This window comes from Olea europaea, chromosome 11 (assembly GCF_002742605.1).
Source record: "Olea europaea var. sylvestris chromosome 11, O_europaea_v1, whole genome shotgun sequence".
Lineage (NCBI taxonomy): Eukaryota > Viridiplantae > Streptophyta > Magnoliopsida > Lamiales > Oleaceae > Olea > Olea europaea.
The window spans coordinates 34,964,059-35,025,556 of NC_036247.1; the positions used below are offsets into that span (position 1 = coordinate 34,964,059).

The following is a 61,498-nucleotide window of genomic DNA, read 5'->3' on the forward strand; positions in this document are numbered from 1 at the left end:
AAGAACTTCATGCAGATTTTCCAAGGTTCAACTAACATAAACAATCAAGAGTTCAGGCCTACACCACATTTTTTGTTACTTAACTAATAAAAAACTAGAAAGGGTTTAATTAGAAAGGGTTGAGTATTTAATTTAGGAAATAGATCAGATCTCAATCAATTGAATAACAATTCTGCACTAACAAATTTTTAGCACGTGAGGAATAAATGCAGATGCGATGAATGGTTAAAGTTAACTAACGTTCCATATTGGGACTGGTCCACAACATGAAAAATTAATCACTGCTTAACATTTGTCTAAGTGTGGAAAATAAAGAAATAACAGCAGACACAAGTGTGAAATATCAACGATTAGAGGGTTCACCATTGAACATCAATTCAGTAACAAGGAGCTCATCTCCTGTATCTATCAAACACGCTGCTCGTCCTTTTAACTGAACAACACCATCAGCATCAATGTGCCCCAGCTTTTTTAGAACCCGTGAGCGGTTCCTAAGTTCATCGCGAAATTTTTGAAGCTGAACATCGGGTAGCAATTGAATGAGGACACAACACAGAAGCTAATTCGCAGATATGCACATATAGGTATGTATGCGTATATGCATTCAGAGGAGTGTCCAACAAGTACCTGTGAATCACGCATTTTTGACTTCAGCTGTTGAATTTCATGATTCACTTCTGCTTTTCTGTGGAAACTTCTAATCTGATGTTCATCTTGAGACTGCATAGCATAAATGGTAATGTAATAGAACTAATAGAAACCTCTTGAGCTTCATGACAATATTAGACACCTCACCTTTAAAAATCACACTATCCTTCCCTATTTTAGTTATGAGTATCAAGAGCATGTTAGGAAAGAGTTTATAAACAATCTAATTTATCAATAGATATAAAATGAGTAGTGGATAAGTGGGTAGTAATTATGGGTTTCTCGTAATGTGTAGATAAAAAGTGGCTTGAATGTTTATAAATCATTTATAAAATGAGCAAACATAAGCTTATAATCACCCGCGCATCACTTTTTGAGCATGTCTCACTGAAAATGAAATTGATATGCCTAATATGCCCTTGTGAATCTAATGATCAAATTTTCTACAATTAGTTGCAATTCAATTTGTTCCCTTTAATAATAAGTATTAGCTAATACTTAAAGTCTGTGTGCATAAACAATTCAGAAGATGCATCCTAGTGAACCTTTTAATAATAAGTATTAGCTAATACTTAAAAGACTGTGCATACACAATTCTGAATATGCATCCTAGTGGAAATTTCAACTTAATTTGTTGAAGAATTTGGAAATATATGTGTAAATATACATATTTAGAAAAGCAAATCTCTAATAAATAAAATAAGTAAATTTATATTATTAAAATATTAATATGTCAAACGAGCTCTATATATAACGTGTCAATTTATATTCCCATAATTGACTTGGAGCAAATGAACTATAATAATTTCATCTTTAGTTCACATGGACATTTTAGTTATATTGACCTAATTTTAGACAAGATATGGCTCAAAAGAAAGTCAAGGGGTGAATATTATACTCAAACACTAGAAATAAGGGAGATTAGTGTGATTTTTTAAAAGTGAAGGGATGTATATGATGCTGTCATAAAAGGGTGTCTCATTATGTCTTGCAAAATTAAGTCAACGCCCTATAGAGAAACAATTTACAGATGTTTCTATGAAGCTCACTTCCTTAATGCTTACATCGGGGGGCTTCTAGCAACTAGCCGAAAGACATGTTTTAGTGGGGAAAAGGGAAAAGTTAATCCTTTCTCAGACCTTATGCAATGGGTGAGAAAATAATTTCTGTTCAAGTTCCTCAATCTGGTTAACCAGCTCAACAACTTCCGGATCTTCAATCCCCATGTCCTGACAAAAAGGTACAAACATTAGAAATATATATTGCCATGCCTTGGTAAAGATGTTGAGACATGTAAAGAAGTTTTTCATTGATATTGGAAATCTATGAAAACATTATGCCTTCTGGCTCTGAAGATCATGAAGACAAGGTAACTAAATGGGCTAAAGTAAAAGCAAGTCACATAGATAAAATTGCAATGCTAGTTGGTCCCTGCCAGGAGGAAAGATTCAAGAAATTCAAATCATATAGACCATGAAATGGACTGAGAGCAGCAGTTATAATAGTCGGGCTGACACTGCCTCTGGCAGATAAAAAACAAATATAATCATGTGAACAGTGGATCTTGCTGATAACATACTTTTTCCTGCCTCTACTACTTTTTGATTCTTGTGTGTGGTTTGGTATACTTCCAAATTTGATCACACTTAATTTTTAGTCTCAACTATGAATATGTGTTAGGTTAATAATGAATAAAAAATTCAAGCCTAAAATAGTTGCATGAATTTTGATGATAATTTGGGTTCTGTGACTAACAGTTTAACAGAAAATAATAATAATAATTGAAGAGAGTTATATTGCTGGATAACATATATCAATGGGCTTAATAATTTCGCTACAATACCCAGATTCGAGGCTCAAATCAACTGTTGGACTATTATAGTAACCTGGTTCATAACTTCATAAAATAAAAAAGGAAGCTACTATTACAACATCAGGCTAAGCTTAATAAAACAATGAGAATCGATTTTTACAAAATCCATTTAAGAAAATAGCGTCAGTTAGCACAGGCTCAATATCAATTAACAATTACATACCTTCGTAGGATTAAGCTTTGGAAAGCCCTGTGGAAAACGTTTTTCAAGCTCCTGTACGGCAAGCAGAACACTCTGTCTAGCATCTATTGGACGTAGATCAGAAGGAACAGCAATCCTGAGCTTGCTGAGTGCAGAAATAAGAGGCAACTGAACAGGAACCTGAGAAAGAAATCAGTGTGTATTAACTTCCTATCTTGTTTTACATGCCTGCTCCAGTCAGACTAAATTGCAATGCATAATAAGCTTTATGTCAAAGAATTTTTTGCTCAAGATGTTATCAACTTACCACATGCATCTCCCCCTTTTCTCCGGGACGAGGAGGACACGGTTTGGGTCGAGAACCATTTTCACTTAAGCCAAAAGAGCATTGAAGCAAAGTGTCCACAATATAACTACTACCACGGGAAGAAGCAAGCGCAGCAGGCAAAGAACCCAATGCAGCCGAGGGCTTTTTCACCACATGGACTACAACTCCCCAACCCCAGTCCGTGCCACCTTCCCTTACTTTAACCTGCAGTTCAACAGAAGTAGCTCAGACTTAGAGAGTGCAAAGTGAAACCAGAAACAACACGTAAAAGTGAAGCCAAAAACTACCAAGGAGCAGGAGCAAAAGGATTAAAGTATCATTTCATCCAAAATCAGTAAATAAAACAGATTTATCCCTGTCCGCGGCCTCTTTTCTTATAGAATACGAGCAGCGAAGGAGGAAAGAGTCACAATGAACTAAGAAAAACACTTTTAGTTCTCCTTTGAGCACTAAACATGCCTTATATTATCAGGGCAAAACGTCAAATATGTAAAGCGAAATGAACTATGGCATATAACAGAAAACTATACACAGAGAAGAAATATAAGAGAAATAGCAGGGAGTCACAAAAAAAGAAAGAATGACAATTAAGCTGAAATGAACAGAAGTTATAATAGTAAATAGACAGGATTCAGATTATTCTAGATTGCAGCATAACACATACAAACACCTATCTTCTCACTTACCAGCCTACCAGATTGAAGGAAATAGAGAACTCTTTCAGGCCGCATCATTTCTGCCATCATTTTCTTTTCAACTTGGGCTATCTCCAGCTGTAGCTTATGATATTCGGTAACCTCAGCCTTTACATTTAACAATGAAATTTTAGCATTTAAATCATATCTAAACAATGCATTGCAAGCATAACTAATCAGAATAACAAGACCTCTCCAGAAGCATCAAGCACTGCAGCCTCCTCTTCCAGCTTGGACACCTTTTTCCCAATGTCAGGTAATGCCTAAAGAAGAAGTTGCACATCATCAACCAAGATCCAAAAATATATGAAAATGTATAAGTAATAGTATTCAGGGAAAACCTTCTCATACTGAAATTGGTGAAAGGAATTTCTGATGACATGCTCAGCAGTAAATTGTCCCTCAGCACGACTCATTAAATTCAGGATTGAGTAGTAGCTTAGCCTGAAAGTACTGACCAATGGAGCTGGTTTACCTAGGACCATGTCCTTAAGGGTATTCATGTCCATCTGATTCCCCAAAAAAATAAAAAAAATAAAAATAATAATAATAAATAATAAATAAATAAAAAGGAAAAAGGGAAAGTTCAGTGACTAATGTAAAGTTTGCTTAAAACACTTCTTCGAAGACACTTGAATGGCAAATTTCATGTCATGGAGATCACACATGATTAGATGTAGGTTTGCAGCATTTGACACATTTGCATAATTTTTGAACTTGCAAAATCTCACATGATGCATGCTACTTAGATTCACTTATTCCAGTTCCGAGGGTCTGCAGTAGCTGAGTTTTGATATTTGTTGACATTCCTACATGTCTTGCCTTTTCCAGTCCATATTTTAATCACAGAATTTAAGGAATAGCAGTTATTTAGCAATTAAGTCTTGATAGGAATGATTATACAGGTCCGCTTAGGCATTAGATTTTGCTCCATAACTTCATCAATAATGAGACAATTTCCTCAATCAGATACATCTAAGGAGAATTTACTCTAGAATTTATTTTTCCCAGTAGTGTGATGAGATAGATGAAGCCAGCAACAAAATTACCTTTTCATCAACCATTATGATACAAATACCCCGCTCATCTTTACCACGACGTCCAGCTCTACCACTCATCTATTGGAAGGAAGAAAAATGTCAAAAAATCATATGCACAGAGAGTAGGTGTATCGTTTAGCTGTATTTTTTGTAATAATGTTGCAACAACTACTCACCTGGATATACTCACCAGATCCAATATATCGATGACTATCACCATCCCATTTTTTCACACTCGTAAAAACCACAGTTTTTGCAGGCATGTTCAGCCCCATGGCAAACTGTTAGAAATTAAAATCAACAGTTAATGAATGTAGTAAATTTTTTTACTGAAGGTGCAATTATACACATTACAAATTCTTATTAAATATCTATTAAAATACCAGTTTGAGAGTGCTGTAAGACCTTTAGTAAGTGTCACATTATTCATAAGGATGATCTAGAACTGGAGTATGTTCAAAATTTAATATATGAAGGGCATTTATGTAAACAGAAGTACCGTTTCTGTGGCAAATAGAGCCTTAACCAGCCCTTCTTGAAACAGAAGTTCCACAAGTTCTTTGATAAGAGGAAGCAAGCCAGAGTGGTGAACAGCAATGCCTCTCTGAAGCAATGGCAACATTAGTTTAATAGCAGGTAAGTCCCTATCCTCCTCATTTAAGCAAAGAATTGCATTTTTGAACACTTGATCCACGACTTCCTTCTCCTCTTGGGAATTAAAATCGAGCTTGGACATTGACATGGCATGTTCTTCACACTCTCTTCTACTAAAACTAAATATTATCACTGGTTGGAATTTCCTCTCCATAATCATCTGAAATTCAGCAAATTTTCAATTTGAGTGCAATGAAACAATGCAATTTTTCATATCGCACCTTGTATAGAAGCAAAGAGTGTGAAAGAGAGAACAGTAAATGAAAAGTAAATTAGTCACTGATGAAGATGGCTGCAACTTGGCACAACTTGGCGCAGTCAAAGGTGAAATAACATTTTAGTATATGATTTTCTATACATGCAGATATAGGTAGACTACCAGTAGAAATAAAAACGAAAGTGACAGGTTGTTATCCACCTTAACAATTTTGTATATGTCAGAACCACCAGAAGTGGTCCCACCTTTCGCGATTCTAGCTCTGCCATTTCCACTCTTGTTCCCATCAGCCAGATTTTGCTTCACGAAAGTGTCCTGCAGTTTCGAAAAATTGTCCTCCCTGAACTGCTCATTCTCATCAACAACAAGATACAGACCAGAGCCCCCCATGGGAAAAACATAATGTTGCAGGGGTGTCGGCCGAAAATCTGTATAAACCACGTGACATGGCTGTTTGTGTATATTACATATCCATTCAGCAAACTCAGTAGCATTCGACATTGTTGCTGAAAGGAAAACCATTTTAATAGCTGGGGGCAAGAAAATGATACTTTCTTCCCAAACAACGCCTCTTTCACGATCTTTCATGTAATGTATCTCATCAAATATGACCCAAGCAACTTCCTTCAACACCTCGGAACCCCTATAAAGCATTCCCCTAAGGATTTCTGTTGTCATTACCAAACAACTTGCATTGGGCGAAAGTGTCACATCGCCTGTCATCAACCCGACGTCAGAAAACTCCTGGCTCAACTCTCTGTACTTCTGATTGCTCAAAGCTTTTAATGGAGAAGTATATAAAACCCTTTGCTTGTCCCTGAAGGCCATGGCAATTGCATATTCAGCAACTGCAGTTTTGCCAGCTGAAGTGTGTGCTGAAACCAAAACCGACTCATTTCGTTCTAAACATGCCACAGATACTTCCTGAAATGGATCGAGCTTGAATGGGTACGTTTTTGCCCTTTCCCCATTGAAAATAGGATCTGAGAGAGTCCCATGAACTAATTTATCCTTACTTGAAGAATATCCACTCGGAACTGCCACCTCATGAACACATGTCCGTGCTAAGTTACGTTTCTTTGACAATGATTCTTGAGCAGTAATTTCTTCCTTGTCCTCCAAATTTTCTTCTGGTTGTTTCCTTTTCATGTGTAAGGGAGACTCGTCCATTTCTCACTTCCTATTGGCTGAACTTCCACCTTCAATTCTCTAATTTTAGTTCTATCAGTTTATACAGACACTCTCCCCAATCTGCCACAAAATAACCTGAAAAGGTAAGATTGAATTTTTTTTTTTTGTTGAGAAACAAACATCACATTTGCCTCATTTTAATATTTTTCCATTTCAGCTCATGTATGCCCCGAAATATATACGCAAAGCATCTATACAACTTAATGACACTCACATACAAGAAGAGACTTTCTAATCATCAATATTTGGTTTTATTTATTCATAGAATAGCATGAGCCCACTGGATTTTGGTCCAGTGTATTTCATCAATTACGCTTCTAAAGGGCAAGGAGAATGCAATTAATAATCACATAAAAAAATAAAGATTTTAAAGCATGTTTTTATACAAATAAATCTGATAATTACCTCCCAAATTTGTGATGAAGAAAACGAATTATCAACTCCGAGACCAAAATAAAATTGGTGTAGAGTGTTTTTCCCTCTCAATTTGTTCAGTGCAAGACCTAGAAAATCCCCATAGCCGCCCTGCTTGTATTCTACCTCCTTTTGCTCCTTGAACGGGCCTTTATTATAATTGGATATGCTTGGTTTAATTTATTAGGCCCAACAACGTCCGTTTAATGAAAAAGCCGCTGTTTACAAAAACATTTTCAAGAATACGGCCATTCTCTCCTTCAAATTTACCGCCCTTTTCAATTCCAAAATGATTACTTATAAATAGAAATCGATCCCTTCGACTTAAAATGATGTAAACCTGCTATAATTTAATTACCTAATTTGTATAACAATTAAAGGTCCGTTTGATAGTAAAGATGAAAAAGTCAAATCAATTTCATATAAGTTGGGAAAAAAAACCACAAAAATCTTAAGAATTCAATTTCCATAAAATTGGCCAAAAACATGATTTAAGTATTTGTACCTTGAAATTCCAACCTCATTTCCACTTTCATATCAAACAGTCAAGATATAAAACGAATTCCTCGAATATAAAATTTTCCATTAGAATACGACACAATCAAACGGACTCTAATTGAATTAGACATTTTCCTCTTTCGAAATCAATAGTAAGATTTTATTTTTATAATTTTTTACTTTTTGTTCGTATTTCGCAATTCTATTAGCGAAAGAAATAAATGTGGAGTTTAGATGCAAATTTGAACATTGATGTTGGAAATGGATTTTCATGTTCTTTTGCTTCAAATGGAATATAATTATGTATATTTCAATTAATCGAACTTTAATGTGAATTTAATAATTTGGAGCGGAGTCGGGGGAACATCTTTCGATTCATACTGAAATTATTTATTTATTTTTGCCTTCAAAATTTAATAGGCTTGGGGGTAGGCCTATGCCCTGGTACTGATGGAAGATTAACCTTTTATTGAACACGAGTAATGTGTGTTCCAAGTGAATTTGATATTGGTAATATTTCCCTCTTGAGCTAGAATAGGATATTTTTTATATATGTTTAATTTCAAAATAAATTTCTATTGAAGCATTGATGGATATCTTTAGTATTTTATTTGAGAATTTTGATGTTCAGTAATTTGCAAGTCTTTTTTTTAGTGTGTTGAACCTGTTTAAACTTGTTGGATGGTTGAAATTAATGGTTTGAATGGTGTTTTATTTGTCTTTCCTTGTTTATTTGCATGTTAAGAGGGAGGGCTAAGTATCCGATAAATAATTTGGAGTGTGCAAAACGTACCAAATTTTTTAAGCGAGCCGATAGAGCAAATGTGTGGAATCTGATCAATTTCTATGTCTTCATCTTCATCTTCATCTCCACCCCATCTCGTCTCATTTATTTTCCTTAACACGATTAAAATTATGATCTATCTTCTGTTGACAAAATAAAAGGGTTGTAGATGTGGAGCTTATAAAATGGAATAAATATGTAGATAAAAATAAATCCGAGAGGAGATGATAGAGAAGAAATGGAGATGTATTGTGGTCATCTTTCTATCACGTTGTCACTCCCACTTCATTCGAAACTTCGAACGAAATGATAGTTTACATTACAGTTATAAATTTTATACTTTTTAAATTTTGAGAGGTTTGGTGAAGTTATATGCTTGCTGTGACCAACATTTTCATATTATTATTTGAGCTTGCGAGATTGTTTTCGAAACACAACCTTTTTTACTTGTGTCTCTCCTCCTAGCCCTTGTATTACTTTAAAGCAACTCAAGAATCTTAAACTGTCCAAGGAGCAAACTACAACGAGAAAGGCCATGAGGGTGGCTTAAGTGCAAAAGGGAGACGTGGACATAACATAACATGGCAGGGCAGGGGACATGATTAGGGATGGATCCAATTACTCGAGTGAGTTGGGACGCAGCGACGAGCAGTCATCAAACGACCATCCAATATAGCGAGATTGTTTTCTAATATTTAATTAATTTATATTAGAAGAATCTCCAATCAATATATAAATGTACTAAAACGTAAAAGGCGTATACATATGAAAATATAATTCGATACAATTTAAAATAGTGAGGAATAAAATTATATTTTTTGAGTCATAGAGTATAATCAAGTTTCAAATTTTTATAAACTTACGGGAAACAAGATGAAGTTTATACATAAAGTATTGATTAAATGATAAAGACAAAATTTTTAAAACATTTAATTTTAGAGCTATTTTTTACCCCAAAACAAAAAGTATTTTTCGAACTCTTAAAAGAATCGGTAGTTAGATTATCTAAATTTGAATCTTACAAAATAAATTGATAAAATCTAATAACAAAAGTATATGTTATGAAATAATAGTTTGAGTCAACAAATGTCGAAATTTTTTTAGAAACAAAAACTAATAATATAAAATTGTTTTGTTATTATTTAAAAATTAAAAAATATAAAATTATTTAATTATTCTTTATCGTGTTAAAAAAATTTAAAAGATGAAGTGCGGGTGGGGGGAATCAAACCAAGTCCCTCTTACATGCAAAAGGAACTAACTACTGATTTGTGAACTAGTATTCGTTTTCAATATGAGACGATGTCTTCGGGACGAGAATGGTCTAAAGAAAATCCAACTAGTAGAGGATTATAAATGGATCGATTTTTTTGATTTCCATTGGAGATTAGGGGCTCCTCTTCCTTCGCTGCTTTCGTACACCAGGGGGCCTCAACACTTTCCCCCTCATTCCCCCTCGGGGGATGATGGAGCGATACTGGCCCTTACTCAATTCCTAAGGAATTGCGGGCCAGGAGGATCGGAACGAGCTTTTTCCATTTTTTATTTCCTTAGGAAAAAAAGATTCCGATTAAAATGGTCTCCCCGCTCTTTTCTTTTTTCAGGGGTAGAGTCAAGTTCGTTATGATTAGCAAATCACGAATATTGATTCTAGGGCCAACTGATAAGTGAGGAAACAACTTTTCAAACTTAAGGGTCAGAAGGAGATTTCCTAAAATTTGCTTTTAACTTTAGTAATTCTGCACTTGGGGTGGAAAGAATGAATCTTTTTCTCGAAGGATCAGAAAAAAATGGGTCCGGATCTCCTGCAGTAGTTGTAATGCCCCCATTTCCACATGTTTGCAAGGTCCCCCGTACGAAAACGATCCAGTTCCCTGGACATAGATCAGCTGACTGGGCGTCCATTGATGGAACCAACACGGACGATGGAGGAAACAAAGCCATCAATGCTCTTGGAAGCCATATGCGCGATAGTCAGCTTCAATCAAAAGTTTGTGTTTAACTTATTTAACTATAAAACTCGATTAGTATGTAAATTTCTTTCCCAGCGGAGCTAGCAAGGGTAGCCACACTGGCTCGTCAAGTGCTAACTCCGCCTTTGGACATGATGATATCAAGCTCTCGTAAAACAAGCAAGATAATTTTATTGCGAATGTATAATGTTTGCTAAGCAAAAATGGGAAGGATAGGGTTGGACTCTCAACCTTTCACACGGTATTATTATGTGTCATCCATGTATATCATATTCACGACTGAACTATATTCGTCGTATAGATTCTTAAAGCTCACTTTTTTTTCGAACTCATTTTTAATCATACATTCTTCCAATGGAATAATTTTGTACGTGGAATTTTTTTCCTACTTTTTAATCATATATTCTCATGATAATAATGGACTCAAACGGTGAAAAAGCTATTGTTTTCCGAATATAAATGAAGGTAAACAACCTCGATTCCATTTATGTTTTTACTATCTCATGTAGTGAAACAAATTTAGCCCTTGTTTGAACCACATTTTAGAGAAAGAATGTATTTTTGAATAGTAGATTGATGGCAAATGTGTGGTTAAAAATTAAGAAAGGTTTTAAATTTGCGTGTAATCTTCTCAATTAGGTTCGATACAACCTCCATTATCACATAGAACATCTCTCTTGACTGGTGCTCATCAACGGATGGGAGTAAAGTAATACCAACACTTCCTAAGAGCACTCCAAGAAGCTCTTTATAAGTGAAATGGTCTATTTTAATGAGTTAACCCCTAAAATTATATTTCAACATACTCTTCAAATTAGTATTTTAAAATAGAGAGAGTTTGACTCTCCAATTTTAAATAGTCGAACTCCCTCTCTATAATTACATGCATTCAAAATATTTCAATTTTCAATATTTCGTATATTGACCCAATTAAATAATATATAAAAAGAAAATACAGCAAAATAATTTAATAATTTATATTGAAGATGGTGAAAATAAAAAATAGAGAAAAATAATAAACACATATTGGCTGTGTTAGAGTATTTAAAATGAGAGGTGCTACATGTAAGCCAAACTTGACACCTGAGTATATAGCATCTCTCTTGTGAGGGGGGCTTGCGATCTTTTTTATTGGACGCGGGCCCCCTCTCTTGTGAGAGGGCTGTACACAGAGCTGTCAAGTTCGGTGTACAAATATCAAATTCCTTAAAATTTCCTATTATCTAATTTATAAATGCTCTCTAAATTACAAAATATACTTTTTGAAAATAAAAAACCTCTTGAAAATGATTCAACTCTCTAGAATATCATATATTTCTCATTGTTTTACATCTTGGTCTATGGCATGGAAAATTTCTGTCGTTCCTCCATTTATCCAATTAGCTTAAAGTCCTATACGTATGATATCAAAGGATCAATAATTGATGTCACACACACACACACACACACACTCTCTCTCTCTCTCTCTCTCTCTCTCTCTCTATATGATCTTCTGTGCATAACATATGTCACCAATCAATTGATGAATAAATTAATTATAAGTTCCATAAATTTAACGATTCATCAATTTAATGGTATACTGATGCATTACACAACTACATTGCGCCGATGTAAAGCAAGGTCATACACGTAGAATGGCAATAATTGGACAACTATTTTTTCATATCAAAAGATATATAGAAGGTGCAATAGTCATTTGTTCCAAACTGTCATTTTGGAAATGCCAAAATATAAGTTTCATCACCAATCTTTACCCATCGTTACACTTTTCTCCTCTTTTATGTTAGACTTTTAATTTCAATCTTCTATTGATTAATGCAATTCCTCCTTACTAACGATTTTCATCCAAAAATTCTTTTAATCAAGAACGAGAAGATAATGTTAAATATAACTTAAAAAATAAAAAAAATATGATAATTTGTAGTGAGAAAAAAATGTTAAAAGAAAATTAAAACTTATCTTCAATAAACTAAAATAAAATTAAAAAAATTATCCCATTGTTTTTTTTTAAATTTAAATTTAAGGGCAAACATTGTCTTTCTAAGATTGACTAACATAGTACGATGAACTTTTGGATGTAAACCATGGTAAAAAATTTTATAAAAAAAATTGAGGGGAAAAGTGCACAAGATATAAAAGTTGAGTACGAAACATATAATTTAGCCTTTTGAAAATACCGCAACAAATGGCCCACATTCTATGGGAACAACCATCATCGGCGTCACCGACAGTGGGGGCGTAGTTCTCGGCGCCGACTCTCGCTCCAGCATGGGCGAACACTTTTGAAAACCCCACCAAATAATCTCTGTTTTTTGTTTTCCTCGATGTTCAGAATTTGATTTTACTGAGATGTTCAATAAAATTTGAATTCTGGACATATAATTTGTAGGAATGTACGTGGCGAACAGGGATTTCTGTCGAAAATGTCTGCCAATAAATGTTGGAAGTGAGAGCTCGTCATTAAATAACATCCAACAAGAAATAAAATAAAAATTGAGTCATGACTTATGAGAGTGAACTCCGAAAGAGGAGTAACATGGAAAGTCATTGTGATTATTCTTGCCTTCTATATCTGAGCAATGCATTTACATTCTTCCGATCTCAGGCAATAGATTCACAGATTGTTTCAGATTACGTTCGCTACTTTCTCCATCAAATGAAAAAGAGAAAAAGCCTCGCTCTTACCTCTTTACATTCCATAAGCAGTCTTTAGACGGATTACGTTGTCACATAAAATTAAAAGTGGTATCATATTTCTTTAATTCTAAGGTGATGACAGGACATATTTTTGGTGATCTCTTAGAGTTCAAGTACCATTGGAGACGTAAGAAAGAGAAGAATTCCCATCTATGCTTTGCACGTGATCATATGATTTTCTGCAAGGGTGTCTGTTTAGCTTCTGAATTCCAACTTCTCTTGCAATTCAGCAGGCAAAGCACCTTCAAAAGTATTAGTTGATTCTATCATTATGTGTATTACACAAGCATGCTGTTGTCGATTTTATCCCGCAAGTAAACGGATCGTAACAAGTAGTAAAGTGGACCTTTTGAGTTCAGATTATCGTTCTCACGAGGACTTTACTTTTAATGCCCAATTTATTATTTCTAACTTCTATTTGACGAAAATAAACAAAAACAATGATTAAATGTGATTTTTATTCTAAAGACTTAAAAATGCGATTGGATGCAACGAAAAGTGATTGAGAATTCCAACAATAAATGGACGTTAGGGCGGAACAATTTCACCTATTGGTCACCTTTACTTCATAAATCAAGATTCATAAAACCTAAAGTAGTGTTCGGTCGAATTCTTCTATTATATTCAACTTACCTCTCTCGAGTTCTCATTGAACCTATTTAATTAGTTTAATTCCATATCTCTACGCAAATTAAATTTAATTAAATGAAACATTGGTTCTAAGAATTCACACACGACCGCAGCAATCAATATATGTATCTCTACACGTTATATCAATTTACCGAATTTTAACATGTGGACTAAACAAATAATCCGCATCTCTACGCAATCATTGTTCACAAATCATTTAATTAGTGATCAAGTAATTAAATGTATTAAGAACAACATTAAAATCAACACATAAAATATAAAAGCACTAGAATCTCAATTGCATGAAATAAAGGATTCCAAAAGATTACATTGTTCGTCTTAAAATCAAATTTAACTACTCATAATAATTGAAGAAAAATAGGAAATTGTCTTAGAATACATCACCGGATTTGTAAATAAAGATGTAGAAGAAAAAGTGAAATTCTTGCACCAAGATCTCTTTCCTCTTCTAATGAATGCTTCCAATATTCAATTCTTAGTGTTAATCTCCTTAAATTTCTCCTTTGAGTCTCCCTTCTTGTTGTTTTCTCTCCAATATGTCAAGAACACGTGGATTGATTCCACAGATTTTTAGTGTGCGGTTCCCCCCTAATTTAGGTCTTCAATTCTGTGTTTATAATATCTTGGAGTTTAGGGAAAGATTTGGAGATGAGTTGGGCCGAAAAATAATGGTAAAAATCTAAAAAAATTACTCTCACACGGCGGTGCCTGGGCGCTACAATTTGGGCGCCTAGGCGCTGACTTTCTATCAAAATTTCAGCATCATGGCGCCTGGGCGCTGAGGACTACTTCAGTTGCATTGGACAGTTTTCAGTATTTTTATCATAACTTTTCCGTTTGATATCCGATTGAAGTGATTCAAGATGCGTTGGAAAGCTAATTCAAAGGACTACAATTTTACTTCAGGAATTATTCTCCAATTCGACCGTTTTCTATGTCAAAAATGAGTCTAAATGTGAGACGAAAACTCCGGCGCAAAACTTTTTGGTTGGAAAATGATTTATGATCATATCTTGACTAAATTTGATCCCTTAGACACCTTCCTTCATCCAATTGGCTTCTAGAACTCTCGGACCTTCATTTCAAGTTTCGATAGGACTTTTGATTAATTGCATTTTAATCCTCGAACTTTGGATCTCTTACGTTTTGGTCATTTCATCCAATTTCGCTAGCTTTTGCCTATTTCCATCCTTTGACCTCTTTTAGCTCTTGTTTTCTCCAATTCCATCAATCTACAAAACAACACCAAAATCACTTGTTAGCACTTCTAAAATACTTTCCAAGATAGCAAAATCATGAAATTAATGACATAATATAATGAATGTAAATCACTCATCAAACACCCCCAAACTTAATCTTTTGCTTGTCCTCGAGTAAACACCAAAACTCGTAAAAATAATTAATGGACACATAAGCACAACTAAGACAAACAAAATCACTCAAAATAAATTTCGCTAGATAGCTTGCCTTCAAGTCTAAGAATTAAAAACATAACTTCGATTCCATGAACCACTTCAAAACTATAATGCAAAAGTTAAATTCTCACTTATTCAATGCAAAACGGGTGTGTGTGTGGAGAGTCAAGTGCAACGCTGTACAATAATAAGTTGACCCAATTCCCGACCTTAGAAGTCAAATTTTTCCTTACTTTGCTCGCGGGATTCACACACCCCCAAACTTTTTTTTTCTCTTTCCAAGAGTGTAACATCAGGTTAAATTTTCAATACTAATTTCTTACACCATTCAAGTTTGGTTAGATTTTACTGATTGTAGTTCCACATGTCAACAAATGAGGATTCTCCTTATTTTTGACTGCTTTAACCTCTAGGAATCAACCAAGTTACTAACCCCTTATCAAAAGTCTAATCCTCTAAAACAAGTGTTCGGGGCTTAATCAAGGCATCTGATATCTATTTTTTCTCTTTTTTTTTTGTTTTTTTTTTGTTTTTTCATATATATCTTTATTCTTTAATCACTCTTTGTGCGGATGTCTCTCCCTTAAACTTTCTAAATGACCCCTGTAGCGAGTTTTAGGCCGATGACTCCCAAATCAGATGACTTTAGGGCACCAAGTTTTAAACCCTTATAGGCTTAATCACTCGAGTCATAAAGGCTACGAAGAGACGATTTATAATGAGATTATTAAAGTTGTCCTCATTGGGATCTTTTTTTTTATGCGATGATTAGTGCAATGCCCCTTATTAAACAACTATCCTGGAAAATCAACCTCTAACTTAAGATTTTCACCCAATTTTCATCCCATTAGTCTCAAACAGTCCACACAAAAATTAACACACACGAAATCCACATTTATCTCCAAGTTTCCTTACAACAATGTAATCACCCAAACGTCCAAAGTTTGGTTTAAAGCTCTTGTGATGTTTAATGGTTGTTTGGGTTTAGCATCTAAGTTTTCTATTTCAACCTATAAATGTGAATCAACATGCTCATACACAACGCTACAATTAACTCACGTGCAAAAAATAATTTTCGTTTCACAAGAAGAAGCAAAAATCTAACTCAAACACATAACTCGTCCACAATTCATAAATCAACGCATGTTTTCAATTACACATATCAATACCGGCAAGATTATCTAACACACACAAGCATGCAAAAACACGAAATGAATTTTTTTTTTAATAAAAACACAAACACATAAAATAAGCAAATCACACATAAGCATTCGAGAAACTCAACAATGTAAGCAAATGATGTCACTCCCCCAAACTTAATTGAAATATTGTCCTCAATGTGAAATTTAAAGGAAAAGGAGGAGGACTTCCCTAAAATGTCAGTATTGCCTATGATGTTGTGGTGTCTTGGTGTTGCATTTGATTGACTCTTCTTCTACATTTTCCCCCAAACTTGAGATTTATCTCATTTTCTCCATGTCCATGTTGGTTTAAGTGTTCCGTGACGTCATGTTTCTGAAAAATTAAATTTGAAAAATTAAACTCATGGAACAAGGATTACTTAGCTCAAACATCTAATAACCAACTTAATTACTCCAAGACCTATGGGTAGAAGGTGTATGGGTGATGATTCCTAAATAAACTATAAATTAAACTATCTTAGAACTTTGAAAACAAAATAAATAAAATAAAATAAAAACTTGGATTGCCTCCCAAGAAGCGCTTCTTTTAAGTCATTAGCTTGACTTGTGCCGTTGGTTTATCATGGTGGCTCAAACCAAGTTATTCCATCATTGCATTCTGTGCAATTTTCATTGATGCAGTCCTTTTTTGCTCTCCAAATTTTGATTTGTCCATTCTTATCTCTACCAAGAAGTTCTTCAAAATTTATTTTTTTATTCTAACAGCTTCGTTGATCAGGTGGCTCTTCTTCATCAATTCTATAGCAATCATTTTTATTGGGAGGTTTCTCATATTGGATGTAAATATTGAATATCTCCTGCTTGTCCTCCACCCTCAAGATTAGTTCTTCCTTCTCCATGTCAATAAGGGTTCGTCTCATTGCTAAGAATGGTTGACCCAATATAATTGGAATGTCTCGATCTTCTGGTATGTCCAATACAATGAAATCCACAAAAAATATTAAATTTCCTACTTTTACGAGTACATCCTCAACTTTGCCACGTGGCCTTGTGATTGTTCTATCAGTGAGTTGTAGCGTTATTGATGTTAAGTTGACTTCACCTAGTCCCAATTTCCTGTAAGCAGAATACGACATTAGATTGATACTAGCACCAGTGTCACACAATGCATTAGATGAATAGGAATTTCCAATTGAAACTGGTAAAGTAAAACTCCCTGGATCCTTCAATTTAGGAGGCAATTTTCTCTGGACTCTTGCACTACTTTCCTCGGTTACTGCCACGGTTTCAAACTCTGGAAGCTTTCTTTTCTTTGTCAACATCTCTCTCAAAAATTTCTTATAGCTTGAAATTTGTAGTATCGCATCTATGAGCGGAACATTGATCTGGAGCTTCTTGAGAACATCGAGGAATTTTTCATAGTTTGTGTCTTGTTTGTTCTTCTTGAGCTTTTCAGGAAAGGGAATGGGAGGCATGTAAGCTTTGTCTAGACTTGGTGCTTTGGCAGCTGATGTTTCTGTACCTTCTCTATTTTCAGTTGCATTTGGTGCATATTTTTCTACCCTTGTAGCTTCATCAATCACTTCTTGGTCATCTTTTCTTTTGGGTCTCTCTGTAGTGATCTCTGGTGATTGTACCTCGCACTTTGTATTTATGACATGAATATTTTGCTCCATCGATTTCTTTCGAAGTCTTTGGGGAAACGAAAGTGGAGGTACATATGCTTTAACTTTTACGGGGGCCCTGGGTGGATCGTTCTCCACCACTTCAATTGCCATCAACTGTTCCTTAGGATTTATCATTGTATTGCCAGGCAATGTCCCTTGTGGACGTTCTGTAAGTTGTTGTGTTATCCGACCAATTTGTTTCTCTAGTTTTTTGATGGATGCCTGCTGATTTTGAAAGTTCGTGTCAATTTGCTGGAACACCTTGTTCGTCTTCTGCACATATTGTTGAAACATCTCCCCCAAACTTGGTCTTCTTTCTTGTTGGAAATTGTTACCATATGAGTTGAAATTACGGGAGCTATTTTGAATAAAGTTTACTTGTTCCTCTGAAGAAGTGAGCATCATGCAGCTCTATATAGCGTGATTTCTCCCACAATTCTCACATGCTGAACTGGCCATCATTGCATTTGCTCCATGTGTTTGCAATTTTACAAGTAACTCTACCTGTTTTGTTAAAGCTACTATCTATGCATTGGTAGATGTTGTGCTATCTAATTCACACATTCCTCCTGCCTTTGGTGGTATCACTCTTTCTGATGAGAACATTGAATGTGTGGTGGCAATTAACTTAAATAGGTCCATGGTTTGTTGCACTGATTTCCCTATGATTGATCCTCCAGCAAAGGCGTCAACTTGAGATTTTGACAATGGTGTAAGTCCGGTGTAGAAGTACTGCACTTGGTTTCCTTGAGTGATTCCATGGTTTGGACATTTTCTCATTAGCTCATTAAATCTATTCCATGCCTCGTGATAGCTTTCTCCCTCTTTCTGTTGAAAAGTTTGAATTTTCAATATGATTTTAGCTACTCTGGCTAGTGGGAAGAATTTTTTGCAGAATTTCTTGATCAGTTCTTCCCATGTAGTAATGCTGGCATGAGGCTCCGCATCTAACCACTCCAATGCAGCATCTCTCAATGTAAATGGAAATAGTCGTAATTTAATAGCATCTCCATTGACCCCCGGAGCATGGAAATTCTGATAATTTCTGAGAAATCTGGAGATATGTGTGTTCGGATTCTCATGAGGTAGCCCGTAGAATTGCAGAGTGTTGCTCATCAAGTTAATCCAATCCGGCCTGATCTGAAAGTTATTCACCCCAAAATCTAGATACACAATACTGGAGCGCATGGGTGCTGCTATAGGTGTCAGGAACATTGATATTGGCAAATCACCTTCATTTATTTCTCCTCGCTCATGCTGCTGTTCTAGTGGTGCCATCATTCTTGCAGTCATTTGCCCAATCGGCTGAATAGGGATATGGATTTGTTGATTGTCAGCCATTTGATATTACTGTTTTTGTTTGTGTTCCTTGTGTCTTCGTCTGAAGGCACGTTCTATCTCCGAATCAAACGGTTCAAGATCGTCGCCTTGGGCACGGAGTATACAACGAACACAATTTTCTGTAAATAAAAGAAAAATAAACAAATTAAATAACAGTTAAAAAAATTAAGGCTAAAAGAAATAGTCCCCGGCAACGACGCCAAAAACTTGTTGTCGATTTTATCCCGCAAGTGAACGGATCGTAACAAGCAGTAAAGTGGACCTTTTGAGTCCAGATTATCGTTCCCACGAGGACTGTATTTTTAATGCCCAATTTATTATTTCTAACTTTACCCCTCTCGAGTTCTCATTGAGCCTATTTAATTAGTTTAATTCCATATCTCTACGCAAATTAAATTTAATTAAACGAAACATTGGTTCTAAGAATTCACACACGATCGCAGCAATCAATATAGGTATCTCTACAGGTTATATCAATTTACCGGATTTTAACATGTGGTCTAAACAAATAATCTGCATCTCTACGCAATCATTGTTCACAAATCATCTAATTAGTGATCAAGTAACTAAATGTATTAAGAACAACATTAAAATCAACACATAAAATATAGAAGCACTAGAATCTCAATTGCATGAAATAAAGGATTCCAAAAGATTACATTGTTTGCTCTAAAATCAAATTTAACTACTCATAATAATGGAAGAAAAATAGGAAATTGTCTTAGAATACATCACCGGATTTGTAATAAAGATGTAGAAGAAAAAGTGGAATTCTTGCACCAAGATCTCCTTCCTCTTCCAATGAATGCTTCCAATCTTCAATTCTTAGTGTTAATCTTCTTGAATTTCTCCTTTGAATCTCCCTTCTTGTTGTTTTCTCTCCAATATGTCAAGAACGCGTGGCTTGATTCCACAGATTTTTAGTGTACGGCTCTCCCCTAATTTAGGTCTTCAATTCTGTGTTTATAATGTCTTGGAGTTTAGGGAAAGATTTAGAGATGAGTTGGGCCGAAAAAGAATGGTAAAAACCTAAAAAAATTACTCTCGCATGGCGGTGCCTGGGCGCTGCGATTTGGGCACCTAGGCGCTGACTTTCTATCAAAATTTCAGCATCATGGTGCCTAGACGCTGAGGGATAGCGCCTGGGCGCTGAGGACTACTTCGGTTGCACTGGATAGCATTCAGTATTTTTATCATAATTTTTCCGTTCGATATCCGATTGAAGTGATTCAAGATGAGTTGGAAAGCTAATTCAAAGGAATACAATTTTACTTCAGGAATCATTCTCGAATTCGATCATTTTCTATGTCAGAAATGAGTCTAAATGTGAGATGAAAACTATGACGCAAAACTTTTTGGTTGGAAAATGATTTATGATCATATCTTGACTAAATTCGATCCCTTTGACACCTTCCTTCATCCAATTGGCTTCTAGAACTCTTGGACCTTCATTTCAAGTTTCGACATGAATTTTGATTAATTACATTTCAATCCTCGAACTTTGGATCTCTTATGTTTTGGTTATTTCATCCAATTTCGTAGCTTTTGCTTATTTCCTTCCTTTGACCTCTTTTAGCTCTTGTTTTCTCAAATTCCATCAATCTACAAAAAAACCAAAATCACTTGTTAGCACTTCTAAAATACTATCCAAGATAGCAAAATCATGAAATTAATGGCATAATATAATGAATGTAAATCACTCATCACATGCCAAAAATAAAATCTTTATATTGGTTTACTTTCCCAAGTAAATAATTAACCAAAAATTGAAAAATGAAAAGGTGTGTAAAAGTAGAAAATGAAAAGGCGTGACTGCGTGTCAACTTCGACCAAGTATTTGGATTTGATCCGATGGTCAAATTACAAAAGTAAATAGACCAACTTATTCTACTCATAGAGTAGATCATCGTGGTATATTTGAAATCTCAAAACCAATTTTGGAGAATGAGAAATTGCGGACCAAAGTTGGAAGAGATGAAGTGTTACAACTTTTCAAAAGGATGCAGGTTTTGGCCAAGTGTTACAACTTTTCAAAAGGATGCAGGTTTTGGCCAAGTGTTACAACTTTTCAAAAGGATGCAGGTTTTGGCCAAGTGTTACAACTTTTCAAAAGGATGCAGGTTTTGGCCAAGTGTTACAACTTTTCAAAAGGATGCAGGTTTTGGCCAAGTGTTACAACTTTTCGAAAGGATACATGTTTTGGCCTACACTATATTATTTGCACCCTTTCTACATCTATAAATAGAACCCTATGAACATGGTTTAGGGTACACCAATTGCATTGAGCATTCATTCTCTTATTGCAATTCTCTCATTTCTAATTCTATAGCATTTTCATACATTTCCTTGGTAGAGAGAGAATTCCGTTCGAATTCGTTGGTCGAAGCCATTTGGAGTGCTCTTATAGCTTGATGTGGTCATTGTATCTTGGGAGATGATTGTCGAAAAACCATTAGCACCGATGCGGGAAAATTCATCTTAAGGAAATAGTTATACTCGCATCGGTCAATCGCATCACTTGCATCTAATTTTTTTTCTTATTTCTGATTTGATTACTTGACTTCAGAAAATGATTAATTTTCTTTATATGGTATGCAAGGTTCAATATGAAGAATCACATGTTTTAATTCAAGAATGGAAATGGTCAGATTTGATAATCATTGGTTTGATTCAAAAGAATAACTTGCTTTCGTTCAAGAATCGAAAAAGATGAATCCATATTCATGCATTCAGATTCAGTAACAATTATTGTTTTCCTTCTCAAATTCTATTTTGGTAAGTCGAAATTACGTTTCTATTTCACGCAAATAAACGGTTTGCTTTTATGAATATCATATGCACATAATCGGTGTATTCCCCAACAATCTTAAGATGAACTTTCTTATACATATTATAGTTTATTTGCAATCGAAATCAAGACACTGCATGAATGAAATCATAAGACAGAATTTTGACGTATCATTATTCTGGTAAATGTGTTCTATTACAACATTTTAATTAGAGAAATTCATGTGTAATGAATATGTATATTATAACAGAATCGATTGTGATTCTATAGCTTGGAATCATTCATTTTATATGTTGAATTCATTACAATATATTTCAAGTTGATTTGTGGACAAACAATCTGATATTATTCAATCCTGCACTATATAATGTAGATTCTGGTTTTGACCCATTAGAAGAAATTCTAATATTCAAAGATTAGAGTGAAAAATCTCAAATTGGTACACCAGATTATATGATAATTAGTTGTGAAATTCATAATACATATGATATTTATGAACTGGTGCATACATGTTTGTGTATTGTATTTGTTGGTAGTCTCATCTATAAGTTTTATTTGTTGGCACTCTTTTAATCGAAAGTGTATCTATATTAAAAGATAATTTGTGTCAGAAGTTGCCTAAGGAATTTTGATTGGGAAGGTTGGTAAAATCTTGTTAACTGTTTGCCATATGGAAAAATGTATCTTTCCAAATTAAAAATAGTTTTTAATTCTGAAATGGTGTGACCCGTTTGAATTGTGTAGCATGAAATATCTGTCCAGATAGTATATAAATGTAAATTGATTTGTAAAGTCAAATTGCACATGGACATTGTGAATTTTATATGCTAACCATTGCGTTCCTTCATGTTTAAACTGCCTCAATTCAAAGTTATCAAGAAATAAATTTACTAAACCTATGAAAGATGCATGTTGGGATAATTTTAATCGTTCAAAGGATGTTGTCTTTGGCTTTGTCAAAATCTAGTAATACTGAAATTTATAGTTTGTGCATAATTCCTTACTTTTAATTTATACGCATATCATCCCAATAACTTTTGTTATCTTACTATGGCAAATCATTATGCATTTGAATATATTACTTACACGAGAAGGCATATTTTAATTGATAAATATGCCCATAAGGGTATTGGCATGACTATGCATTTATTTTAAGTAGGCAACTTTGTTGGGTATCTATATGATAATCATGTGAAGCGAATTAGTGTATTCATTTGATGAATCCATACAAGCGTTTGGATTTTGGATAGACCTTTTTGGTTAAAATGGTCTAGTTGGTTAAATTTTTATATCTTGTTGAAATTATACTAATTTTGATTAATGTTGACAGCCTCATTTAATCCTATAGAATCAAGTGAGATGATTTAAGTGGATATAATTATTTAGTTATAAGAATTAAGCCACTTAATTATTTGAAATATTCTACGATCAATTTAGATGAAAAGGTGCGTACTTTGATATGAATAATCATGACTTTTGGTATGATTATTTTTCAATGGGTGTGCCTCTTCATAGAGATTAATTCAAGAGGTGTGTCCTTTTGTAGGGTTCTATCTTTTGAAAAACACAACTTTTCAATGTACGGTTGATTCGTTCGTTCAAGTTTGAATATGATGAATAAGGTTAATATGTAGTTTATTATTTGACATAAAATGAAACTATCATGAGAAATGTCACAAATGTGATAAGTTGCATATCTTGCAATGCTTAGCCCTCTTTATTGAAACCAATTAAGTTGGTATATGTTTTGAAAGCATTGTTGGTATATGATAGCCTTGATTTAATTTGGACGATCAAAATTAATTAGATTGAAGTACGTTATATTCAAGTTGACGATCACTACTTTGAAAGTATATAGACTTTCACGAAGTACTCGATTTAGATATTATCTAAGAGATAAATGAATAAAACTATAAAAGAGTTGCTAAATTTTAAGTTCAAGTATAACCAAGAGTGTGGAGGGTTAAACTTAATGCTTGTGAACTTGAAATGGAAAGTTCAAAACTTATGGATGCAACATTACTAGATTGCATATGTTTTCCTAATTGAGGAATTGTGGGGGCAACTCAGTTTAACAGTTACGTTTGCTTCTATCTTATAACCACAGAACGATATCTATGAAGGTAAAAAGATAGAAAACCCTTATACTAATTATAAGGATGATATATACTAAGTCTAAAAGTGGATGAAACGGGTTGTAAAGCTGATTGTGGCGTTTGTTTAGACATGCACGAACAACTGGAATATATGAAGAATACTCGTAAAGTTCAAATGCATGGTAATGTTTCAATGATGATATTGAATACCCATGATTCTGAAATCCACTAGTAAAAGTCATTGACTAGTGTAGTGTTTGATAGAAATCTTCCAACCGTGTTTGGAAATTGATAAAGCTAATGAGGCATATAGCTTCATGAGAAGATTTCTTGGTGGCGACAATTTGCATCTATCAAATAAATCGATCGTTGGCTAGCTATATTTGATAAGATACTAAGTCACATGTAATGGTAGATCTAGACGTATAAGTCTAAGCAGTTGATCTCAATGGTATAAACTTGTGGTACCTTTAAAAGAGATTTACTAAGAAAGATCAAGAAGACTGCATATCAAAGGGAATGGGATTGGAGCCTACTACGTTAGAATCATCGTAATGGTAACCCTACCTTGTTGACCGGAGATCCCAAGATCTTGGTTCAAAGGGACAACTAAGTTATGAAAATTCCATAAAGCACTTAGGAAAATAATTTTCTAACTCATTCCTATGATATTAAAGTGCTTTCTGCAGAGTTGCAAGAGGTTAAGATAATCTTTTAATGATTCCTATATCTTGATTAAGTTAAGTGGAGTAGGGTAGAATATTCTTAATAGGAGGTCACCTATGTGGGTGTAAAGTGTAGCCGCTTCAATGAGAATTATTCAAGGCTTAAATTTTCTAAACACTCGTAGAACCAAGAAGGGTTCAGAGCCAAAATGAACCAAGTCATGAGAACCATGAACGATTTAAGGAAGACATTGTGTGAGTATCGTTGTCTTGGCTTACACTAAAGGGTAAATGGTTCAAGACATCACGTTCACCAATTAAGCCAAGTAAGTCTGATGGTATTTCACTAAGGGAGGTTCAAGGCCAAAAGCTACCTTCCCCGATACAGTGTTTTTTCGCACCCTCTCTACATTACATCATATCATCGCACTTGCATATGCGTACCTAGTTTCCATTCATGTGGGGGATTGTAAGAATTGGTTCAAATAATTAACCAAAAATTGGAAAATGAAAAGGTGTGTAAAAGTGACAAATGAAAAGGTGTGACTACGTGTCAACTTCGATCAAATATTCGGATTTGATCCGATAGTCAAATTACAAAAATAAATAGACCAACTTTCTACTCATCGAGTAGATCGTCGTGGTATATCTGAAATCTCGAAACCAATTTCGAATGAATGAGAAATTGCAGACCAAAGTTGGAAGAAATGAAGTATTGCAACTTTTCAAAAGGATGCAGGTTTTGACCAAGTGTTGCAACTTTTTCAAATGATGCATGTTTTGGCCCACACTATTTCATTTGTACCCTTTCTACATCTATAAATAGAACCCTATGAACATGATTTTGGGTACACCAATTGCATTGAGCATTCATTCTCCTCTTGCAATTCTCTCCTTTTTAATTCTATAGCATTTTCATGCATTTCCTTGGTAGAGAGGAATTTCGTTTGAATTCGTTGGTCGAAGCCATTTGGAGTGCTCCTATGGCTTGACGTGGTCGTTGTATTTTCCGAGATGATTGTCAAAAAATTGTTAGCACCGATGTGGGGCAAATTCACCTTAAGGAAAGAGTTATACTTGCCTCGGCCAATCGCATCACTTGCATCTAATTTTTATTTTCTTATTTCTGTTTTGATTATTTGATCTCAGAAAATGATTAATTTTCTTTATATGGTTTATGCAAGGTTCAATATGAAGAATCACATGTTTTAATTCAAGAATGGAAATGGTCAGATTCGATAATCATTGGTTTGATTCAAAAGAATAACTTGCTTTCGTTTAAGAATCGAAAAAGATGAATCAATATTCATGCATTCGGATTCGGTAACTATTATTGTTTTACTTTTCAAATTTTATTTTGGTAAGTCGAAATTACGTTTCGATTTCACGCAAATAAACGGTATGCTTATCGATGTATTCTCCAACACTAAGAAATGATTACAATGATCATTTACAGATTGGTGATGCCACGCAAACCAAGGTTGTAGGAGAAAGCAAGCTTAATGGAAGAATCTTGGTCGTATTGAAAATATTCTAAAATACAAAACATTCAGGAATTTTGTATATGTTAGATATTATTGAATTTGTTTGAATCTAAACTATTTCAAGTATTCTTTGGCCATGGGTACTTCTATAATTTCAGAAAATATTTATTGAGAGAGAGAGAGAGAGAGGAAGATGCTTTATTCAATTAGTGTCAAGTAATACCTCTCTTGCAATAAAGTTATTAGTTTTAGGTTAAGTAAAGTTTTCAAATTTAGCATGTTGAGATATTGCCTACATCTATACTCCAATCTATTTTTCCTTTGTGTTGACACTAATAAGCATCCCTAGGATTACCCTCAATCAGGGTGCCGTGATTGGATATTAAAATTTTCTGTTGTTCAGGTGCATACAAGTAAGGGCTGAATTACAAACATTGTTTCATCTCTTTCCCAACTTTGTTGCGAAACTATGGGCTGGTTACTGATGTTTTGGCGCAAACAATCTACAGGCAGTCTTATCAATTTTCTTTAGATGCTTTCTTTTGGATTATATAAAAAAAAATCCTTTCATGAATACAAGATTTAAATGAATGCATGATTGCTTCTTTAATAGTTTAAGCCTTTAGATGAGTTGGTTCATATGGTGTTGGACCTTTGATAAAAAAATGAATGAGCGTAAGTATGTAGGGCATGTCGAATAGATGATTTAAAAAAAATACATTTGTTCCCTATTTAGTAGCTTAAACTTTTAGAATGGAGGTGCGATGGGGGTTAACATGGGGTTAGAGTCAAGCAAAAGTCCTGATTCACGTCTCGTCCCCACCCATTCATATGCATGATTTGATATTTGATGAAAAATGTCTACTCATAAAGGAGCATTTTAAAGACAGTTTTAAATCAATATAAGAGGCCTTGTCTCCTATAGTTTAATCTTTTGAAAAAGATTGTTAATAGCCTTATTACTTTTGATTCCTTGAAGACTTCTTCATTCTTGAGGAGAACGTTGATATAAATGTTTACTTGATCCCCGGTAGAATAAAATTTTGATAGCATGGTTGTTGATGTATGATACAACTTGGGCAGCCTTCTACTGTCAAAGTTGTTGCAAACCTCGTCAGATTATTATTTTACAATAATAAGGTATGTATTTAATTTCTCTTCTTCTTCCTGTCTCCTAACCATATAACAACTGCATGTTAAAACCCTCCTGCATTTGGAAAGTACGTTCAAGGGAAATATTTTTTGTTTTGATACTTGGTGTTATGCCCCTATCTAAACCACTTCGAAAAGTCTGCCACTGCGTCATACGAGGTGTCCAACACCCATACGAAGTGTCCAACCACTTCGGACCACTGTTACGCCCCCTATCTGAACCACTTCGAAAAGTCTGTCACTGCATCATACGAGGTGTCCAACACCCATACGAAGTGGTTCTCGAAGTGACTCCACCACTAATGTTAGCGAACTACTAACGCGCTGCGAGGCACAAACAATTCTATTGAACCAACCGAAGTGTTCTTGCCTTTGACGCCGAAGCGCAATGTACTCCGATGATCTCTGTCAAAGGATCCGTCGCCAATTTTAGAAAGAGATCTATGTCAAGATCCTTTCTATCCCCAAGGTTTAATTGATTTGACGTCTCCATGGGCCTAGTTGATGTGACGTATCAACTTTATATCAACTCAACTCGGGAGAAGTTATTACCCACCCACTCTATAGATGCAGCTGATTGACGCCTATGAGCAAACGCCTCACACCGTCAGATGCATACACGTGTCCCACATCTAACGGTTCTCCTCAACTATAAATACCCAAGGTTTGACAAGAGGCAAAGGTAATGAAACTCTTATGACTTAGCTCTCCATAACAAGCAAATATATATTCTCCTCCTCACCATTTTTTGCACAATCTTGGCACTATTCCGATCACTAGATGCTGCGATCGTCGCCACCCCCGTTGGTTCTGACCGTGCGTTGACTGTGCGCAGGAAGGATTACGTGGAGCAGCTATCGATTGGCCATGTGGAGGGTCCAATTCACGAGGTCAATGGATTGGCGCCGTCTGTGGGAAACTTCCAATCCCATCTAAAGTTCTACATTCTTCACTGAAAAACCCTTGACTTATCCCAAAAAGGGGACGTTCTTGAAAAAGAATAAAGTCGAATTACAACCCAGATCATCATCACCCTTGAAAAAGGAGTAGATAAGATGAGTTCTAGCAATGAGGACGCAAACCCCAGGATGGACGCCTCTGAAAAAGAGGTGCTCTGAAACAATTTCACTCACCAAAGACCCCATCACCGGCGTCGTCGAGGTGAGAGAACGGTCACGCTCACTGAAGGAATGGTCCAAATAGCTACGGGCGTGAAAGAGATCGCATGAATATGGCGATGCATGAATTCTTCATGCAAGCCCAAGGTTACCAGGGCGCCCAAATGCCCAAGGAATCTTACCCAGCTTGTGAAGTCCCTACGTCTCATTTTCGAGAGTATATGAGCCAGCACAGAGAACTCCCCTCGAGAGAGAAGTGGGTACGGAAGTCACATCCTATGTGCAAGGGAGCCAGCCAACAGAACTGCAATTGGGGGACAACTTCCCACCAAAGTATGAAGCACAAAGGTCAGTCAGTGTCTTTGACCGAATAGGGCGAGACCATAGTAATAGGGTCCGCTCAGTGGAAAGATCAGTTCGATAAGGGAAAAAGCAAGAACAAGCACCCCTTCCACCTAGAAATAGGAAGGAGAGAAGAAATTTAGTTGATTGGGGTAGCCGAGGAAGAGCACCTCCACCCCACAGAACATGCAAGATGATGGGGACTCTGAAGGGCCGTGTCGATCTTACGAGATTGATGATGATGATGATAATCTCCCTTTCTCAAGGGAGATCCGAGGCTCCCCAATGCCTGCGAACTTCATACTACCTAAAATCTTCAAGTATGAAGCAAAAGGGGACTCGGAGAAGTACCTCACGAAGTACATGACACAGATGAGTCTCAGGGGAGCCTCGCCTGCTTTGAAATGTAGAGCCTTCCACCTAACTCTGGTCGGAGCCACTGAAGTGTGGTACAGCAGGCTGCCTCCTCTAAGCATTAGGAGTTGGCTAGAACTAAAAAAATGCCTTCTTGAACCAGTACCTCTCACGTAGAGAAGGACAGGCCCCAGTATAACGCCTGCAAGATATGAGACAAGCCCCTAGAGAAACGCTCAAAAGCTACCTCGCTTGTTTTACGGACGAGATCACCTACTACGAACATGTCACTGACAGAGAAGCTCTTTCAGCCTTGAAATGCTGCCTCAACATGAACATTTTGTTTTGCAGGGATGTGCGCAGCAAGAATCCTACCACTTATGATGAACTGGTGGAAATTATGAGAGTTGAGATCATCAGTGAAGAGATGATTGATCACCAAAATTGTGCCACATGGGGACTCCCTCGGCCTCAGAGGCAGGTAAGTCGAGGACCCGCAGCGCACCTTGTCACCCAACAATAGACCCAGGCAGGGCATACAATAGCTCCCACGTCCGGACAGGCACTAGCTTCTGCCACGCTAAATGCAGTGCCGGTATTGACATACAAGAATGCCCCTGCTGAGACGGGACCATCTAGGGGTACTGATAGTAGTAGAAAGAAGAAGAAGAAGCGGTCAAGGAAGCCCTTAGAAGGGGCAAGGTTCTGCACCTTCCACGAACTCTATGGACATAACACCAGTGAATGCAGAGATGCTCTGCGATGCTCAGATCGGAATAACCCACATCCCTCCGGGAGGGACCAACATCTCTGCAGATTCGCCTCTCCGAATAGGGCGGAAAGGAGGCAAACCCCGAAGAAGAGGATCGAGGGACAGAGGAGAGTTCGGATAGAGAGATCATGCCCCATTTTCTGGAGGCCAAATCATCAGGGAAATTGGCACGATCATCGAGGCACCTCACATTGGTGGCAACACTAGGAATGTCCAAAGGAACTACACAATGGGAGCAAAGGATCCATCGATGCTCACGTACATCGTCAACCAGTCCCAAGAAGCCAACAGGATGGCCCCGATTACCTTCTCCCAAGAAAATACACTAGGAGTTCACCATCCCCATTGTGATACATTGGTAGTAAGAATCATAGTAGCAAGAAACGGACTCAAACGCATGCTTGTCGACAATGGCAGCTCGATGATCATACTGTTTCGCTCTACCTTTGAAAAAATGTAAATTGAACATGGGCTAATCCTCATGACCGACCCACTATTTGGATTTACTGGAGACAGCATCATCCCATAATGACGAATTACTCTGCCCGTCGAGATGGGTTCAGCTCTCCTAGTGGCCCAACATTTCATGGAGTTCTTGGTAGTGGACCACAGGTCAGCCTACCACAGAGTATTGGGCAGACTTGCCTTGAAAGATCTTTGGGCTATCACCTCCATACATTACTTGTGTATGAAGTTCCCAACGGAGCATGGAATTGCTACGATTCGAGGAGACCAGATGGGTTCCAGAGCATGTTATTTAAAGCCCCTACAAAAATCAGAGCCCCGCAATGTTAATGTAATCATAACGAAGGTTGCGAATGAATCCGACCTGGATGTGGAAATGCTCGATGCCCCTGAAATAGGGCATACATCCGAATAGGAGGAAGACGTCGACATGGAAGAGGCCCCTGAAGAAGGGTACCCTCTTGACGAATTAGACCCCCGAATAACTGTCTCAGAACAGAACGCGACCCCAATGGAAGAACATGAAACTTTCTCCGTCAACTCGAAGGACTCCAGTCAGGTCCTACGGATAGGAAAGATGTTGTCCCCCGAAGCGAAAGAACAAATGATAAGCTTCCTTAAAAGGAACGTGGATGTCTTCGCTTGGAAGAAGACATGGTAGGAATAGACCCAAGAATCAGTTGTCATCGCTAAAACATCAATGCCTCATGTGTCCCACATCGGCAGAAAAGATGAGTCCTCAACCCGGAGAGATACGAGACGCTCAAAGACGAAGTCAATAAGCTTAGCCGCAGTGGCTTCATCAGAGAAGCCATTTATCCGAAGTAGATATTCAACCCAGTCCTTGTGAGGAAGCCTAGCGAAAAATAGAGGGTGTGCGTAGACTTCACGAATTTAAACAAAGCATGCCCCAAGGATAGTTTCCCACTGTCGAGGATAGACCAACTTGTGGATTCCACTGCTGGACATGAACTCTTGAGCTTCATGAATGCGTACTCAGGATACAACCAGATACCTAGGGATGTAAACGAGCCGGGTCGAGCCGGCTCGCGAGCCTAAAGTTTCGGCTCGGGCTCGGCCCGGTTAAAGTGACCGAGCTTTTTTGCGGGCTCGAGCCGAGCCGAGCAAAAGCTCGGCCAAAAAAAATAGGCTCGGCCTGAGCTTTTGCTCGGGCTTTTTACGGGCCGAGCCGGGCAGGCTCGTTTTCTCCATCCTTTTTTTTTTTCCTTCAGCTGCCTTAAAAGGCAGCAGTTTTGCTGCCTTGAAGGCAGCGACTACTGCCTTTCAAAGGCAGCAGTTCGTTGCCTTAAAAGGCAGCAAGCTGCTGCCTTATATTTAAGGCAGCAGTTTTGCCTTTAAATTTAAATTTTTTTTTATTTTTTTTAAAGATCGCGAGCTCACGGGCCGGCTCGGGCAAAGCCCGTGTCCCCAAAATGGGGCTCGGCCCGAGCTTAGGCTGGGGTCTACCGAGCCCCGAGCCGAGCCGACTCGAGCTTTTCCCGAGCCGAGCCACGGGCGGCCCGAGCCGGCGAGCCCGATTGCCATCCCTACAGATACCCATATTTTGACCTGATGAGGTGGCCACGTCGTTCATCATAGATAGAGGACTGTACTGCTACAAAGTCATGCCATTCGAATTGAAAAATGTCGGAGCTACATATCAGAGACTGGTCAACATGATGTTTGCCAAATTTATTGGCAAAACCATAAAAGTCTACATGGACGACATGCTAGTCAAAAGCCTCCACCAGACCTTTCAGATTCTTAGGAAGTACAAAACGAAATTGAACCCCCTCAAATGCACCTTTGGCATGGCTTTGGGTCAGTTTTTTGGGTACATTATGAACCAAAGGAGAATCGAAGCGAATCCGGTAAAGATTAGGGCCTTACTAGAAATGAGGTCGCCTCAGAAGCCGAAGGAGTTCCAAAGCCTCAACGGGTGGATAGCTGCGCTCAGTCGCTTTATCTCCAGAGCCACTGATAAGAGCCTACCTTTCTTTAAAGTGTTGAAACAAGGGAAGAAGTTCCAATGGATCGTTGAGTACGAGAAGCCTTCCAAGCATTGAAGAAGCACTTAGGAGAGGCGCCTCTATTATCCAAACCTAAACTGCAGAAATCACTACTGCTATGCTTGGCGGTCTCGAACGAGGTGGTCAGTGCATTTATAGTTAGAGAGGAAGAGGAGCATCAATTGTCGGTATACTATGTCAGCAAAGCACTATTCCCGGCAGAAACCCGCTACCCCGGCATGGAAAAACTGGCACTCGCCCTCATCATGGCGTCAAGGAAACTGAGGCCATGTTTCCAGGCCCACTCAATTGAAGTTCTCACCAACTTCCCATTGAAGCAGGTACTGCAAAAAATGGAAGCTTTGGGCCACCTGCTAAAATGGGCAATTGAGCTCAGTGAGTTCGACCTACGGTTCCGACCCAAACATGCCATCAAGGGACAAGCCTTGCAAATTTTGTGGCTGAATTTGCCGTAGCGCCAGAAATGGAGGCAGCAATGGAACTAGCAGAACCCCCAACATGGAACTTGTTCGTGGATGGATCCTCAGGAAAAACTGGCTCCGGAGCTAGAATCGTCTTGGAAAGCCTGAAAGGCCACAAGCTAAATTGCGCAGTAAGGTTCGGCTTCAAAGCCTCGAATAACGCTACTGAATATGAGGCCCTTCTAGCAGGCCTTAGACTTTCAAAAGAAATGCAGGTCGAAAGGCTCCTCGCAAGCAGCGACTCTCAACTTGTGGTGAGTCAAGTTAATGGGAACTTTGCCGCCAAAGACAGTAGCATGGCTACATATTTAAAATTGGTCTTGGACCTAATCCCACATTTTGAGAGGTTCGAATTGATCCAAGTCTCACACCTCGAGAACACTCATGCAGATGCCCTGTCAAAATAGGCTAGCAACAAAGACTCAGAGCTGCTAAAGATTGTCCCCATTGAACGCTTGTCGAAGCCCTCCATCTCCGAAGGTAAAGAGTTGTTATGAATAGAAAGTACCGCAGTATGGATGCAACCCACATGGCCTATCTCAAGGATCAATCGCTACCAACTTCAAGAAGCGAGGTGAAGAAGTTAAGAAGGAGAGCCTCGCACTTTGTCCTATAAGAAGATGCCCTCTACAAAAGAGGCTTTGCCTCACCACTCCTTCGATGTGTAGGAGGGGAAAAAGCCACGTATATACTCAGGGAGATCCACGAAGAGATCTGCGAAAATCATTCCGGAGGAATGGCTCTGGCACACAAAGTGCTCCGACAAGGCTACTTCTGGCCAACCCTGAAAAGGGATGCTTGTCAATTCGTTCAGAAATGTGATAAGTGCCAGCGCTTCTCAAATATTCAAAGACACCCTTCTCAAAGCCTCTCCGTTGTCAGTAGTCTATAGCCATTCGCCAAGTGGGGCAATGACTTCATCGGTCCACTTCCAAAAAGGAGAGGAAGCGCAACTTTTGTCATTGTCGCCATTGACTACTTTACCAAGTGGGTTGAGGCTGAACCTCTTGCCAAGATCATCGAGGTGAATACTACAAAATTCGTCTGGAAGAACATCATTTGCGGGTTCAGTATTCCCCACTCCTTAGTGTCCGACAACGGAAGACAGTTCGACGACAAGAAGATGCAAGACTTATTCGATGAACTGGGGATAAAAAAGGATTTCTCGATGCCTCATCACCCCCAAGCAAATGGACAAGTTGAGGTAGTGAACAAAATCATCAAGCATACCCTGAAAAGGAAGCTTGACGCCTCGAAAGGGGCGTGGATCGATGAGTTTTCCCATGTCCTCTGGGCTATCCACACAACTAGTCGAACTGCTACAGGGGAGACACCCTTCTCAATGACCTACGGAACCAAAGTCATTAGCCCTGTCTAGGTAGGAGTCCCATCACATCGTCGGATACACTTCAATGAGATCGATAACGACGAAGCTCAAACGAGCGAACTCCACCTCCTTGAAGAAATGAGGGATACCTCCTAAGTGAAACTGGCCAAGTATCAAATGAAGATGACCGACTATTACAACTCCAAAGTCAGAAATCGAACTCTTCGGTTGGGGGACCTCGTCCTTAGAAGGGTTTTCCAATCGTCAAAACCAATTGGGGTCGAAGTGTTTGGACCAAATTGGGAGGGTCCTTATCGCATTTGCAAGGAGTCCCAACCTGGAACTTTTGAAATTGAAGATATGACAGGAAGAGTACTGCCTCATCAATGGAACATCGAACACTTGAGAAAGTACTATCAATGATGAATGTATGTTCCGATCCAATCTCGATGCTGTCTAATATGTGTTTGTCACAATTCAATCTCATTTGTAACTTCTCTATCTTACTAAGTGCTAAAATTGCCTTAGTGATGGATGATGTAACTTCTCTAAGTAATGATACTTCAGTTCTTTGTGTCACATCGGTTAGTAAATTGTTACCTCAGCTCTTCAATATGTTATTAGTCTAATATTCTGTTATTGACTGGCTATTGGTAAGTGGCGCTCAATGTTTACTTAAGTGCTTGTCATTCATATACTCAAGTATAAACAGCTTAACACAATGAAAAGACAGAAGCAACAATACTTTAACAAAAATTTTCATTTCATTCATTTGAATTTGAATTACAAAAGAGGCTGAAGCCATTACAAGAATAACCCTATTCTACTGAGGCGTCTTCCGTGCCAGCCTCCGCCTCGTCTCCCTCAAGGACCTCTAGAGCTTTCTCGGAAAACCTATCAGGCTCTAAAGAGGATATGTCCAGAGTATGGTGGACCTCTTTTAGCCGACCCAATAGTCCTTGGGCACTCCAAGAGGCCAGTAGTTGGCAAAGTCAACGTACAGGGAGTGTTCCTCGAAATGATCGATAAAATTCTGCACCGCCGCCTCCCCTGTCGACTTCATCTCCCCCTTCAGGGAGGCAATCTCCTCAGCTTGGGCCTCCGTCCTCTGCCTCAGCTCAGCTTTTTCTTTATTGGAGGCCTCCAAAGCCTCTGTGGCGAGTCGGTGGAGTTCATTGGCATGATCCACTCTTCTGGTCATTGCAGTCACCTGGCACTCCACTTCATAGAGCTCATTCTTCAACCGCTCTATCTCTTCCTTGGCAGTCGCCAGCTGGGCCTCGACTTCTTTCCTTGTCTTGTCCTCCTCCGAGGCCTTGGCTCGGGCTTCCCGCACTGTGTCCCCATAATGCATCGCCTCCTCAAGGTGCTTGGCGAGGTCCTCTCTCTTGGCATTGAGGTCTTTCACCAAGCCCTCCAGTTGGATGCTTGTGATTAGGGCCCGGGCCACACAGGCATTGTTTGCAGCGACAAGGTCTTCGACGGTGTAGGAGGCAGTGTGGTCTCTTTATTTCTCTGTCTAATACTTGTTGTGGACCACCGCCATTATCGCCGTCTTTGGAAGAAGAGCCTCCAACACCTCTTTCACCAGCTCCTCGAAATTTGTGCCCAGAAGTCCTCCTCCTTCGAAGGGCAAGCTCTTTTCCTCTTCGATTACCTCGACACTTGGGCAATTGGAACAGCAGCAACTAGGGCTGTAGCTGGGCAGGAGAAGCCACAGAGGGTACAGGTGTCTTCTTCGGGATGGCCACCCCAGTGGGTATGGCGGTCTGCTTTAGAACCGGGGGCAGCTTAGCCACTGTTGGGCGCTTCGAAGGGCCAGCAGACTTCTTGCCCTTTCATGGCAAGTTGGCCTCCGGATCCTCCACCACCTCCTCCTCTGTCGGAGGTTGGACCCTCTTGCTGGCGTCCACCAAATCCTCCATCCACTTTTTGTATGTAGAGGAGGAGGTCTTCAAGGCTCTTGCCTCTGCCATCATCTTCTGGATGGTCTTGAAATTAGGCCTCGGGGGGCATCTTCCTACTAAAGTTATCTGCAAAGAAAAAAGTAAATTATTACAAGTGTAAAGGGTCTGAAAAATTATGACAAAGTATTCACTTCGGGAAATTTACCTTGAGAAGCCATCAGATCGTGCGTCACGAAGTGAATGTTCTTCCTAATCAACTGGTGTTATGACCTCTTCTTCGGAGATAGCTGGTAGATGATGCAAATGATTTCGAAGTCGTCTGTGGATATCTCACACCGAGGAAGAGTGCCTTCAAAATCAAACAAATATCAGTTACGTTTCGAACTGAAGAAGAATAAACATAAATGCAAAGTAACAGTACTCACTAAGGGTAGAATATTTCATGGGGACCGTAAGAGGCGCTAGGGGGTCCCCCTCCATCTTGTCATATCTCTCGGCAGCCCAGCACCCTGAGCTCTTCCACTTCTTAATGTAGCTCGACAGATCGAGCACGAATGGAATATTGGAACCCCATGAGGTCAGGTAATACCAACCCCTAGTCTTATCTCTCCCAGCCGCCACCTTGGGGATGTAGAGGGTTTGGAAGACAGAAAAAGGCATCTCTACCCTAAGCAACACCTCGTTCCACAACATCCAGGAACCTACCATTTGGTTCCAGGAGTTCGAGTTCAATTGGGTCGAAGCTAAACCATAAGACCTAAGGACTAGGCGGAAGAAAGGATGGATCGGGAGCCTAAGGCCAGCCCTAAGAATCGCTTTCCTAATTGCCACGTACCCTGGCCTAGGATAGCAGGCTCTCTCATCAAGTTCGGGTAGGATCAGATCTACACTGTCTGGAATTCTATATTCCGCCATAAGTCTATCCAGGTCAACACTTTTTAACTTGGAAGGGTAATCCGACGCCCCTCAATGCACAATCGTGTCTACTGGACTATCGGGCCTCTTCCAGATATTCTCCTCCCCAATTATCGCTTAGAAAATTTTGGAGGAGGTCGCCAAAATGGGCTCGTCCATTCGTACCAATTTCAGCCCTCGCCCCGAGCTACCGCTACCCTCAGAAGCCATTTTTTCAGAAACGAAGGATGTCAAATACTTACTGAAACTCACGAAATAGGGGCTCCACAGCCGAAAATGGTCAGGAAACATTGTAGAGTCGTCAGAAACTGGAGTTGTCGCCAGAAAAGGCTTGATGAACGCTGGAGATTGCAAGAGTTTTCAGAGCAAATGGAGTTTCTGATTTCGCAAAAGTGAAAAACTCCCCAAACGCTCAAGTCTACCTTTTATAGAGCGTCCCAGCTGATCTCCACTGTTGAATTCAAATGCAATCAATCTGGGCCGTCCATCGCATCATCAATCTAGGCCGTTGAAATGAAATGTCAGATTTGATCTACGCCCAAGATCTAGCTGTGACCCTCACGCTCACGTGAAAAGCGTTGCCTCGATCACCATCAGCCGTCTACAATAAGTAGCCGCAGTAGCCTTTTCTGGAAATGGGCATCGCGCACAACTGTCGCCTTGGAAATAGGCTTGTCAAATCATTTAACGTCAGAAATGTTCACCTCAGATCGAGCAGATGAGCTCCTCGCTCAGCTTTATAAAGTTTAGACGCACCTGATGCGGAATCCCCTGTGGGTCATCGCCTCAGTAGCGACGTTCCCCCCAAGCTTTACAAAGCTTTAGCCACTCCCAACACGTCCTCCTCTGTGGGTCAGCGCACCAGTGCAGATGAGCTCCTCAATCATCTTTACAAAACTTAGACGTACTTGACGTAGAGTCCATCGCCTCGTTGGCTGCGTTCCCCCTAAACTTTACAAAGCTTTAGCCATCTCCCAATGTGTCATCCTTTATAGGTCATCGCCTGGATAACTGCGTCCTCCCAAGCTTTACAAAACTTTAGCTATCTCCCAACGCGTCGTCCCCTGTGGGTCAGTGGACGGGTGTAGATGAGCTCCTCACTCAACTTTACAAAGTCTAGACGCACCTGACGCGGAGTCCCCTGTGGGTCATCGCCTCGATAGCTGCGTCCCCCCTAAGCCTTACAAAGCTTTAGCCGTCCCCCAACGCACCGTCTTATTGGCCAGCACGTCGATTCTCCTTCCTTAGGTAGTAATGAAGCTTTAGTGCGTCTGTCGAAGATATGTCCCGACCTTTATCTCTTCGGTGAACACAGAAAACCAACCCACAAGCTCTCACAAACAGCGGTTCCTATCCTGAGGCAGGCATATTCGATCGGGAAAACAAGTCTACCCATGATATAAATATTCATGCCTGAACTGGGGGGAACCACTGTTACGCCCCTATCTGAACCACTTCAGAAAGTCTGTCACTTCATCATACGAGGTGTCCAACACCCATACGAAGTGTCCAACCACTTCGGACCACTGTTATGCTCCCTATCTGAACCACTTTGAAAAGTCTACCACTACGTCATACGAGGTGTCCAACACTCATACGAAGTGGTTCTCGAAGTGACTCCACCACTAATGTTGGCGAATTGCTAACGCACTACGAGTCACAAACAATTCTACTGAACCAACCGAAGCGTTCTTACCTTTGATGTCGAAGCGCAATGCACTCCAAGGATCTTTGTCAGAGGATCCGCCGTCAATTTTAGAAAGAGATATGTGTCAAGATCCTTTCTGTCCCCAAGGTTTAATTGATTTGACGTCTCCCTGGGCCTAGTTGATATGACGTATCAACTTTATGTCAACTCAACTCGGGAGAAGTTATTACCCGCCACTCTATAGATGTGGCTGATTGACGTCTATCAGCAGACGTCTCACACCGTCAGATGCATACACGTGTCTCACATCTAACGGTTCTTCTCAACTATAAATACCCAAGGTTTGACAAGAGATGAAGGTAATAAAATTCTTATAACTTAGCTCTTCATAACAAGCAAATATATATTCTCCTCCCCATCTTTTTTTGCACAACCTTGGCACTGTTCCGATCACTAGATGCTAACTTGACCGTCGAAGTGTATACAGCCACCGCCATCCCCGTTGGTTCCTGCCGTGTGCATCTGACCGTACGTTGACTGTGCGCAGGGAGGATTACGTGGAGCAGCTATCGATTGGTCAGGTGGAAGGTTCAATTCGCGAGGTCAACACTTGGAATTAGTAGTTATACAACAAAATCTGGATCCTTGTAAATTGAAATATAAACTCATTAGCATGGTTTTTTGTAAAAAAAATATTGCATGATATTAAAAATGTTAGACTATAAATGAAAGATATTATAAGACGCATGGGTCGTTATCTCACAGATTTGAAACTTCATGTGATATTTGTATCTTTTGGTGGAATGAGGGTCGATTATGTTCATAGTGATTGGTATTTATATTTGTTTGGAATTTTATAATCCAGGTGTTGTTTGGCAACTCTTATTTGTCCGTATTGTATAACCGTGATCAATGTACTATTTTTTCTTGCTCATCGTCCAACAAGGATAGCTGAGTTGAAATTGTTATATAGTAACTTTGTCTGAGGAATAAGTTTTTCTTGCTCAACCTAACACATAGTTCACAAACACGTTCTTAGTTTTATTTTGGCAAGACTTTAAGCTTATTTATATATTTTATCTTTAGGATTTAAATAGTGTTCACATGTTCTTTTAGTTCACAAACGTCTTTAGGGATCTAAGTACTTTAGTATGACATAATTAGGACTAAGCTCCTTAACCTTTCAGCTTGTGTCGGATCAGCTTTCCAATCCTCGGAAATGAGATTTTGACTTACCAACCTATTCAAACATGTGAGATTGGATCCCCATGTGATGGAATCCTTAATTTGACCCTTTAAATGTTCAAAATTTCTTTAAATGGCTGTTATGCACTTATTATGTATTAAATATAAAAGAAAAAACCAAGCCAAAATCTTAAAACATTGATTTTTTTTTTCACTTTTCATTTTTTTTTGTTTGACATATTTTTTTTCCGTTTAATATTTAGGGTCCATTTGATTGTAAAGATGGAATTGAATTGAATTGAAAACGAATTTTAGGGAATTGAATTGATGGGAAATTGATTTCTTGGGAATTGTAAATTATTGTATTTGATTTGTATAATTTTTCAAGTGAAAAATGTCGAAATAAAAGTATATTTTGGTGTTCGTTTGACTTTATTTTACATGAAAATTTTCAATTAAAGGGATAAAATTTACTAATATTGGGATGAAATTTTTTTTTTGCATTGCCAAAAATAAAAAAAATTCAAGAAAATCATCTATCTTTTTATGTTCATTTGACTTTATTTTACATGAAAATTGTCAATTAAAGGGAAATATTTTTTACAATAATTTTTAGAATTTGTTTCCATTACCAACACACACAAAAATCGAAAAAAATAAACAAAATGCTACAGTAACATGGAATTCCAATTCTCACCATTTTGGTGAGAATTGATTTTCCTTAAAAACCAAAAAAAGATCAATTCCCAAGACAAGCAAGAAAAGGTAATTCCAAGGAAATAAAACCTTATCAAACTCCGTAAAGTTGGAAAATGAAATTCTATTTCCATTTTCCACGGAAAAAACCACATATCAAACACTACCTTAGTTCTAAATAAGGGCATAATAGCCTTTTTTTTTTTTTAACAATCAAACTAATGGTTTCATCCAATCTCACATATTGAAATAGGTTGGAGATCAAAACCTCACTTTTGAAGGTTATGGAGCCACTCAAACTAGCTGAAAAGTTGTGAGCTCAACCCTAATTTTTCCTTTATTATTAGATAGAATAGATCATTTAAAAAAATACATTTGTTCCCTATTTAGTAGCTTGAGCTTTTAGATTGGAAGTGCGGTGGGGGTTAACATGGGGTTAGAGTCAAACAAAAGTCCTGGTTCAAGTCTTGTCGCCACCCATTTATAAGATGATTTGACATTTGATGAAAAATGTTTGCTTGTAAAGGAGTGTTTTAAAGACAGTTTTAAATCAATATATGGTTTGTCTCTTATGGCTTAATCTGTTGAATATGATTGTTAATAGCCTTATTACTTTTGATTCCTTAAAGACTTCTTCATTCCAGAGGAGAACATTGATATAAGTGTTTACTTGACCCCGATAGAATAAAATTTTGATACAATGGTTGTTAATGCAAGATACAACTTGGGCAGCCTTCAACTGTCAAGGTTGCTGCAAACCTTGTCAGTTATTATCTTACAATAATAAGGTATGTATTTAATTTTTTTTTCATCCTGTCTCCTAAACATATATATAATATATGTACGTTAAAACCTTTTGCATTTGAAAGTACCTTCAAAGGAAATATTTTTCATTTTGATACTAGGAATTAGTAGTTATATACTCAAATTTGGATCCTTGAAATATAAACTCATTAGCATGGTTTTTGTTACATTTTGTGCTCCAAATTAGGGAGGATTTTTTGAAAAATATTATTTTTTTATTTTCACGTGATTTTATTGGAAAATATTGTTTCCTTATTATCACGCGATTTTATTGAAAAAATATTCTTTTCTTAATTTCACATTATTTTTTATATTATTTTCATTTTTGGTATGCTATGTACCTATAAATAGTGGCATCTTCATTCAGTTTTGTTTAAGAAAAATTGTTGTTGTAATTTTCTCTCCATATTCTTATAATATAACATCATTTCTTCTGTTAAACTCTTTTTGATTTCTTTACTTTAAATCTTATTTCATTTTTGTGATCTTGTTACATATTTCATATAACGTCAATAATCTCAATCTTTGCGGCACCTTTGGGATCAACAAGTGATATCAGAGTTAGGTTGCAAGTTCTTCATGATTTGATTGGGATTTTTTAGAGATGGCCACATTAAAATATGATATTCCGCTGTTGAATCATAATACAAGATTTTCTCTATAGCAAGTAAAGATGAGGGCTATTCTGGCGCAGTTGGATATGGACGATGCGTTGTTCGATTTTGAAAAGATGCCAACTAATTGGACAATGGAGGAGAAATAACGGAGAGATTGGAAAGCTTTATCACAGATTCATCTTCATTTATCAACTAATTTTCTGCGCGACTTCTTGAAGGAGAAAACAACGGCTACTTTATGGTTGAAACTAGAGCAGTTGTGCATGACTAGAGTCTCACTAGCAAACTGGCTCTAGAGCAAAAGATGTATTCCCATCGCATGGCGGAAGGAAGATCACTGGAAAACCACATTACTATGTTCAAGGAAATAGTTACAGATTTAGAGACATCGAATGTTAAGTACAATAAGTAGAACTTGGGCTTGATCTTGTTGTGTTCGTTGCCTGCCTCCTATTTGTCATTTTGGGACACCATCTTGTACAATCTTGATATTTTGACAATTGAGGATGTCTATGATACTTTGTTCTCAAATGAGAAGATAAAACATTTGGTTGGAACAATACCGAGAGATGAGGAAGCTCTGGTATCTCATGGTGATCGATGGAAGGGTAGATTGGGGATGAACTTTAGTAATTTGTACTGCTTCTATTGCAGGAGGAAAGGACACGCTAAGAAAGATTGTGATAAGTTGTAAGCTACAGGTAATTTAGCTGCAAATCATAGAGGATAATCACGTAATTCGGACGAGACTAATGTTACTAAGGATTTTTTGAATGGCGATGATGTGATGTTGATTGTGGCATCAGATGTGGAGTATAAACCTGACGATGAGTGGATTCTCAATTCAGCATATTTGTACCATATGTGTTCCAATGGAATTTCTTTCAGACATATAAGGCTGTTAAACAATGTCGAGTTGTGATGAGAAACAACCAGTCTTGCCGTGTTGCTGGAATTTGTAGAGTCAGATCAAGGTTGCAGGATGGGACAGTCAAAACAATGATCAGGTTCGACATGTTCCAGACCTGAAAAGGAATCTCATCTCGGTGAGTACCTTGTTTACAAAATGGTATAATTTCTCTGGTGGAGGTGGAGTTTTGAAGGTCTAAAGGGGTGTCCGAGTTGTACTGGGGGAGGACGGAAGAAGTCTCAATTGTACATCTTGCAGGGAAGCACAGAACCAATTAAGAGACATCTGGACAAGTTCAATACCGTGATGGAAATATAGTTTTGTACAGTACCTGTTGTGACGAGTTCTGGGTCAGTTCAGATCATTACTTAAGAGAGTGTTGGTGGTTCCGCTTTGCCACCAATTTCAACGAATATACTATGTTCGGTTGCTAGGGTTGGATTCATTAAGTGTAGGCACGGCGGTGTTAGTGATGTCTGTAATGCTTTTGAGATCATTGAGGACGACAGTTCTACAAGAGGCCTTTTGATCAGGCATTTGGTATGGTTTTTTCTAAAGTATGCGTTTCGACCCTATTTGGTTAACAGTAATTCCCAGGTGAAATTTAGGAATCCGGGAGTAGCTCAAGTATCGCCTGTGAACCCCATGCAGAGGAAGATCTTTTGGCGATGGAGAGTTTTAGTTACTATGCTGAGGAGTTTGGTTATTTCGATGCAAAACGGATTTATTTCTCAAGTGGAGAAATTTTTGAGTTTCTTTCGTTGTACCGAAATTTGGGTTAAGTTGGAAATTATGAGATTTTGTGCCCCAAATTAGGGAGGGTTTTTTGAAAAATATTATTTCCTTATTTTCACGTGATTTTATTTGAAATATTGTTTCCGTATTTTCATTGATTTTATTGGAAAAATACTATTTTCTTAATTCCACATTATTTTTTATATTGTTCCATCTTTATGGTATGATATGTATCTATAAAAGTGGCTTCTTCATTCAGTTTTTTTTAAGCAAAAATTGCTTTGTTGTAATTTTCTTTCCATATTGTTATAATAAAAAATCGTTTTCTCTGCTTATCTGTCTTTGATTTCTTTATTTTAAATCTTGTTTCATCTTTGTGATCTTGTTATATATTTCATACAACGTCATGAATCTCAATCCTTACTTCACCTTTGGGATCAACAATTATTTGTAAAAATAATTGCATGATATTAAAAATTTTAAGCCATAAATGAAATATATTATAAGACGCATGGGTAGCTATCTCCCAATTTTGAAACTTCATGTGATATTTGTATCTTCTATTACAGGTGGAATGAGGGTCGATTATGTTCATAGTGTTTGGCATTTATATTTGTTTGGAATTTTATAATCCAGGCATTGTTTGGCATCAAATATTTGTCCGTTTTGTATAACCCTGATCAATGTACTGTTTTTTCTTGCTTATCCTCCAACAAGGATAGCCACGTTTAAATTGTTATATGGTAACATTGTTTGAGGGATAAGTTTTTCTTGCCCATCCTCTAACACAGTTCATAAACACGTTCTTAGTTTTATTTTGGCAAGACATTAAGCTTATTTATATATTTTATCTTTAGGATTTCAAATAGTGAAGCTATTAGATAATTAACGTTCACGTGTTCTTCTAGTTCACAAATCTTTTGTGTGATATGACACAATTAGGACTTTCAGCTAGTGTGGGATCAATTCCCTAATCATCAGAGTGAGGTTTTGACTTCCCAACTTATTTAGACATTTGAGATTAGATTTCCACGTGATGGAAACCCTTAAATGGTCAAAATTTCTTTAGAATGGTTGTTATGCCCTTATTATGAATTAAATACATAAGAAAAAAGTTAACCAAAATCTTAAAAGAATGACTTTTTTTTTCTTTTCATTTTTTTTGTTTGATATTTTTTTCTTTTAATATTTAGTCCTGAATAAGGGCATAATAGCCATTTTATTTTTATTTTTTTGACTTTTTAACAGTCAAACCAATGGTTTCCGCCACATAGGCATCCAATCTCACATACTTGAATAGGTAGGGGAGTCAAAGCCTCACTTTTGAAAGCATTGGAGCCTCTCACACTAGCTGAAAGGTTGGAGAGCTCAACCCTAATTTTCCCTTCATTACTACAGTTAGGGTCTTTGAAATTAGGACCGCACTATACGTACATAATGGTTTACCTAACTGTTTACCTACTACTCACATCATTTGGGTGGGACCTCGGTTTAGATTATTAAATAACACATGAGGCTCGCATGTTTGTGAGGGAGGTGTAAACGGTTCGGTACACCCCCTCAGTACAAATGGTTTATTCCTTGAAATTATTCCTTATCCTTATTTGAAATATGGTATTTATTTCGTACTTTACGATTTTGACTGCAGAATATGCTGCAAACCGGCCTCATTATTGGTGGATGGGACGAATATGCAGGTGGTAAAATATTTGGAATACCTTTGGGAGGGACAATACTAGAGTTGCCTTTTGCTATTGGAGGTGTGCCCTGCTCATTTTATTTTTATTTTATTATTTTTTCCAATCTTTTACAGACTCTTCTGGTTAGTTGTCACCACTATGTATTTTTGGGAGAACGTGTCTCTGTTGTGTGTGTATATATATATATATATATATATAATAAAAAACTTAGTCCTATAATAAAATCTGTATCCTTGATATTTAAAGGTCTAACCCATACAGATTCTTTTGGTAAAGTATACTCTATACTTTTACCACAATTTGTCTCAAAACTAATCTTACTATTTGATTGTAATAATTCTTTATAAGTATAAAGTTCTCCATCCATTTGTTGTGCTTCTATTGGTTTATCTGAGTATATTATATATTGTTCTGGTATTAGTTTTTTATTAATTATACAATTACTACATCCTGAGTCTATTAATCCTAAACATTTTATTTCGTACTGCACTTTTTCCTTTCAACACTTGTTTACAAACACTCGCCAATCATGTGCTAAGAACATTTTTTGACCAATATATTGTCATTTATTTTAGTTCATGCCTAGTATATTTTCTTGTGCACTCTTTCCTTTCAACACCCGCAATACGCCATTTGACCTGGCTATTTTTATTTCCCATGAAAATTGTTGGTATCAAGTGAAAAGCTTGTCCCCGCTTATTTCTGTTATTACGCCTCCGATGGCAACAAATCTTTGTTGGCCAAAATATTTGACAGTTTTTTTGTGATTCATCAGTAAAATATTTCTACATGGTTGAGGCAAAGAATTTAGACGATTTCTTTTTATTCCTATTTGTATGATTTCTTTGACCAAGTGTGGAAGGAAGGAATGACTCAAGAGGAAGCTGAGGTTTGTATTTTAATCTGTATACCTACTTACACTCTATGTCTAAGAACATATTATCCTGTGAACTCCACATTGCCTAAGGTTTTGAAATTACTTTCAAATGCACAATAATGACCAGGTGCGGAGCCAGCACCCGGCGAGGGGGCGCGGCCGCGCGTGCTGGATCCGCCGGAATCTGCAAAGCCGTCGGGTAAGTAAGGACTAAGGAGTTGCAGACAGCAGTTGCACCATTGGAGAAGACTGAAGAACAGAAGAATTCTGAAGAAGGAAGATGAAGATGGAGCCGCTCAGTCGCACAGCCGGGTTTTAATTTTTTTGGTTAGGTTTGGCCATTGGGCTTAAGTATATTAAATTCTGGGCCTATTTTTAGTTAATTTATTAAGCCCAGGAGAGTATTAGCCAACCCGTTAGTCCATAACCCATTTTATTTGGCCTTAATTTTCATTTTTCATTCCCAGATGCAAGGGCCAGCAGAAGACGAGTCATGAGAGGCAGCAGCAAGAAATTCTGAATTTCCCCCAAATTACCAAACCCTTTTCCTCAATCCTCACTTCTTCTTGCTCCAAATTCACACCACAAACTTCAGGCATCAGACTTTCGGACCGGTCAATGTCCGGTGAGTGGTTACTCCTTCTTTCAATCTTTATTATTATTATTTGTTTTTTTTTGGGTTTTGGTGTTGATGTGCGTAAAAATGCAAACAAATTTCAAGAATGGGAATTTGAAGAGTAATACTCTCCTGTCTCAGTGTCTCCTGAGTCCTGAAGGAACCTAGGAACGTGTGTGTGAGTTGTGACTTGTGAGAGAGGCGATGCCGCGAATGCGATGGCCGATGATGGTGATGGGGGTGGAATTTTATGTTCTTGACTTGTGATTTGTGAAGCAGTGAAGTGATAAATGGAATTCTGGAATGGAAAACTGAGAATTTGAAGAAGGGAATAAAGAATTTTATTTTCATAGAACAGAGGTTTTAGCTTCTAAATAGTGGGGACAGGACTTATGAGTTTAATTTTTTACATAAAAGAAATGCTCAACTTAAAGAAGAAAAATAATGAAACTTGTGTTTAAAGATTTTACTATTAGATTACCTAATGGTAAAAAGAGGATGCACGTTACACCAATTTCAGTATATTATTGAATTCTATATATCAATACTATGTCTGTCATTATGCTTGGTAGTTGACTGGTGGCATATTGGAAGTTCTTCACCCATATTTTATCATTTTGACTCAAAGTTAGTTTTGGTGTATTTTAGAATATAATTACCTACATTCACTTCCGGTTCTAGAAAATAATGAAGAGTAGGAATGAATATTATCCATGTTGTACTATGGATGTTTGACAAAATAGCATACTTCGTGTTCCCTTAATTAATGTAAATGAAGCTGGAAAATATTGAAAAAGAAGATGAATATGCCAAGAAAAAGGATTAAGAGATAATGATAGGTATATAAATTTGTGTAACAACTCACACTACCTTTTGGTCAGCTAGTCAAATCAACAAAGAATGTCCCATACTTATCTAGAGTCAGCTATGTTTTGGTAAATCTCTTCTATATAAAAATCGGGGGTTCTTTTGTAATCATCATTTGCATTTGCATTCCAATTTTATACTATATATTGCCTCTTGCTCCACTTGATAATGATGTGCAGTGATTAAGTTCTTAATTTTCAGATTTCTTTTGCAATGTTTAATTTTTTCCAATATTATTGGCATTTTATTGATTAATTTAGCTAACAATTAATGTGTGTTAATTTGTAATTCACGTTAATATGATTGTAGCTATTCTTATCTTTTCTCCAAGCATGTCTCAAATTTACATTTTATTGAAAAATAAAAAGAGTCCAGAGGTACTGAATCTTATTTGAGAATATTGGATCAAACCATGTCTTTTAGTTTCCCTTCTCATAAATTAGGTAATTTATGTGAATTTATGTTTATGAAATTGTATTTGCGAATTGTGATTTATGATGAGTAATTTATGATTTGATGAGGGAATATGATATTAGGAATGATTATTGATTTGGGAATTTACGTTTAAGATGACATTTTGCAGATTATGGAACGATTTTTTCAACCAAAGCAAAAGTTCATACCCAATTCTTCTACTTCTAGTTGTGGATCTAGTCCCGCCACTGATTCTAGTCGAGCACAAGAGTTATTGAATAACACAAAGAAGTCTCAGGCTCAATTTAATATGGATGATCTTGTATCTGTCCAGGGATACGCTCCCCTATCGAATCATATGATCCTAATATTAGAGATGTTGTTAGGATGTCATACTTGGAGAAGGGTCCTTGTCAACCATATGAACATGATTTTCCAAGAAGACCGATGGGGAATGATAATAGATGTTTTCGGAAAGAATGGTTCTCTGAATTTCATTGGTTGGAATACAATATAGAAAAGGATGCGGCGTATTGTTTGCATTGCTACCTGTTCAAACCTGATAGAGGGGGTCAAGGGGGTGGACATATATTTACTAAGACCGGTTTTAGGGATTGGAAGCACAAAAAGACATTGAAAGATCATGTCGGTCTCTTTGATAGTTCTCATAATCAAGCTTTTGCAAAGTGTACCAACTTGATGAATCAAAAGCAAAGTATCTCTTACGTTATTTCTAGCCAAAGTAGTAGTCAACAACAAAGTTATAGGACCAGGTTGACTGTAGTGCTAGATTGTACTAGACTCCTCTTGATGCAAGGATTGTCATTTCGTGGTCATGATGAATCGGAAGAGTCTCTTAATAGAGGAAATCTGATTGAGGTATTGAACTGGTATGCAGCTCGTTGTAAGGAAATTAAAGAAGCATTATTTAGTAATGCTCCTGGAAATGACCAAATGACTTCACCAACCATCCAAAAGGATTTGATTAATCGTTGTGCTGTAGAGACGACAAGGGCTATTATCAATGAGATTGGTGATTCTTTGTTTTCAATTTTAGTTGATGAGGCTCGCAATAATTCTATGAAAGAACAAATGGCAGTTGTTTTAAGGTTTGTTGATAAAAGTGGGCGAGTGAAGGAGCGTTTTTTGGGTATATCCCATGTCACTGATACTTGTGCCCAATCACTGAAAGATGTCATTGATGCAATATTTTCTACACATTTGTTGAGTATATCTAGTCTGAGAGGTTAAGGCTATGATGGAGCAAGTAATATGTCAGGTGAGTTCAATGGGTTGAAAGCTTTAATTTTTAGAGAGAACCCGCATGCTATGTATGTTCATTGCTTCGCTCACCAGTTTCAGTTGGCAATTGTATCTGTGGCACATAGGAATTGTATGGTTGGTGATTTTTTGGACGTACTTGCTATTATTGTGAATTTGGTTGGTGCATCATGTAAGCGTGTAGATGCTCTTCGAATAAGTTATCAAGCTAATATTCTGGAGAAACTTAATACTGGGGAACTTATTGGTGGAAGTGGTCAGTTTCAAGAAATGAGTTTGGCACGCCCAGGATATACTAGATGGGGCTCACATTTATTGACAGTTACTCGTTTCATTAATATGTTTAATGCTATTATAGATGTTCTTAAGAATATATCAGAAGATGCCATACATTCAGATGAAAAATCTTCGGCCTTAAAACAGATGAACAATATGCAAGATTTTGAGTTTGTGTTCAATCTTCACTTTATGTTTGAAATTCTTGCAATTACAGACGACCTTTCACAAGCCTTATAGAAAAAGGATTAGGATATTCAGAATGCTATGAGGTTATTGAATTTGTGTAAGTGTGCATTGCAGAACTTGAGAGAGAATGGTTGGGATACTTTATTCAGTAGGGTGATTGAGTTTTGTGTTGATAGACATATTTTAGTGCCTAATATGGAGGATATTGTAGTGGTGAAAGGTCGACCTAGGCGTGTAGCTCAACAGGTGACTTATTTTCATCGCTTTTATGTTGATTTGTATTGTCATGTGATAGACTCAATCTTGCAAGAGTTGAATGATCGATTTCCAGAAACAACTACTGAGCTCTTCACTTGCATTTAATGTTTAAATCCAAGAGATTCATTTGCAGCTTTTGATAAGGATAAATTGCTACGTTTTGCTCAGTTCTATCCTTTGGACTTCAATAGTGAAGAACTTTTATTACTTAGACCTCTGCTTGATAAGTTTTTTTTGCTTGTGAGAATGGACGAAGCTTTCTTTAATCTCAATAGTATATCCTGTGTAGCTCAGAAGTTGATTGAAACTAGAAGTTCCTGTTATTTTCCATTGGTTTATAGGCTGCCCACCTTGGCTTTGATATTACCTGTGGCAACTGCAAGTGTTGAAAGGGTATTTTCTGCTATGAATCTAAACAAGAGTGATTTGCGCAACAAAATGGGTGATATCTGGTTGAATGACAATTTGGTGGTTTACGTGGAGAAAGCTATTTTTAAACAAATTGAGAATGAGGCAATATTGCAACGTTTTCAAATTATGAGACCCCGTAGAATACAGTTGTCTAAGTTTACAGTTACAAAGTAACTGAGTAAGGTTGTATCGTATTTTTATTTTTTTACTATTTTGGGTTGTATCGAAGTATATTTTCATATGTATATGATTTTGACGTTTTAGTTCATTTACATATATATTGAATAACTTTTAATATTATGTAACCAAATTTTAATAAACGATCGAACAATTACAATTGTCGACAGTCAACGATCGTCGGTCAACGGTCAAACCGCCCTAGCTGAACATGAATCCTGGATTCGCCACTAATAATGACCATCTATTTAAAAACTACTTTTTCTATCCGAAGAAGATCTTTCTGTTGAAACGGTGTTGTTTTGTGAGAGCCTAGAAAGGATGTGCCAGGAGCTTTCATATAATGGCGTGCTTCTAATCCTTGACTTTCGTAATGAATATGAACTACCCAAAATTCATAATTACTTTTCTTGTTGGTCTGACATTTTCATAGTAATGGTCTTGTTTAGCATGCTTATCACTGATTGTTAATACATATTTTTCGTTGACTTTGCCACAGAAATTAGTGGTCAAGGCTGTGTCTCTTGCCATTGCTCATGATGATGATAGTGGTGGTGTTTTCGGATTATCGCCGTGAGTTTCTCAATTCTTGTTATCATCTGTGGCCTTTGTTGAACCTCCCACATATAAAGTGAAAATTGGATGTGAACTTTTTAAATCCCACCTCTGATTATTTTGTTTGTAATGGACATCTAACATGAGTTGAGTTCAGTTGAGTAAATTTTAGTTTAAAAGTGAAATTAGTCTATTGGTTGGCTGATTAATGAAAATTAAGAAGTTGGTTGAGAAGTCATCCTGAATGCCTTTGTTGTTTTGCTTCCACCAAGAATGTTATGTGGTATTTCTTTCTCTTAAGACATTGCTCCTCACTTGGATTGTATTGTGAGACGGATCAAGATACACGTATACAAAATAATGTTCTTTTTTAATCTGAATGTCTTGATCCATTTCGAATTCTTAGTGTTGGGTCATTGACTTTCATTGTACTTCATTTATTTTTGATTCACCCGGGTATGCCCAGAGTAATTGTATGCAACATTGGTTTTGTTTTGCCCGGGTATACCCGGTATACTTGTACATGATACATTTACCGATCCAAAAAAAAAAAGAAAAAAAAACTTCGTTTTACTCCACGTTTCGTTCACATTCTCAACCGGCCATGTTAATATTAAATTGCAGCTCACTTTTCTAATGCCTTCATAGAATTTCTACTATAACTAAATTGATACAAAAAAATTCGCGTTACAGTTAAAAAACACGTTCACGCTTTGTCAAAAAAGTTTCCAATAGTAAATATAACTTTGTTGTAAATGTCAACAATTTATAGTTAGTAGCCAGATTCCTTTTTGATAGTAGCTAGGGTCATGTGAGCAATAATTTAGCAATTACTCCTAAATTATGTTTATTATTAATTGTTTTTATACAATAAGATATTCATTGAAGAAACTTGTAATTAAATTATACACAATAATGAGGAAGGTAAAAAGCCTATGACATTGTGTCTATTCTAATGAAGGATCCAAAAAGGTAAGGAAAAGGTCTTACAATGAGATATCATATCATATATAGCACTCGTGTATTTCCACAAACCAGTAATAATAATAATAATAATAATAATAATAATAATAATAATAATAATAATAAAAATGAGAATATTTTAATTTCACCACGCTGCCACCCCATTAGGATTAAAGATTAATCTTCTCATACCTACTAAAAATAAAGATACATTTCTCGCCACAAAATTTAACTTTGTTGAATACTACAATTTTATAAAATTGCCACTAATATATCATTGAATATTCTATTATTGATGGCAATGGGACGGGTTCGGGGGCACCCCCGCCCCGCCTTGCCTTAGACAGGGCTGCCCTTTTTTTTTCACAATTTAAAAACCTGGGGCACATCGTGGAGGATTTACGGCAATTGGTGTAATTGACAACCAGGTAACGGCTGCAGTTTTTTTTATGATGAACTAACGAGTTTGAAGAGCACTTCGAACTATTGAGCGTTCCCTGTAGAGCAAAGATGGAAGGCATAATTTGTCCTTTTAGTCATAGTAGGAATAGGGACTGTAGTCGGGGCAAATTGTCATCCCGTCATTTAACAACTATATTTAGCATAACAAATTACAATTTCTTGAATTTGTTATTTTTTTCTTCTTAATATTTGTTTAATACTATTTAGTCGAGTATACCAAATTGTGTAAAGATCCACTGATCTTCAACTAAAGATTGAATCTAAACATTTTATACCTCAGAAACTATAGACATACAGATTACAAGCTCTTAACTTTTGCAGCTTTCTTTGCAATGAACAATCTTCTATATTAGCAACCAAAAAAAGGAAATTATTACTTTTAAGCTTTATATTGATCCAATCAACCTGAAAATGGCAAAAATATGTTATAATAGAGAGCAACTTGTTTAATACTATCTAGTCGAGTATGGCAAACAACGTAAAGATCCACGAATCTTCAGCTAAAGACTTCATTAAAAGGTTGATTCTAAACATTTTTATACACTCAGAAACTACATACATACAGATTACAGCTCTTGCTCTTGTAGCTCTCTTTGCATTGAAGAATCTTCTATATTAGTAACCAAAAGAATGAAAATACTACTTCTAAGCTTGTATTTATCCAGTTGAAGTTCTATACCTTGATCCTGAATGGCAAAAATATGTTATACTAGAGAGCAACTTCTATGGATATCAATGATAAGCTTCCAACACGGAAGAAGAATTACTAAAAATTAACATGAACGAGCTAATTTACACCATTATTAGAGCTGCTACAAGCTCGATTCTGAATAACACTGTTCCCGAAATCTCCGTCCAAGCTCATTTGTTGGACTTCTCGAGGAGAAAGAATCTTGATGCAACGAACGTAGTTCACAAATACCCTGTGTGCAACAAGTGACTACATAAATATACAAATCAAGGTGGGGATTTTACAACCGAATGGAAAGGCAATACAGAATTGTGTGTTTGAAGACTTACTCCCAAGGATCGTCCCCAACTAACAGGACATCATTCTCATGATCCACGTAAACAAGTTTCCAACCAATTCTTTGACGGTCCTCCAATTGTCCCTCTATACCAAATCTACGAGCTAGATCCTGTTTGAGCTCTTCATAGCCCGAGTAACGCGTTATATCGATTGACCTTCCAACGGCTCCACGCTTGTATACCTTCAATAACATTCTTGGTAATTCAGGTCGCAGAACATAAATGAAAAGATAACCTGAGGCAGATAAACAGATGCTTCTTTATAAAAACAAACCTTTGTATATGTTCGTAACCGTGGCATCTGTGCTGGAGTCCAAGCACCTCCATTCATGAAGCTGCTGTCATTTGTCGTGGAATCATTTGAATTGAATGTCATATCAGGAACTCCAAATGACTGGGAAACCATTGCCGATGAGAGTTCGGGTTGAGTTTCCTTGGGGTTCACAACGTTGGAAAGCATATCTCCTCCTGATGTGAGACCATTCGAGAAGTCCTTACCCAATCTCTCCATACCTTTTGTGATCAATGAATCCGGCATCATGGGCATCCCTAATTGGTTGTCAATGTTCGCTGTTAGAGGAAAACTGTTCCTTGGATCACCCTGAACTTTGTCATGACTTGCATCTATAAACATCATTGACTGAGAATTGAATGACATTAAGTTGTTGTTTTGTTGTGTCTGGACGTCATTCTGTGAGAGAACTGATGTAGCCGAAGATGAACTATCAAAATAATCGATCTGGGTTCCACCAGCATTGAGATACTGTTGTGATGCAAAAAATCCAAGGTTCTGACTTTTGGATATGCTCAACGAAGGCTTAATATTGGGTTTTTGCTGCAAATCTTTAACTAGGTTACCATTTGAAGAGATTGTCCCTAAATTATTACTTGAACTCAACAAACCAGTAGAAGACTGAGCTATCTCGTCCCCCGGTGTTATACTTTGATTGCTTCTGCCAGTCATTATGGACTGAATTGCACTCGAACAGTTGTTCGTGGATGGTGAAGTGGAACAAGATGGAGCTTCATCGGTCACTACAGACTGGCAATTGATTATTCCACCAGTCGACAGCTGATTGTTCATCGGGTTTAACTTGCTCCCCATTTGTCCAGGAATTTCTGATAGTATTCCAGATTGTTGATGTCGTAGTTTCTGTTGTTGAGGTGGATGGGCGAATCGAATATTAGTTTGACTATTACTTCTTGTCATCTGCTGGGGTATAACATGTGACTGAGGGAGCGAAGAGGATGTTGCTTGAGATCCATCGAGCATTTGGCTAGTCAACACAGACGTACAGAAGTTCTGAGAAACATCTGAAAGCTGCTTCTGCTGGTCCTGGAATTGAATTAGTTGGGAAGGAGGCTGTTGAATGGAAGATTGCTGCGCTTGAAGTGGTGGTTGTTGCTGATGAAGCTTCTGCAGAAGTTGAATTTGAATTTGATTTTCAGGCACGTGCAACTGTTGGCTTATATGATCCGTATGGGACGACATGAAATTTTGCTGCTGGTTCAGATTTTGCGGAAGATTTCCATGAAGCTGATGATTTACGAGAGATTGTTGAATGACATTCTGAGCTTGGGTAGGACTCTGCATATGCAAAAGTTGGGCCTGAACTTGGCTTGTAGGTGAAGTTTGATTGATTAAATTTTGTCCAGATGGTTGTCTAGTGTCCGTTAACTGTTGCTGTGGCTGTAGAGTAGAGTCCAACGGGTTCAATGTGGCGGTCGACAGCTTTTGGAACTGATCTAGTTGATGTATGGGTTGGGCCAGCCTTTGAGTATTGAACTGTAAGTTGTTTAGCTGAGAAAGTGATGCTGGCAAAGCTAACTGACGAGAAAGATCTGCACCAGAAATGTTTTGCATAACAGATCTCGACGAGGGATTTAAATAGTTAGGCTGCATAGAGTTAGCCAGAGAAGCATTTTGCTGCATGTTCATCCATTGGACTAAGCTCAGACCAGGTATAGCTTGGGGATCCTTCATCCCATAGTCTTCCCCAATCCATGGCATTGATCTTCTGATTAGATTATCTAGATCAGACGAGTCGTCATCTGCAAGGAGAAACATAATCAATATTTTAAAACAGAAGAGAGAAATGTAATTGGTTATTATCTTTCCTCCTGTGTTACCTGCCATTCCTGGTTGCCTTGGCCGCTTAGAATGGAAGAAAGGTGTAGGCGAGCAAATAAAAAATGGAGTAGTTACAGGTTCAATCTCCCAACTGGAGACACGATTACGCTTTTCCCCAGCAGCCGACTCGTCCCAACCAACCTGCTCATAAAATATGATGTGTTGGTCGAATTATCAACTCGAAACACTAGCGATAAAAGTATAAAGGAAAAGTGAGTGCATATTTCACGAACCTGCAAATTACGCCATTGGGAGTTCTTCCATCTAACAGGATCTAGGTCACTAATACCAGTTATTGTACCCATATATCTGCAAAAATCATATTCGATCAGTTTGAGTCAAACAACACGACGACAGTCCACAAATTTTGATTCCTCATACCTTCTTGTACTCGAATCTTCAGTTTCAAACATCATGCGAAAGCGCATGCCAAGAGATATTTGGTTACTGCAAACAGCTTTGTAGTACTTGGCCAACGGGATAACAAATTCTGAAGGACTTGCCCTGTTCCAATATGTAAAGATTCTTCATGAAAAAAGATTGTTCTAGAACAAACATAGCATAGAAATAAAGAAAATTCAATAACGACCTTGGATTGTAAAACACGATGAAAGGGCTATTGTTCGTAGCAGCATGGGCAGCTGCCGCTAGAATTCCAATATGCATACTATCGCTTGATAACATAGACGATGATAAGTTGGTTGGTTGTCTGTTAGCCCGTCTTATGCCTAAAAGAAGCTGCTGCTTTTCATCTCTATCCACAAGAAAAAAGTATAGCGCTGAGATAATTGATTGGATGTTAATCGATAAGCAAAAATTTCTGACAAGTTACATCATACCTGATAAATAAAATCGAGTCACCTGCAAACAATCTCTTTCCGCTTACAAAAAGGCTCCACCCGGTCGTTAGCAAGTGGCGCTTTGGTTGTCCTGAGAGATGGGAATTGGAACCATAAAAAGTTAAAAGAAGTAACTGTGGGGAATAATTATTATTATAGCCTTGAGAATTTACCCCGGAAAATATGACGAAACGTCCATGAATTGTCATGCAAATCTCTTGCCACAAGCTCTTGAGCAGGTGGTTGCATTGTGAAGTCCTAAAATTTGATAATCAATGCAAGATATAATGCAGGAGTCGACAAAAGGCGCATGAGGTGAAAGAATGGGATTGTCTAACATACCAGAGCGGGGAAAGTTTTTTCTGCTGAACGGCGAGGTACTGAAAAACCACCATGAGTGCTTGTATCACTTGCAGTCAAGGTTTTACAGAAAAATTCTGGTTGTGGTTTATTTGTTTTCATCGATAGATCCGATCTCAATAATGCATCCTTGTCAAACTGCATATTAAATGTGAATAGAGTCAGTTTTACATTTTCAAACACGAGGATATGAATATTCTTCCATTAAGGCTAATACATACGGAGGGAACTGGTTGGAGCGTCATCTGAGCATATACTTCGTCTGTTTCTGGATCAGCCTAAAAGATAATGAGAAATCATAACAATTATTGTCAACGTGAAAGATAAGATATAAGTTCATGTCCTGCGAGAGAAAGTTGAGCTATCATACATGTAAAGTAATATTGTGAAGGAAGCATAGTAGCTTTGAGGGTAGATTTGTATAGTTTGGGATTTGTCCATCGACATCCTTTTTCATGGATGCAGCAACCTGAAATTGGAAATTCGAGAATAAGTATTAATTTCAAGAATGAATATAATCCTTTACCATGATTGGTTCTCAAAACAAAAACCTCCCATACCATACACTTGCATCCATATTCAAGAAGCGACCAATAACAAGACAAATTAATCAAGACGACTTTATCATTCTCCAAGAAAATTCAACAATAAACTTTCCACCATACAAATATCAAAGATAAAATAGATTACGAAAGAATATCCCATACATTATACATCATGTTTCGTTGATATCCAACAAAATTTGACAAATGTCCGGTCAATTCACAGTATACAATAGATCTCAGCACCACAGCTCACGTTAACACTGTCCAATATATATTGTCCTTTTCTTCTTTCCTCTATTCTCTCCTTTTACCCGTCTAGGTGATAGTGGAGCCCGCGCCCTACAATTGCTCATCGATCACCAATTATGGGGTGTGGATTTGGTCTAAAAAATTCAACTCATTTTCAAACTGTACCAACTTCGATTTTCCCATCTCACATAATCTAGTCATTTAGTCCAATTGGCAGCGCAAGATAACAAGGATGATGCACTCTATAGAAATATTCATACATATATTCATACATTACATACATACAAAAACAATGGAATCTCATGCATGTGAACCTACACAAATTCAGCAAAAACCGACACCATCAAATTTGAAACCGCGAGGTTCAGCACAAAAACCTGTTCGCTGTGGCCTTGAGGGAAGTAAACAACGTGGGTTCCAGCGGCCGGTAGGTTCACCAGCGGCCCGGCACAAGCGTGCCATAGCTCAGGGTTTATGCTCTTCCTCGGTTCGCCTGTGAAAATTTTCGTGCAAATCCAAATAGATAACTTAAAATCAAGTGATTAGAGGTTCTTAATTGTTTCGATAAACTTGAGAATCTAAAAGTACACAGAAAAGGACCAAATTTTGTTCATATAAATCAACAAAAATGCATATAAATACAATATAGATACAGATTGAGAGTTGCTAAAAATAGTGACCTTCAGATGGGTTAGAGGTTGTGTTCGCCGGTTGAGCTCCGGCGACGGTGGCCTTCATTTTTCTTTAGAATCACATGCCGGAAACTTTATTTTCAGTTGCAGGAGTTTTTCACCACAGTTTCATTTCGCCGGAGAAAAATCAGAGCAACAACAAACAGAAGACCCGAAATTTGATTTTCAAAACTGGATGAAAAACAGCTAAAAAGTACTTTTTCTTTCAAAACCTAAAGGAAAAAGACTTTCCTGCAAGAGAAATGAAAAGGGTCGGCGCATGAAAGAAATACTCCAATGGTGGTTTCAGAGAAAGAAAATGAAATGAATATTTAGGTGAGGAGACAAGAGGAGCTTTGGAAAAGGAAGAGATGTTGAGGATAGCACAGACCAAATGCTGCAGCTTTACTTTTAATTGCCCCCTCCATCAATCACACTACACCTAGGAGACACACACACGCATTCTGTGTCTCTCTCTCTCTCTCTCTCTCTCTAAAGCCCTTTTTTCAACTTTGAGTTTTTCACTTTCTTCTTGTTTCTCTCTCCATATGTATAATCTGGTTTAGTTGTATGTATCTATCTCTGTACAATGTTTGACCTGTTAGAAGTGATTTGGTGGTAATAATCAAAAAGTGGTAATAATTACTTATAAGTTGGATGTTTACGTCGTCATGTGCGGTTACTGTTTCTCACATCCGCCGCGCATATTGCATTCCCAATATTACCCTCTCTCCTCCTCCTCCTCCTCTTCTTCTTCTTCTTCTTCTTCCCCTTTTTGTGTGCATTAATTTCTAATTCAAATTGCATATCGAATATTTTGAATTCTTCATATTTTTTACCAGAAAGAAAAATGAATATATTAGTAATTTTTTATGAAACATGAACAAATACCATCTCTTAACTAGTGGAAAAATTAGCATTGGACTCATCATCCTTTTGTTTAGTATAATGTGTGTGTTAACTGTTCTAAGGCAATATAGTTAGTATCAGCAATCATAGTGGTGAGACAACTAAGCTGAAGAAATGGTAATTTAAGGATAATAGATCTTAACTAAAAAGAATTAATAGAAAATAGTATTACGATGGATATACGAAACTACTAGTTGTTGATTCTTTTTTTTCGCTTATTTTTTATTTAGTTCTCTTGTTAATTTGTTATTTTTTATATTACTCGTTAAGATTCATATATTTGAGCGTTTTTTATTTATCATGGAACTAGTCTTTCTGATTTTCTCTTTCATTGTTTTTTGTTTTTGCACCCTTTTATACGCCAGTTGCGGTAAAGGGCAAACTTTTCTTTTGTTTTATTTTTTAATTTACTATTTTATAATAATTAATTATTTCTTAAATTGGTTTTGGTGGGGTGGGGTGGGGGGTTGCATAAAGAAAAGGCAGGAAAATGAAAAACTGAAATTGAGGAGGTAGAAGCGGGAATGACACGGGTCTTGACCATATAATGACCAATCATTATCGGTCTATTTATTGACATTATTACCCTCTTTAATAATGACAATGACTAGAGAATTGCCCAAATATTTTGGTGATTGTATTTGTGTGGATTATATTTGTAGGGGTCCGGTTGGTAATTAAGGTGATGGTTGGAACAGTTTATATCTCGTAAAACCTAACAATGATGAGGAAAATATAAGTTCGTAGATTTTGTAAAATTTATTTGACATGCTGGATGGATATAACTGAATGAGATTATAGAAAATAGAGAATTAAACTCGTGAGGTTAATGACGAATTACGTACTAACAAACTTGAAGCATAGTTTTATCTTTCAATCCTTGAAAGTTCTACTTAAATGATTTCATGAGGTACATTTTGTATGTTATATCTTGAAAGTTCTACTTAAACCTGAAAGACTACATTGAAAGTTCTACTTAAACGATTTCATGGGGTATGTTTGTATATCATATCTTGAAAGCTCTACTTAAACTTGAAAGACAACACTGAAAATTCTACTTAAACTTGAATCATTTTGCTTGATAGTCGTATAAACGATTGTTCATCTTCTGTTCAATCTTGTATATCATATCTTTTTGTCCGTGAAAAATTAATTGAAGGGATTCTTACGAAAGACTATAATCATGGCTACTTCATCAAAATGTTATAGTTGGCTTATTTTAATTTGTTGGAATGCCGACAATTTAACCATAAAACTATAATTAAAGCATGCAATACCAAATAGATAAGAGGGACACAATTGAACAAATCAAGCAATCCCAAAATCTAGAAGTTGAGGAATACATTGAGTTAATGTAGTAGTAGTAGTACTAATAATAATAATAATAATAATAATAAGATTTGGTGAAAACGGTTTCTTCGAATTTGATGAAGAATGGCCCTTGAGTATAAAGAAATGAGTTTGGGGGGGTGGTCCTAAGCCTATTTTGGTCATGACAAGTAAATCACAAAATCTAAAAGTTGAGGAGTATATGGAGTTTACATAATAAAAAATAAAAATAAAAATAAAAAGATTTCATGACTTCTTCGAATTTAAGTATAAAACAATGAGTTTGGGGTTGGTTCTAAGGGTAGTTTGGTCATGACAAGTATCTTTCTAAGCATCAGTATTCTTGGAAATTGGAAATTTAATTTATCCATCACCCAATTAATTTTGGTTTTTTTTCAATTGGCTAAATAAAAATGAAAAAAAAAAGTAAGAAAAAGAATAACAAAAGAGTATACAAGATTTTTCATATGTTTCATTTTACATCACAAGTTGCTTATGAATTTAAAATTTATTTTAAATACTAATATCCTTTCAGGTAAAATAAGGGCT

The 61,498-nt window shown here is 37.2% G+C and overlaps 3 protein-coding genes across 8 annotated transcripts in view; 1 reads left to right on the forward strand and 2 right to left on the reverse strand.

The window, feature by feature from the left end:
• The window catches only part of LOC111404207 (DExH-box ATP-dependent RNA helicase DExH10), a 9,158-nt gene extending 1,805 nt beyond the window's left edge, over positions 1 to 7,353 (reverse strand). Inside the window, exons 1-13 of one of the 5 annotated variants that reach the window (XM_023032984.1) lie at positions 7,198 to 7,353; positions 5,799 to 6,848; positions 5,226 to 5,540; positions 4,903 to 5,007; positions 4,736 to 4,804; positions 4,028 to 4,195; positions 3,878 to 3,949; positions 3,678 to 3,794; positions 2,971 to 3,195; positions 2,685 to 2,843; positions 1,788 to 1,877; positions 628 to 720; positions 364 to 517 (exon numbers count right to left, since the gene is read on the reverse strand). In XM_023032984.1, the coding sequence (XP_022888752.1) occupies positions 364 to 517; positions 628 to 720; positions 1,788 to 1,877; positions 2,685 to 2,843; positions 2,971 to 3,195; positions 3,678 to 3,794; positions 3,878 to 3,949; positions 4,028 to 4,195; positions 4,736 to 4,804; positions 4,903 to 5,007; positions 5,226 to 5,540; positions 5,799 to 6,767 (2,536 nt within the window). In that variant the 5' untranslated portion in view covers positions 6,768 to 6,848; positions 7,198 to 7,353. Of the gene's footprint in view, positions 1 to 363; positions 518 to 627; positions 721 to 1,787; positions 1,878 to 2,684; positions 2,844 to 2,970; positions 3,196 to 3,677; positions 3,795 to 3,877; positions 3,950 to 4,027; positions 4,196 to 4,735; positions 4,805 to 4,902; positions 5,008 to 5,225; positions 5,541 to 5,798; positions 6,864 to 7,193 lie in introns of those variants that run through there. The other 4 variants (XM_023032981.1, XM_023032983.1, XM_023032982.1 and 1 more) reach the window with 4 other exon arrangements.
• Positions 7,354 to 12,957: 5,604 nt separating this feature from the next.
• Positions 12,958 to 51,484, forward strand: LOC111404793 (proteasome subunit beta type-6-like). Its single transcript, XM_023033547.1, has 6 exons — positions 12,958 to 13,114; positions 27,467 to 27,543; positions 32,954 to 32,956; positions 45,490 to 45,603; positions 46,353 to 46,430; positions 51,407 to 51,484. The coding sequence occupies exons 1-6, from the start codon at positions 12,958 to 12,960 to the stop codon at positions 51,482 to 51,484; spliced, it is 507 nt and encodes a 168-aa protein (XP_022889315.1).
• Positions 51,485 to 53,370: 1,886 nt separating this feature from the next.
• Positions 53,371 to 59,203, reverse strand: LOC111404210 (auxin response factor 19-like). 2 transcript variants are annotated; one of them, XM_023032987.1, is made up of 14 exons: positions 58,721 to 59,203; positions 58,418 to 58,533; positions 57,617 to 57,715; positions 57,468 to 57,524; positions 57,229 to 57,384; positions 57,060 to 57,144; positions 56,887 to 56,977; positions 56,637 to 56,801; positions 56,429 to 56,551; positions 56,281 to 56,356; positions 56,047 to 56,188; positions 54,191 to 55,968; positions 53,908 to 54,098; positions 53,371 to 53,810 (listed from the first exon to the last, which is right to left on the reverse strand). In XM_023032987.1, exons 1-14 carry the CDS (start codon positions 58,776 to 58,778, stop codon positions 53,675 to 53,677), a joined length of 3,273 nt encoding a protein of 1,090 aa, XP_022888755.1. In that variant the 5' UTR covers positions 58,779 to 59,203; the 3' UTR covers positions 53,371 to 53,674. The 2 variants fall into 2 exon arrangements, with proteins under 2 accessions (XP_022888755.1, XP_022888756.1); XM_023032988.1 differs by lacking the exon at positions 58,721 to 59,203 and having other exon boundaries at positions 58,359 to 58,429.
• Between the last annotated feature and the right edge of the window lie 2,295 nt (positions 59,204 to 61,498).

Coding starts and splice junctions, on each gene's coding strand:
- LOC111404793 (XM_023033547.1), top strand. CDS start 12,958: ATGACTTATGAGAGTGAACTCCGAAAGAGGAGTAACATGGAAAGTCAT. Junction 45,604..46,352: donor TGCCTTTTGCTATTGGAGGT/GTGCCCTGCTCA, acceptor CAAAGAATTTAG/ACGATTTCTTTTTATTCCTA. Junction 46,431..51,406: donor TGACTCAAGAGGAAGCTGAG/GTTTGTATTTTA, acceptor ACTTTGCCACAG/AAATTAGTGGTCAAGGCTGT.
- LOC111404210 (XM_023032987.1), bottom strand. CDS start 58,778: ATGAAGGCCACCGTCGCCGGAGCTCAACCGGCGAACACAACCTCTAAC. Junction 56,357..56,428: donor GAAGATTCGAGTACAAGAAG/GTATGAGGAATC, acceptor TGATTTTTGCAG/ATATATGGGTACAATAACTG. Junction 56,189..56,280: donor CCCAATGGCGTAATTTGCAG/GTTCGTGAAATA, acceptor TTTTATGAGCAG/GTTGGTTGGGACGAGTCGGC.